The following is a 72,089-nucleotide window of genomic DNA, read 5'->3' on the forward strand; positions in this document are numbered from 1 at the left end:
ATAAACTAGGGCCAATCACCTTCGACCGCACGGATCGCCCGGTTAACACCAATCAGAGCAATCGAGCTGCACTAGTCCTCGACCCAATAATTGACGGGTTTCACCTCACACGAGTCCTTATGGACGAAGGTAGCAGTCTAAACCTGCTTTACCAGGACACAGTGCACAAGATGGGCATCGATCATTCGGTGATCAGGCCCACTAAAACCACCTTCAGCGGTATTATACCAGGTGTGGAGGCCTGCTGTACAGGCTCCATCGCCCTTGAGGTAGTCTTTGGATCACCAGACAATTATCGTGCCGAAGAATTAATCTTCGACATCGTCCCCTTTCGCAGTGATTATCAGGCACTGCTCGGACGAACCGCGTTCGCTCGATTCAACGCAGTACCACATTATGCCCACCGTAAGCTCAAGATGCCCGGTCCGCACGGCGTCATCACGGTTAATGGCAAGGACAAACTTTCCCTCGGCACCAAGGAGTATACCGATGCTTTAACAGTAGAAGCTACAAGTGGCACCTTCCAACCGAACCTCGAGTCTACGGCCCGACTCCCGGACACCGCCAAAGGACTTTGAACTACTTCGGGGCAGGATAGCCCGGCTCGTCCAGACCTCAATTAAACACTTCGGGGAAAGCCAGGACAGGCCACATACCACGGCTCAACCGCTCTGCGGCACACAAGCATTTCTTACATTTTGTTTGCAGATTTAACTTTGCGCAGATCAGGACTAGCGATATGGAAGCAGCTCGAACGCGCAAGGGAATCCTTAGATATTCCCCGCGATGACCATCCGACTATACTCCGGATCCGCACACAGCTTCTTTCCCCTGGTCTTAGCAGGTTCCATAGTCATATTTCTTTTTTACCACATTACCTATACTCACACGCATCGACGTACTATTCAAATACAACATGTGGATTTATATAACGCTTATCTGCTGTTATTTCTTATTGAAATTCTTTTATCAAGTGGCATCCGTACACCGCGATATGCTTTAAATATTCCAGGGGCTTCGTTTTTCCCATAATACGGCAATAAAGTCCGAACACCTTCATGGAAGTTCGGCACCCCGAACTTATAGCACTATATGCATCAGCTCTGAATCATGTCTTGGGTCAAATGTTGGGTTTGCCTAGCTCCCATGTTTTGTTGCCTTACGTTCCGCTATATCGGCTAAGGCGGCACAGGGAGAACTACTGTGATTGTGTCCCAGTTCTTCCGGGCGAGCACCTCAGTAGAGAAATCCGAAAACTGACTGTCATGATACGGTGAGAGCTGGTCAGCTGTTCGAGAGGTTGTAAAATCTTTAAGGATTTCTCCCGCATAATGCCATAACCAATGCAGCGTGCGATGGATCGGCTTTTCTTTCGATCAGGTGCTTATATAGCCCCTCGTGCGGTCTTCCGAACACCAGGGGCTGCGCCTACCTTCCTTTTATAAAGCTCCTATGGCTAAGTGAGAGTGATAAAGCCCTATAGTCCGATTTCCTGGTTCGTTGTGCTAAACACCTCCTTCGAAGGACCCAAAACTGGGATAAAGAGTGATCAGGTTTATCCCGAACACCCCCATACTTCCTACGTGGGGGAAGAAGCCGACGACTAGCCAACTCTCAGGATTAATATATAAAACGGCCGCGCGGGAGGATAAACTTTTATATAACAGGCAATAAATAATAGAGATGACCTTGTTCAACATTACAAAGGACAACATGATTGTATTCATGGAAATATAATATCCTTGGTGCATTGCTCCGCCGCTAGGCAGGATCCTTTCAGGACACTTTCATAATATAATTCGGGCTTGCGGTGCTCCTTCCCCTCTGGCGGTCCCTCGGTCATCAGCTTTTCAGCATCCATCCTCCCCGAGTGAACCTTTGCGCGGGCGAAGGCCATTCGCGCACCCTCTATACAGACCGACCGCTTGATGATGTCAAGTCAAGGGCAGGCACTCACAAGCCGCTTCACGAGCCCGAAGTAGCTGCCTGGAATCGGCTCGGCAGGCCATAGCCGGATAATCAAATCCTTCATGGCTAATTCGGCCTCCCTATGCAGTTCGATCAGCTGTTTCAGTTGGTCGGCAAAAGGCACCGGATAATTCGGTGCCAGATACTGCGACCAGAAGAGCTTATCCGCAGTGTTCCCTTCTCCGGCTCGGTAGAATTGGGCGGCATCCGATATGCAGCAGGGCAGTTCCGCAAATACCCCTAGAGAAATCCGAACTCAAAATTAGAAACATGATTTTCTCCTCAAATACTTGCTTTACATGGAAAAAAGCCTTACCCGCCGCGATCGTCCTCGCCTCTTGGATCTCCTGCACGGCGCCTTGGGTTTCCCTCTGGGCATCGTGCGCGGCCTGATGAGCCCTAGCGAGTTCGGATTCTTTCTCCGTTAAACTCTGCTCCAAGGTCTTGCATTTCTTCACGGACTCTTGAACCTCCTACTCAGCTTCAATAACCCTGGCCTTGTGCTTCTCGCGAAGACCCTGCTCTGCAGCTGCCTTTTCCTTGGCCTCGGCAACAGCCTTCCTCAGAGCCTCGACTTCGGTCATCGCCCCTGGCGCAAATAATGAAACATATGTTATCATACTGAGAATTTGTTCGCACTGAATGCGAACAAGGCTTGCGCATACCTTGTTTATCTTCCAACTGCCTTTTCAACTGGCCAAGTTCTTCTTCAGCCCGCTCTAGACTTTGATTCAGTCCGGAGACCTCCGTACCATGAGAGGCAGCAGCTGCTGCAGACGCCTGCTTATAAAATAAGAGAGATAGATGTCATCAAGTGAGTCTTCCTGCGAACATAAAATTGATCCTCTATCTGGTCCTTTCTTGCACCGAACAGTGTATCAGGGGCTACTATCCATACTATGACACTCTTTGAAACCTCATAAAACATACCTCAAAGCCTCTTATAAGGCTGATACAGGCTTCATTCAGTCCACTCTCAGCAGACTGAATCTCCGTAATCACCGCACCCATCAGGGCACGGTGTTCATCGACAATGGAGGCGCTCTTCAGCGCCGCCAACAAAACATCCAGCACCTCTGGCTGGATAGAGATTACCGGTGGAACAGACACTCCCCCTCCAGCCGAGGGAGGCCGCCTACTTGTTCTGGAGCCATATTGGTCTTCGGAATTGCGCCCGGCTGGGAGCCGCATTCAAAATGGCTCCTGCCGTCAACTCCTATGGGAATCTTCTCCCCCATGTCTCCGACCCCCGAAGTTTGACCTCCAGGCTCTGCCTTCACGATCTCTTCCCCCCCTCCTTGACTGGGGTCCTTCTGGGACGAAGCCTCGGTGTTATGCACATATTTGGTGGAAGGGGCCTTCGGGGGCGTCCCGCTCTCTACAGCATCCGAGCTCAGCGAATGCTATGATGCTGATCATTCGGTGTGGGACCTCGCCGGACTACAAAAAATATAGCTCAGGTTAAAATATTATGCCATGATGAGTCTGGACGCATAAGCGTGTTCGGATTTTATACTCACGAATTCACCAGGGGCTGGGCCCTGGGATCCCACGTCGGGCTGCTGTCAGCGGCGGCAGTGGACTCTTCCGGAAGAGGAGCTTTTCCCCTTTTAGGCCACTCGGCCTCCAAGTGTATGGAGGCCGCCCTCTTCTTTCTTCCCCCCGCTGGGGATTCGTCTTCCTCCTCCTCATCGTCCTCTTCGGAGGCAGAACGGATATTGGAGCCTTCGGATATTGTGTCTGAAGTGCCACGGCGATGAAGGCCGCCCCGGGTCTTTTTGGCCTCCTTCTCGGTCTTCTTCTTCGGCGCCTTGTACGGCGCCGGGACCAACATCTTCGTCAGATGTGGGCCAGCCGGTTCTTCGGGCAACAGGGCCGGACAGTGGATCCGCCCCGCCTTCTTCGTCCAGCCCTAGGGGAGTTGAGGAAAACACATTAAGCATTTCCCTTGGGTTATGCGGATAAAACGCATAAAAACTTACCGAGCTTGCAGGGCGGGACAGTTGATACCCGCGGTCCTCGGCCGAGTCCGGCCATGATTTTCCGGGCTTGAAAAGCACCTTCCAGATGTCTTCGTGTGAGGAGCCAAAGAGCTTTCGCAGGTTCTGGTGCTTGGCCGGATCGAATTCCCATAGATTGCAAGTCTGGTGCTGACAAGGCAGGATCCGGCGAACTAACATCACCTGGACTACATTGACAAGTTCGATTTTCTTGTCTTCCATATCTTTAACGCGTGTCTGGAGCATAGATAGTTCGTCGGACGAAGACCAGTTCAGGCCCTTCTTAGGCCAGGATGTAAGCCACAGAGGGGCTCCGGATCGGAACTCTGGAGCAGCGGCTCATTCTGTGCCGCGCGGCTCAGTAATGTAAAACCACTGTTGTTGCCACTCTTTGATGGAATCATTAAAAGTACTTGTTGGCCATGTGACGTTGGGCATCTTGCTCACCATGGCACCCCCGCACACGGCGTGCTCGCCGCTCACCACCTTGGGCTTCACATTAAAGATCTTCAGCCATAAGCCGAAGTGTGGCAAGATGTGGAGAAAAGCCTCGCACACGATGATGAATGTCGAGATGTTGAGGAAGGAATTGGGGGATAGATCATGAAAATCGATCCCGTAATAATACATGATGCCGTGAACGAACGGGTGGAGGGGAAACCCCAGCCCGCGGACAAAATGAGGGAGGAATACAACCCTCTCTTGGGGTTCCGGAGTGGGGATGATCTGTCCCGCCGTCGAGAGACGGTGGCCGATTTTTTGGCCAGATACCCGGCCTCCCGAAGCTTTTTGATATGCTTCTCCTGGACGGTAGAGGCCATCCACTTGCCTCCTGCTCCGAATCCGGACATTCTCGAAAGGCCTTTGTGGGCGGAGAAGATGAACGCTCGGGTGCTGGAGCTCGGGCGAGGGGGAATGTATCGGGAAGAAGAAGGCATGGGTGAAAAGGAGGAGTCCTTGTCCCTTTATAAGGGCGGAAGAAACTATGCACCTCCCCACTTGCCTGGTAAACTCGCTTATTCCCCCAAGCGCCGTGATTGATGGCGCGGTTGGGTTACCAACACGATTGATGAGAATCCCGTGATAAGGGGACACGATCTCTGCTTCGACAAGACGTGCCGAGAAAACCGCCTCGCAATATGTGCAATAGCTGGTTGAGAAAAACGGTTCGAATAATGACCGGTCCATGGCATGATGTAACGTTATGAAAAGTTGTCAGCGGATTAGATTTGTGGAAATATTATACTCTCTACGGTGGTATGTGGAATTTATTTTGCAGAGCCGGACACTATCCTTGTGTTCAAAATCTTCTATGGAGTATTCAAAGAAGGAACCCGCCTTGCAATGCCGAAGACAATCTGCGCGCCGGACTCATCGTCATTGAAGCCTAGTTCAGGGGCTACTGAGGGAGTCCTAGATTAGGGGGTCCTCGGAGAGCCGGACTATATACTTTGGCCGAACTGTTGGACTATGAAGATACAAGATTAAAGACTCTGTCCCGTGTCTGGGTGAGACTCTCCTTTGCGTGGAAGGCAAGCTTGGCAATTCGGATATGTAGATCTCCTCCCTTGTAACCGACTCTGTGTAACCCTACCCCCTCCGGTGTCTATATAAACCGGAGGGTTTAGTCCGTAGGACAAGAACAATCATAATCATAGGCTAGCTTCTAGGGTTTAGCCTCTACGATCTCGTGGTAGATCAACTCTTGTAATACTCATATTATCAAGATCAATCAAGCAGGAAGTAGGGTATTACCTCCATCGCGAGGGCCCGAACCTGGGTAAACATTGTGTCCCCCGCCTCCTGTTACCATCCGCCTTAGACGCACAGTTCGAGACCCCCTACCCGAGATCCGCCGGTTTTGACACTGACAGCCTGCACTGGCAGGGCAGGGTTCGGCGGACTAACATCACTTGAATCACACTAACGAGATCGATATCTCTCTTAGGCAGGGTTCGGATGCGACTTTGTGAGGTCCGCACTTCATCGACCGATCCCCAGTCCAGCCCCTTGTTGACCCATGATGCAAGCTGTGATGGTGGGCCAGGACGGAAAGTGGGTGTAGCAACCCACTTAGTACTGCGGGGCTCTGTAATGTAAAACCACTCCCGCTGCCAGTAATTGTAAGTCTTGGTAAAGGAACCTTTTGGCCAGGGAGTGTTGGCGAGTTGGCTGATTATAGCACCGCCGCACTCCACCTGTTCCCCGTCGGCTATCTTTGGTTTACCCGAGATCCGCCATTTTTGACACCGACAGGGGGCGTGCACCCCTTTGTGGGTTGGTGTGCCACCCTCCTATGGCCCATATGGCCCATATCTTCCCTCGGGGGGTTCTGGTAACCTCCCGGTACTTCGATATGTACCCGATACATTCCAGAACACTTCCGGTGTCCGAATACTATCATCCAATATATCAATCTTTACCTCTCAACCATTTCGATACTCCTTGTCATGTCCGTGATCTCATCCGAGACTCGGAACAATATTCGGTCACCAAATCACATAACTCATATAATACAAATCGTCATCGAATGTTAAGCGTGCGGACCCTACGGGTTCGAGAACTATGTAGACATGACCGAGACTCCTCTCTGGTCAATAACCAATAGCGAAACCTGGATGCTCATATTGGTTCCCACATATTCTACGAAGATCTTTATCGGTCAAACCGTAATGACAACATACATTATTCCCTTTATCATCGGTATGTTACTTGCCTGAGATTCGATCGTCGGTATCTCCATACCTAGTTCAATCTCATTATCGGCAAGTCTCTTTACTCGTTCCGTAATGCATCATCCCGTAACTAACTCATTAGTCACATTGCTTGCAAGGCTTATTATGATGTGCATTACCGAGAGGGCCTAGAGATACCTCTCTGATACTCGGAGTGCCAAATCCTAATCTCGATCTATGCCAACCCAACAAACACCTTCGGAGATACCTGTAGAGCATCTTTATAATCACCCAATTACGTTGTGCCGTTTGATGGCACACAAGGTATTCCTCCGGCATCCGGGAGTTGCATAATATCATAGTCAAAGGAATATGTATAAGTCATGAAGAAAGCAATAGCAATAAAACTTAACGATCATTATGCTAAGCTAATGGATGGGTCTAGGGCATATTTGCTTATCATGATATAATGAAATATAAATAACAACTTTATTATTGCCTCTAGGGCATATTTCCTTCACTAGCAAACTAAGTTGGTGGCTAGGTGTGCTTCTCTACTGTTGCTCGAGTTTCTTTTCCTTAAAACTTTAATAGCATATTTCTAGGTCTTCAACCTATTTTTGTTACTCATTAAAAAATTGTTCATGCTAAAAATGTAATTCATATTTTCACATATTTTGCTCAAATTTGTTTTGCATATACAGTTGTCCCTTCTGTTGCAACACTTGAACATATAATGCAAAACACATATGTCACATAAAGCAAACATTATAAAAGCAATGCATAATGAATACATAGGTCACATATTAAAAAGAAAACATTGTATTTATAAAGCAAACATTATATCACATATGCATATACAATTGTCCTTTCCGTTGCAACGCACGGATAATATAATGTTTTCTTTATTAGCAGGTGTTCAGAGTGACCTGTGTATTTAACTAGAACCTAATTACGCAAGCCCATCAAAATGTTGATGACTAATAAGGGCATCTCCAACGCCGTCCCCCAAATCATAGTCACAGTCCGTCCATGACACGTCCATGGTCACAGACACAAGAGTCGGCCATCCAACGTTGTGCCCATATTACCCGTCCAGATCCGGCCTTGTCCGGATACATTTGAAGTGCAAATAATGACCAATAGAAATTTTTATGAGAAAATTAAAGTGCATATGTATGCTTGACAACCAATAAAGGGCGGATGTTCATTAGTTTTTACATGCATCCGATCACAAAAGTTCTAGTCCAACAACCTTGCTACCGTCAACACCAACTTTCTCCCCCTCTAGTCCATGGCCTCCATGGCGGTGGAGGTGCGGGAGCCCCTCCGGGATTGGATCTCTCTCTCTCTCTTTCTCTCTCTCTCTCTCTCTCTCTATATATATATATATATCGCTCGCTTTGTTCTCTTCTGTTTCACGTTCCTTGTTTTCTGACCGAAAACCGTTTCTTAAATATTCAGAGATCCGTAACTCCGATTGTGCTGAAACTTTAACATGATTTTTTTCCGGATATAAGCTTCCTTGCGGCAGAAGAAGAGTCCCAACCGACTTACAGGGTGCTCACTAGGCACCACTGCGCGCCATGGGGGGCAGGTCGTGCCTTGGTGGGTAGTCGAGGCCATGGGCCTCTGTTTGCATTGATTCCACCTCCCAAAAATCACATATATTCCAAAATAATTCTCCCTTAATTTTTATCGCATTTGGACTTCGTTTGATATGGATATTCGTCGAAACAAAAAACATGCAACAAACAGAAACTGGCACTGGGCACTGGATCAATATGTTAGTCCAATAAATCATATAAATTATAGCGAAAAGTATGTGAAAGTTGTATAAAATTGGCATGGGACAATAAAAAATTATAGATATGATGAAGACGTATCTGCATCCCCAAGCTTAATTCCTGCTCGTCCTCGAAAGAAATGGCATACTCAGATTAGAAATGAAATTATGGTTATAGAACACTTGATAAATGGATGGCACATTCCAGTTGATACAGAAGATATAACCCAGTGTCTGAGCGTGCTTTCACAAACTTGAGCATTTTCATATTCACCAAGGTTTTACCAACATCCATGCCAAATATCCTAGCAACACTTCATACTACCATGTTGAATAGTGATGGAGGATGCAGATGCAAAGGAAGATAACACGTTCTCAGATTTTACCTTGACTGGACCAAGGAAACAAAATCTAGATGATCGATCGAGAGACATTTAGCACCCTGCTTCTAATGTTCTCCTTTATGTACTAACTCAATTATATGTAATGTTTGGTATCTAGAACATCAACTAAAGGTCAGACTTTGGAAACACAAAGGATCCATAAGGAACAACTTCTAGATTAAGTCGTACGAAATCCTTATGGGGAGTGGCCAAATTGTTGAACACGATATTATAACATTAGGGCTTATGGACATGGGTGCTGGACACACTAGCTAGGCGAGGGGCGCTCGGTGGTCGCGTCGATGAGGAGCGGCGTTCTTGGGTGCTCACAGGGAAGAGAGGGAGAGAGAGAGCCTGAGGAGGGGTAGAGGGGGATCCAGACAGCTCTCGAGACACATGGAGTCCATAGCAACATCGGGAGGCGGCAGGCAGCCAGCAAGTGGCGGGCATGTGCGGGCACACGCTCGGTGTCCTCTCGGCAGGAGCTTGAGGATTGTGGCTCCGGTGGGCTAGGCCTCTGCTATAGTAGTAGGCCGAGGTAAGCCAGATGAGCTTCTATCCTTTTCTATTTTTGTTTCTCTTTTGCTAATTGTTCAATCTGTCTTTGATTTGATTTTCAAACTAGACCAATTTTTTAAATTATGAAAAATGTTGTGGATGCTAAATGAACTATTCCAGAGACCCTCAACAGGTTTTCAGAATTATTGGAGCTATAATCTGATTTATATAAATTACAGCCTCGATTCAAGTACAATATGAATTAAATTCACATGCCCAAAATAATTACTTATAAATGTTCATAATTTTTGGATTGCAATATAGCTTTTGCCAAAATTCTCAGACCCATTTATAAGGCATTGTCGTGGTAATCTCATGTCAGATGCCAGGGGGTGGCTTATCGTGGGTGGAGCCATGAGGGCGTTGTCGGGTTCTGGAAGCGAGAGTGAGCACGAGCTCGGTAGCACACGAGACGTACCCAAGTTCGGGGCTCTCCGGAGAGATAACACCCCTAGTCCTACTATAATGACTATGATCAAGTGTATACAAGGTTGCTCCTTGAGCTGTATTGCTAGAGGAGAAAGAAGGGTAGAGCTACCTCTCTTCTCCTAGCTGTGGTGAGTGTGTGTGGAATGAGGGCTGAACCCTTTGCATGGGTGAGCCCTGGGGATTTTATAAGCCAATCCCCCAGGGGTACAATGGTAATACGTCCGGGTGTAGGACCCGGGTGTCAGTGGCTAGGGTCGCCAGGTTCTTCACCGGCTGCTGGGGCCCGCCTCTAGAGGGCCTCGCCGACTGCCAAGAATCCGGCCGACAGGTAGGGCCCGCAGCCTGCGGGCCACGCCGATTGCCTTTCGTTGTAGCTCCGTCCCTGATGACGGAGGCCGCGTCACGAGTCGTATGGCTACGGTCCCGCATTAGGCGGGTAGGTGGCTGCTTGGTCAGCGCACACTGTAGCCATGCTTCTCCGGGATTCGGGGGGAGCAGGTGGCACTTTAGCTATGCTCCGTCTTGTCGTAGTGGGTGAGTGTAGACTCTGAGAGGAAGGGGGCCGGCTGCTGGAACCCGGCCTGCCCCCCAAGCCGCCTTCTTGGGGTTCACCGTCTTCTGGAAGCCGACCGCGTGGTCTGTTGGCTTGAGGGGCTATGCCAGCCCCGATGTCTTGAAATGTTAAGGGGTGCGGATGAGGCTACCCAGGGTCTATCCCCCCGACAGGCATCTTGGTACATTGAATGAGATGTTAGGGTTTTTCCCTTTATTTAATTTTGAGGCTTTGAATTTTTCCTCAATTAAAATTTCTTTGAATTCAAATATGATGCATGAATGACCCTGATGCAACTAACTACAAACTTTATGAAGGAAATATGCCCTAGAGGCAATAATAAAGTTGTTATTTATATTTCCTTATATCATGATAAATGTTTATTATTCATGCTAGAATTGTATTAACCGGAAACTTAGTACATGTGTGAATACATAGACAAACAGAGTGTCCCTAGTATGCCTCTACTAGACTAGCTCGTTAATCAAAGATGGTTAAGTTTGCTAGCCATAGACATGTGTTGTCATTTGATGAACGGGATCACATCATTAGAGAATGATGTGATGGACAAGACCCATCCGTTAGCTTAGCACTATGATCGTTTAGTTTATTGCTATTGCTTTCTTCATGACTTATACATGTTCCTCTGACTATGAGATTATGCAACTCTCGAATACTGGAGGAACACTTAGTGTGCTATCAAACGTCACAACGTAAGTGGGTGATTATAAAGATGCTCTACAGGTGTCTTCGATGGTGTTTGTTGAGTTGGCATAGATCGAGATTAGGATTTGTCACTCCGATTGTTGGAGAGGTATCTTTGGGCCCTCTCGGTAATGCACGTCACTATAAGCCTTGCAAGCAATGTGACTAATGAGTTAGTTACAGGATGCATTACGGAACGAGTAAAGAGACTTCCCGGTAATGAGATTGAAATAGGTATGATGATACCGATGATCGAATCTCGGGCAAGTAACATACCGATGACAAAGGGAACAACGTATGTTGTTATGTGCTTTGACCGATAAAGATCTTCGTAGAATATCTAGGAGCCAATATGAGCATCCAGGTTCCGCTATTGGTTATTGACCGGAGATGTGTCTCGGTCATGTCTACATAGTTCTCGAACCTGTGGGGTCCGCACGCTTAACGTTCGATGACGATTTGTATTATGAGTTATGTGATTTGATGTACCGAAGGTTGTTCGGAGTCCCAGATGAGATCACGGACATGACGAGGAGTCTTGAAATGGTCGAGACGTAAATATCGATATATTGGAAGGATATATTCGGACATCGGAAAGGTTCCGAGTGATTCTGGTATTTTTCGGAGTACCGGACAGTTACGGGAATTCGTCGGGGAAAGTATTGGGCCTTATTGGGCTTTAGTGGAAAGGAGAGAATGGCCACAAGGGTAGGCATCATGCCCCCATGGGCTGGTCCGAATTGGACTAGGAGGGGGCGGCGCCCCCCTCTTTCCTTCTCCCTCTCCCTCTCCTTCCTTCTTCTCCTACTTGGACTAGGAAAGGTGGAAACCTACTCCTACTAGGAGTAGGAATCCCCCCTTTGGGCGCGCCCCTTGAGGCTGGCCCTCCTACTCCTCCCCTCCTTTATATACGGGGGAGGGGTCACCCCATGGACACACAAGTTGATCTTTAGCCGTGTGTAGTGCCCCCTCCACAGTTTTCCACCTCGGTCATATTGTTGTAGTGCTTAGGCGAAGCCCTGCATCAGTAATTTCATCATCACCGTCAACACGCCATTGTGGTGACGCAACTCACCCTCGGCCTCAACTGGATCAAGAGCACGAGGGACGTCACCGAGCTGAACGTGTGCAGATCGCGGAGGTGCCGTGCGTTCGGTACTTAATCGGTTGGATCGCGAAGACGTTCGACTACATCAACTATGTTACTTAACGCTTCCGCTTTTGGTCTACGAGGGTACGTAGACACACTCTCCCCTCTCGTTGCTATGCATCTCCTAGATAGATCTTGCGTGATCTTAGGTAAATTTTTTGAAATACTGTGTTCCCCAACAGTGGCATCCGAGCCAGGTCTATGCGTAGATGTTGTTTGCACGAGTAGAACACAAAGGAGTTGTGGGCATGGGAATATACATATTGCTTGTCGTCACTAGTTGTTTCTTGATTCGGCGGTATTGTTGGATGAAGCGGCCCGGACCGACATTACATGACCGCGTTCATGAGACTGGTTCTACCGGCATGCTTTGCACACAGGTGGCTGGTGGGTGTCAGTTTCTTCAACTTTAGTTGAATGGGATTCAATGAACAGGGTTCTTTCTGAAGATCAAAAAGTAATCACTATACCACGTTGTGGTTTTTATGCCGTAGGTAAGAATGGTTCTTGCTAAGCCCGTAGCAGCCACGTAAAACTTGCAACAACAAAGTAGAGGACGTCTAACTTGTTTTTGCAGGGCATGTTGTGATGTGATATGGTCAAGACGTTGTTGTATAAGATGATCATGTTTTGTTACAGTTATCGGCAAGTGGCAGGAGCCTTATGGTTGTCTCTTTATTGCATAAGATGCAAGCGCCATATAATTTCTTTACTTTATTGCTATGCGATAGCAATAGTTGGCGAAACGACCATGTGACGACACGTTGATAAAGATCAAGATGATGGAGATCATGGTGTCATGCCGATGACGATGGGATCATGACGGTACTTTGGAGATAGAGATCAAAGGCACAAGATGATGATGGCCATATCATGTCACATATTTTGATTGCATGTGATGTTTATCTTTTATGCATCCTATTTTTCTTAGTACGACGGTAGCATTATGAGATGATCCCTTAATAAAATTTCAAGGTATAAGTGTTCTCCCTGAGTATGCACCGTTGCGATAGTTCGTCGTGCCGAGACACCATGTGATGATCGGGTGTGATAAGCTCTACGTTCACATACAATGGGTGCAAGCCAGTTTTGCACACGCAAAATACTCGGGTTAAACTTGACGAGCCTAGCATATGCAGATATGTCCTCGGAACAGTGAGACCAAAAGGTCGAGCGTGAATCATATAGTAGATATGATCAACATAGTGATGTTCACCATTGAAAGCTACTCCATCTCACGTGATGATCGGACATGGTTTAGTTGATATGGATCATGTGATCACTTAGATGATTAGAGGGATGTCTATCTAAGTGGGAGTTCTTAAGTAATATGATTAATTGAACTTAAATTTATCATGAACTTAGTCCTGATAGTATTTGCATATCTATGTTGTAGATCAATTGCTCGCGTATAGCTTCCCCGTTTTATTTATGATATGTTCCTAGAGAAAACTATGTTGAAAGATGTTAGTAGCAATGATGCGGACTAGCTCCGTGATCTGAGGATTATCCTCATTGCTGCACAGAAGAATTATGTCCTTGATGCACCGCTAGGTGATGGACCTTTTGTAGGAGCAGATGCAGACATTATGAATGTTTGACAAGCTCGATATGATGACTACTTGATAGTTTAGTGTGCCATACTTTATGGCTTAGAACCGGGACTTCAAAACATTTTGAATGCCACAAAGCATATGAGATGTTCCAAGAGCTGAAATTGGTATTTCAGACTCATGCCCGTGTTAAGAGGTATGAGACCTCTGACAAGTACTTTTCCTACAAGATGGAGGAGAATAGCTCAACTAGTGAGCATGTGCTCAGAATGTCTGAGTACTACAATCACTTGAATCAAGTGGGAGTTAATCTTCCAGATAAGATAGTGATTGACAGAGTTTTCTAGTCACTATCACCAAGTTACTAGAACTTCATGATGAACTATAATATGCAAGGGATAACGGAAACGATTCCCAAGCTCTCCGTGATGCTGAAATTGGTGAAGGTAGAAATCAAGAAAAAACATCAAGTGTTGATGCTTGACAAGACCACTAGTTTCAAGTAAAAGGGCAAGGGAAAGAAAGGGAACTTCAAGAAGAATGGCAAGCAAGTTGCCATTCCCGTGAAGAAGCCCAAAGCTAGACCTAAGCCTGAAACTGGGTGCCTCTACTGCAAAGGGAATGGTCACTGGAAGCAGAACTACCCCAAATACTTGGCGGATAAGAAGGATGGCAAAGTGAACAAAAGTATATTTGATATACATGTTATTGATGTGTAGTTTACTAGTGTTCGTAGTAACCCTAGGGTATTTTTTACCGGTTCAGTTGCTAAGATTAGTAACTCGAAATAGGAGTTGCAAAATGAACAAAGACTAGTTGAGAGCAAGGTGACGATGTGTGTTGGAAGTGATTCCAAGGTTGATAAGATCACCATCGCACGCTCCCTTTACCTTCGTGATTAGTGTTGAACCTAAAATAAATGTTATTTGGTGTTTGTGTTGAGCATAATATGACTGGATCATGTTTATTGCAATACGTTTATTCATTTAAGTCAAAGAATAATTGTTATTCTGTTTACATGAATAAAACCTACTGTGGTCATACACCCAAGGTGAATGGTTTATTGAATCTCGATCGTAGTGATACACATATTCATAATATTGAAGCCAAAAGATGCAAAGTTAATAATGATAGTGCAACTTATATGTGGCACTGCCGTTTAGGTCATATTGGTGTAAAGCGCATGAAGAAACTCCATTCTGATGGACTTTTGGAATCACTTGATTATGAATCAAGTGATGCTTGCGAACCTTGCCTCATGGGCAAGATGACTAAGACTCCATTCTTCAAAACAATAGAGCGAGCAACAGACTGGTTGGAAATAATACATACTGATGTGTGCGGTCCAAAGAGTGTTGAGGCTCACGGCGGGTATCGTTATTTTCTGACCTTCACAGATGATTTGAGCAGATATGGGTATATCTACTTGATGAAATATAAGTCTGAAACATTTGAAAAGTTCAAAGAATTTCAGAGTGAAGTGGAAAATCATCGTAACAAGAATATAAAGTTTCTATGATATGATCGCGGAAAACAATATTTGAGTTACGATTTTGGTCTTCATTTGAAACAGTGTGGAATAGTTTTGCAACTCATGCCACCTAGAACACCACAATGTAATGGTGTGTTCGAACGTCATAACCGTACTTTATTAGATATGGTTCAATGTATGATGTCTCTTACCGAATTACCACTATCGTTTTGGGGTCATGCATTAGAGACATTTGCATTCACGTTAAATAGGACACCGTCTAAAAATCCGTTGAGACACCGTATGAACTGTGGTTTAGCAAGAAACCTAAGCTGACGTTTCTTAAAGTTTGGGGTTGCGATGCTTATGCGAAAAAGTTTCAACCTGATAAGCTCAAACACAAATCGGAGAAGTGCGTCTTCATAGGATACCCAAAAAAACTGTTGGGTACACCTTCTATCACAGATCCGAAGACAATATCTTTGTTGCCAAGAGTGGATCCTTTCTAGAGAAGGAGTTTCTCTCGAAAGAAGTGAGTGGGAGGAAAGTAGAACTTGATGAGGTAATTGTACCTGCTCCCTTATTGGAAAGTAGTTCATCATAGAAATCAGTTCCAATGATTCATACAGCAATTAGTGAGGAAGCTAATGATGATGATCATGAAAACTTCTGATCAAGTTACTATCGAACCTCGTAGGTCAATCAGAGTAAGATCCGCACCAGAGTGGTACGGTAATCCTGTTCTGGAGGTCATGTTATTTGACCATGACGAACCTACGAACTATGAGGAAGCGATGATGAGCCCAGATTCCGCAAAATGGCTTGAGGCCATGAAATCTGAGATAGAATCCATGTATGAGAACAAAGTGTGGACTTTGGTGGACTTGCCCATTGACCGGCAAGCCATTGAGAATAAATGGATCTTAAAGAGGAAGACGGACGCTGATAGTAGTGTTACTATCTACAAAGCTCGAATTGTCAAAAAAAAGTTTTCGACAAGTTCTAGGTGTTGACTACGATGAGATTTTCTCACTCGTAGTGATGCTTAAGTCTGTCTGAATCATGTTAGCAATTGGCACATTTTATGAAATCTGGCAAATGGATGTCAAAACTGCATTCCTTCATGGATTTCTGAAAAAAAGAGTTGTATATGATACAACAAGAAAGTTTCGTCAATCCTAAAGGTGCTAACAAAGTGTGCAAGCTCCAACGATCCATCTATGGACTGGTGCAAACATATCGGAGTTGGAATATACGCTTTGATGAGTTGATAAAGCATATAGTTTTATAAAGACTTGCAGTGAAGTCTGTATTTACAAGAAAGTGAGTGGGAGCACTACAACATTTCTGATAAGTATATGTGAATGACATATTGTTGATCGGAAATGATGTAGAATTTTCTGGAAAGCATAAAGGAGAATTTGAAAGGAGTTTTTCAAAGAAAGAATTACCTGTAAAGCTACTTACATATTGGGCATCAAGATCTATAAAGATAGATCAAGACGCTTGATAAGACTTTCGATGATTACATACCTTGATAAGATTTTGAGGGAGTTCAAAATGGATCAGTCAAAGAAGGAGTTCTTGCCTGAGTTGTAACATGTGAAATTGAGTAAAGACTCAAAACCCGGCCATGACAGAAAATAGAAAGAGAATGAAAAGTCATTCCCTATGCCTCAATCATAGGTTCTATAAATTATGCTATGTTGTGTACCAGACCTATTGTATACCTTAGCATGATTTTGGCAAGGGAGTACAATAGTGATCTAGGAGTAGATCACTAGACAGCGGCCAAAATTATCCTTAGAGGATTAAGGAAATATTTCTCGGTTATGGAGGTGATAAAAGAGTTCATCGTAAAGAGTTACGTCGATGCAAGCTTTTTACACCGATCTAGATGACTCTAAGTCTCGATCTAGATACATATTGAAAGTGGGAGCAATTAGCTAGAGTAGCTCCGTGCAGAGTATTGTAGACATAGAAATTTGCAAAATACATACAGATCTGAATGTTGCTTCTCTCACAAGCAAAACATGATCACTCTTTGGATGTTAATCACATAGCGATGTGAACTAGATTATTGACTCTAGTAAACCCTTTGGGTATTAGTCACATGAAGATGTGAACTAATCACATAAAGATGTGAACTATTGGTGTGAAATCACATGACGATGTGAACTAGATTATTGACTCTAGTGCAAGTGGGAGACTGAAGGAAATATGCCCTAGAGGCAATAATAAAGTTGTTATTTATATTCCCTTATATCATGATAAATGTTTATTATTCATGCTAGAATTGTATTAACCGGAAACTTAGTACATGTGTGAATACATAGACAAACAGAGTGTCCCTAGTATGCCTCTACTAGACTAGCTCGTTAATCAAAGATGGTTAAGTTTCCTAGCCATAGACAATGTGTTGTCATTTGATGAACGGGATCACATCATTAGAGAATGATGTGATGGACAAGACCCATCCGTTAGCTTAGCACTATGATCGTTTAGTTTATTGCTATTGCTTTCTTCATGACTTATACATGTTCCTCTGACTATGAGATTATGCAACTCTCGAATACCGGAGGAACACTTAGTGTGCTATCAAATGTCACAACGTAACTGGGTGATTATAAAGATGCTCTACAGGTGTCTTCGATGGTGTTTGTTGAGTTGGCATAGATCGAGATTAGGATTTGTCACTCCAATTGTCGGAGAGGTATCTTTGGGCCCTCTTGGTAATGCACATAACTATAAGCCTTGCAAGCAATGTGACTAATGAGTTAGTTACGGGATGATGCTTTACGAAATGAGTAAAAAGACTTGCCGGTAATTAGATTGAACTAGGTATGATGATACCAACGATCGAATCTCGGGCAAGTAACATACCGATGACAAAGGGAATGACGTATGTTGTTATGCGGTTTGACCAATAAAGATATTCGTAGAATATGTAGGAGCCAATATGAGCATCCAGGTTCCGCTATTGGTTATTGACCGGAGATGTGTCTCGGTCATGTCTACACAGTTCTCGAACCCGTGGGGTCCGCACGCTTAACGTTCGATGACGATTTGTATTATGAGTTATGTGATTTGATGTACCAAAGGTTGTTCGGAGTCCCGGATGAGATCACGGACATGACGAGGAGTCTCGAAATGGTAGAGACATAAAGATCGATATATTGGAATGCTATATTCGGACATCGGAAAGGTTCCGAGTGATTCGGGTATTTTTCAGAGTACCGGAGAGTTACGGGAATTCGCCGGGGGAAGTATTGGGCCTTATTGGGCTTTAGTGGAAAGGAGAGAATGGCCACAAGGGGAGGCATCACGCCCCCCATGGGCTGGTCCGAATTGGACTAGGAGGGGACGGCGTCCCCCTCTTTCCTTCTCCCTCTCCCTCTCCTTCCTTCTTCTCCTACTTGGACTAGGAAAGGGGGAAACCTACTCCTACTAGGAGTAGGAATCCCCCCTTTGGGTGCGCCCCTTGAGGCCGGCCCTCCTCCTCCTCCCCTCCTTTATATACGGGGGAAGGGGCACCCCATAGACACACAAGTTGATCTTTAGCCATGTGCGGTGCCCCCCTCCGCAGTTTTCCACCTCGGTCATATTGTCGTAGTGCTTAGGCGAAGCCCTGCGTCGGTAATTTCATCATCACCGTCAACACGCCATCATGCTGACGCAACTCACCCTCGGCCTCAACTGGATCAAGAGCACGAGGGACATCACCGAGCTGAACGTGTGCAGATCGCGGAGGTGCCGTGCATTCGGTACTTGATCGGTTGGATCGCGAAGATGTTCGACTACATCAACCGTGTTACTTAATGCTTCCGCTTTCGGTCTACGAGGGTACGTAGACACACTCTCCCCTCTTGTTGCTATGCATCTCCTAGATAGATCTTGCGTGATCGTAGGTAAATTTTTTGAAATACTGCGTTCCCAACACTTTATTCTAGGGCTCTGACATGTATCATCAATGGGAGAGCGACTTTATCGAATGATCTCGGATCACTTCCATGCTGTAGGGATCGAAGTTCTTGTGCTCATGGAACCAAGTATGAACATTGTACTGAAAGCCTCTTTGCTCCATGCCTTGAAACAGATCCACACTAGTGGCCGACCAAGCTTTGCACAACAATTCGTCCTCCCTCCAATTAGAGCTTTCTCCCCACCCACTCTTCTTTCGGTCATCGTCGGCTGACCAATCCTCCATATCAAGGCCCGTCTTCTTGGCATATGAGTATGGCGGCTGGGTGTATGTGCCCAACTACTCGTTGTACATGCCCGGCTGCTCGCTGTTTGTGCCCGGCGACTCGTTGTATATCTCTGTTTAGGAGTCCCCAATTGTTCGTTCTCAAAGCCACATCCGCCATGGATGATATTCAACTTATCCCCATCATTTTTCGGCGTCCTGCTCGGGTGAGATATGTCAGCAAACAGAGAGCAGACACCCAATTGCCACACCGGACGTCTGCAACCAAACAAGCTATAACAGTGGTGACTCGGCGAAATGAACAGGTTCGTTTAGGTCGACAACCCATGGCCTGGATGTGCCGAGAGTAGCCGAGGATGGGTGCTGATGACTGAGCTGCATCGCCGCATAGTAGTACGTCTGTTGCATATCTGCATTGGCCGGAGCGATGACTACATTGGCAGCGGCGATGCCCTATCCCCGCTCGGCCAATCACCCCCGTCCCGGCACTCCGTCCTTCTTAGGAGATGGCGGGTGGACGGCCACCAAAGCCACTTTCTCCTTGATCCTTTAGACGCGGTGGCCCACGTTGCGGGTCATCGAGTTGATCTTCCAGGCGGCCACCAAAGTTTCATCCTCCTTCTTCGACTCCGGCAATGGTACGAACGGATTCATGCGGCGACGGACGACGAAAAGGCCGGGAACATGGGTGGACGGCGACATCAATCTGCTAGAGAGGGTGGGAATGTGCATGCTTTGGCACCATAACAGTGTGGATGCAGCCAAATTCATGGGCTCCAAATGAGGTTTTGGGTAGCCGGGGTTGTCGGAGTCCTACGTGATGATGGTCCATACTCACGCAAACCTCCCCTAACTTTGCATTTGGTTTGCTGAAACTCAGACATGCGGACATGTTCAAGACGTTAACGACACATTGTTGGATGACAAAAAACATGCAAGTGTTTTGCGGCACGGCATTGGAGATGCCCTAAGTTATGTGTTGTAGTAAGGATGAGGATTTGTGGCTCTTGGGTGCCACACACCCCTATATGAAAAAAGCATTAAGAAACATATTAGAAAAGTAAAAAAATCTGAAATTTTGGGATATGAAACTTGGGTGCCCGTTGTACACACATGTTCAGTTTCATGGGTAATAGGTGCCCATGGTAATGCCAATAAAAAGGATAAAAAAATCAAATGTGTATTAAAAAACTGAATGTGACATATGTCGGACTGTAATTCCTATGCCGCGCATACCACGCGCACCCATTCCTCAAGAAAACGAGCACATGTGTACAACGAACACTCAGGTTTCATATCCCAAAATTTCAAAAAAAATAATCATATTTTTCTTATATTTCAATGCATTTTTCATATAAGGTTGTGTGGCACCCGAGAGTTGCAATGCATTTTCCGTTGTAGTAATAGCTACTGGCCCATGAAGGTGCATGGGTCGGTAACTAGTTTTGGAAAGAAATCATAATCATTGACTCATTGCAATTATCCAGACTCCTTCTATCAAAGTCATAAAGCGATTCACTGACTAGATTGCTGGCCACCTCGCATGTCTTCAGCCTCTCCTGTCCCCATCAGGTTATCAACCTCCAATGCGTCAGTAGCAGCTGGCGTGCTGCTTTCAGCTCCCATCCAATGATCCAAACAGCGACATATATTGCCACGGAGGCTCGCTCAAAAGAATGCAGAAAAGAGAAAAGAGGAGGAACAGATAAAAAAAAGCTTCGGTAAAAGTTGCAGCAATGCCAGCCCCAGCCTACCTATCTCCTCCCTTCCTCCCCCTCCACCACCCCGCCACCGCCAGCACCAGCACGAGCGCGCACCTCCTCTCCGGCAGCCGCAACCGCCACAGCCGCCGACGGCACATGTCAGGTAAGACAAACGCCCGTGGCATCTCCGCCAGGAGCAAGGATATGCTCCTCCGGATACCTACGACTACGAGGCCACAACATGCTCTGCAGAAAGTCTTCGTCCCATAATACTATTAACGTAATGGCGTGCGGCTACACCCTACCAGGTCCCGTGCTTCTTAAAGCCAAGGTCGGCGACGGTGACGGCGACGGAGGGGACGACCTCCTCCTGGCATCGCGGCGACACGCGTAAGAGGCGGACCGCCATTCTGCTCCGCACGCTACTGTTCATGTGCGCGGCATTCCGCGTGGCCGTTGCGCTCACCCGCGTTTTATACCACGCCGCGGCCGGCAGCGTCCTCGGCGTGGCCAGGGTCCTCTTCGCGGCGGCCAACGAGCGGTGCCTTCGTTGCGTGAACCAGGCGGCGCTCGGGCGCAGCGTCACCGGCACCTTCTACGGGGACTTGTTGGTGGGAGCCATGGCGCACTCGTGGAGGCTGCTCATGCAGGGGCTCACGTCGCTGGTGTTTCTCTGCGCGCGCGCCGACGAGTACGTCCGGCCGCCGCCGAGCCCGCTCGTGCTGACGGCGCACGACAAGCCAGCGGCTCATCCTCAGCAGGTAAGGGCGGATTTTTGGCCCTGAACAACTCTCAAATGTGTGTGCAAGAATTTGGCGTTTCTTGCGGAGTTATTTTTTAGCTGCTTCTTGTTCGTTTTGTCACACGGAGACGTGCGCAGCTGATTCATAAGAATTTTCGCGGTCAAAAATTTGGTGGCAGAAGCGTCCTTGATCGGTCAACTCTGTTTTATCCCCCATGCGTTGCTTTTTTGCTTGTATAGACAGATCATCTTCGATGTTTAGCAGATACCCAAACAATGGATAACAATGACAATGGATAATCTGATCTCGATGTTAGCAACTAAATCTGTGGTTAATTTCAGTTACCCCTTAGTACTGTTTGCAACACTTACAAAGTTCCTCGAAGAAGAAAAACGCTGCTTGATTCTTGATGTCTGTACAAGATGCTGCCATGATCATGTGCAGATTTTAACAGAGGGGTTTAATTCCTCCACCCACCAGTCCAGTTGTGCCTACTATAAAGATGATGAAACTGACATCGTCAGTACTCTACTCAGTACGAAAAGTAGTCGCCTTCTCTGCACGGCCAAATATCATTTAAAAGAAACGTGAATTTTCTGAAAACTCGCATTTCACCAAAAGCTTAGAGAGCAGCCCATGTTAGCATTTTTTTTATAAAAGAAAAACCACGCACCCAAGCCGAGCCTCGTACTCGGGCTGGCCGTTCCCGGGACTGTAGATTTGTTTTTCTTTTTTTGCGGGACTGTAGTTCTCCGGACTGTAGTTTCCATCCTTAGGCAAATTTCAAGACCAAATCCTTGATAACACAATGCTCCTTTGTCCCTTGAAGTCTCCAATTAAAATTGGTTATCTGATTTTAATCGGGTCAACAATTTTTCAAAGCTCTTTTATTCAATTATTTTATACTATACACTAAGCTTTCTAATTTTTAAGGCCTCATAATTAATTGAGATCTTCAAATCAGAATTGAGTCACCTGATTTTGACTCGATCAACAATTTCTAAAAGAACTCTCCCGTTCAATTGTTTTGCTTTCATACGTTCTTTAATTCTAAAACTCTTTCGTTCAGTTGAGGTATTCGATTTTGAATTTGGTCTAAATACGGGTGAATGATTTTTCAAATAAATCAGCAGCAACCGGTCTATAAAAACATATCAGTCCCACACACCCTCCCACCACCTAGAAAAAAAGGCAACATGTGCTATTGTATCACCAATATAGTACATGCAACCACCGACGCAGAAATTGCCCCCACATGAATATATGTTGGTTAGCGGATAACACATACTACCTCCGTCTTGGTTTAACTAAGAAAATATTAATGCATGTCACCAAAAATTATATCGTTGGATTCGTATTTGATGTTTCCAATGATATTATTTTCTATGACATGCATTAAGATTTCGTTAGTTAAATTTAAGGTCAAAATTTGGCACAGAATACAAAAGGGATCAATAAACCAGGACGGAGGTAGTACCACACTATGAAAGGCCCATCAAATCATTGCATTATAAATAAAAATAAACACACTCCACCATCTCCCCCACATGCCCAAACTAAATATTCCATCGGTTCCAAAATATAAGGGGTTTTAGTTTTTTTTGGCAAATTAAATTTCTTCAACTTTGACCAAGTTCAGAGAAAAAAATATCAACATCCACAATATTGAACAAAAGAAATATGAAAACCCATTTCATGATGAATCTATCATACCAATTTGATATTATGGATCTTGATACATTTCTCTGAAAAATTTATCAAAATTAACAAGCTTGACTTTCAAAAAGGTAATACACCTTCTATTTTAAAACAGAGTGAGTATTTTTTTTAAGAAACCCAACAACACCAACGGCGCAACAAAGCGCGCCCAACCTTTCTAGTTCAATATCATTTGTGAGCAACTGCTAGCACTGGGCAACCCAGAGTTTTCTAAAACTTTGCAAACATGTGGTATGCATCCCTATGTATGTGTTTAATTTTCCGATTTTTCTAAAACTTGGAATTCTGTTTTTATTTATTAAGAATTGTGCTCGGAGGGGATTTGCAAGTACTATTTGCGGAGTTGTATACGCAGGGCGTAGCGAGTAGTCGGCGTATGGATCATGTACCCGGATTGTAAACTTGTGGATGAGTTTCTTTACCCCTTCTATCTCGAAGGGCCATTGGCCGAACTTTATTAGATGGGAAAGAAATACAAGATGGTTAACAGTCTAGGCGCACTAGAACTGAAAACCAGAGGATGTTCTCCTAGAACAGCGATGGACACACGTGAGCCTGAACAAACAAGTTTGGTCAAAGCTAGTCGCTGGAAATGCATCCTGCTGAATGACTTCACGCACCAGATCCAGCACTCTTTCTGTGCTGCTAGCCGTCTGGTCAAGTTGCGACTCATCATCTTGGGCACACCGGCCCTTGCCTGCAGCCAGCTCTCCTTGATGCAGCTAAACCGGTCATCCGGCTTGAAGAATTGAGCCCCCAGTCAAAACTGAAACACGCTCCCGGCCAGGTTATGTCGCCAAGTCGCTGATACAGCCGGCCGCTCTCCACATGTGTATATCCTCCAAGATCAGATCCCGAACCTTGTCAGGAGTGCTCGCCACGTTTTCGAATATCCTTGCATTTCTTTCCTTCCAGATTCTCCAATGTAGAAGGATGGCAATTGTATCAAAATTACGCCTCATTTGCTTGGGGATCCCCGCCCTAGCATTCAACCACCAGTCTTCCGTGGTGCTGAAGTTGATATTTGGAATCTGAAAATCAACTTTTGCCCATGCTCTGAACCTCTCCCAAACCTGAATACTAAAACTGCAGTGCACAAATAAGTGCGAGCAAGTTTCAGGTTCAGAGGAACACAGGGGGCAAACTTCGTTGGAAGGCCAATTCCTTCTTTCTAAATTATCAGCCGTCAGACATCTTCTATGAACAGCAAGCCACATAAAAAACTTGCAACGCGGCGGCGCTTTGGATTTCCAGATTGGCTTATAACAGGCAAACCGAGTGTTCCCTAAGAAGAACATCTGGTATGCACTCTTCATCGAAAACTGCAGATCATGAGTCAATTTCCAAACTGGCCGATCCCTCATACCCAAGTTTAACGAAGTGTCTTGAACAAGATCTCAGACCCTCAGGTATTGTCCCATGGCTATGAGCGACAAACCTCCATATATGTCCCTGATCCAGGCCCTATCTTGCAAGGCCTCTCTTACCGATTTGTTTTTGTACTTGACAAAGGAGAGCAAAGCCGGAGCCAACTCAGCAATTGAGCGGCCATCCGGGAGCCACTTATCCGTCCAGAACCTTGCGGACTCGCCGTCGCCCAAGCTTATGCGACAGGCCGCGGAGAACATGGCCTGCACCTCCTTCTCCGTTGCCTCGGGGATCAGTTGCCACGGTCTCTCTTCAGCGTCCCAGAGTAACCAAGGCCACTTACATCTAAGAGCGAAGCCGAACCACTTCAGATTAATAATACCGAGCCCTCCCACCTCTAGAGGTAAACAAACTCTAGACCAAGGCATAAGACAATGGCCACCATTGATTTCCTTCTCCCCTTTCCATATAAACCCCCGACATCACCTGTTAATAATCTTAATGGCCCATGCCGGCATGGGAAGCACAGCCATCGGGTGTATAGGCAAGGCCATGAGTACCGAGCGGGTTAGAGTCAGGCAGCCCACAACAGCTAGCATCCTCGGCTTCCACCCCTTCAATTTATCCGAGAACTTGTCAATGAGAGGAATCAGATCTTGACGTCGCATCCTATAAATGGAAAGAGGAAGTCCCAGGTATCGAATAGGGAATTGTTGCCTCCTGCACTGGAAGTGCTCTTCCACCACCGCGGCTACCTCTTCGTCGCAACGGATAGTGGTGATAGTACTCTTTTGCATGTTGATTCTCAGGCCTGTGGCCTCTCCAAGTAGCTTTAGAATAGAGGATATGATTTGAAGGTCTGAGCTAACTGGCCTGAAAAACAATACTGCATCATCTGCAAAGATAGATGCCCTCGGAATCTTCGTGTTGCACCCAATGTCAGACAGCAACTGATGTTGAACCGCCCATTGCAACATGCCATGCAGTGTGTCCATGGCTAGGATGAAAAGAGTAGGAGATAAAGAATCTCCTTGCCTAACACCCTGCCCCAAGGCAAACGGTTGACTTAGTTCTCCATTGATAAGAACTGATGAAGATGCAGTGTACAGGAGACCACAAATCCATGAGCACCAACGTCATCCAAAGCCTCTCATCCTCAACACCTCAAGGAGGAACTCCCAAGATAATGTATCAAAGGCTTTGGAGATATCAATTTTCATTAACACTGCTGACTTGCGCTTCTGATGGAGCCATCTAGCTGTGTTGCGCACGAACTTGAAGTTTTCATGCATGTTGCGCTTGCAGATAAAAGCACTCTGAGCCTGAGATATTAGAGCTGGGAGAAAAGGTGCCACCCGAACCGCGAGAACTTTTGCAAAAATCTTGGCAGCCCCATGAATCAGATTGATGGGTCGAAAATCACCCATCTCCAGAGCCTCTAATTTCTTCGGCAGGAGGGTTATGATGGAGGAATTGAGATCACCGAAGGAGTAGAAGCGTCCATCGTACATCGCCTTCATAAAGGCCATAAAATCCTTCGCTATGATATCCCAGCAGCTCTTGAAGAACAGCCCAGAGAACCCATCCGGCCCCGGAGCTCTATCCGAGGGCATGTCCATAATAATCTTCTTGACTTCCTCTTCCGTGAACACACCTTCCAGACCAGCTGCCATCTCCGGAGAGAGCTGCCCCAAGTTCAACTCTTCAAGACAGATAGTGTGATTTCTGTGTTCCGGAGCGCCCATCAAGCTGCTGAAGAAGCTTCTAGCCAAATCCAACTTGTCCTCTAGAGTCGTTGCCGTCTGGTTACCCGCTTTGAGATACGGCAGCAAGTGTTTTCTACGTCTCCCATTAGCCTTCATGTGGAAGTACTTGGAGTTTGCGTCCCCCTCCTTAAGATCCCGCACTCTCGCGCGTTGCCGAAGACGCACTCTTTCCAGCGAGGCAAAAGCCAAACACTTGCCTTTTAGAAAAGCTTTGAGCTTACGCTCCTCCTCCGACAGAGTCCTGACCTCTTGTGCCGTATCCAGACGCAAAATGACTTCGCTCGCCATCTGAAACTGAAGATTCAGCCGGCTCATGCTCCTCTGACCCCAACTTCTTAATGCTTTCGCCGTGCGCTACAACTTGATACTCAGAATCTTCATCGGGTCACAACCAAGAATTTCATGTCCCCATGCCTCCTTAACTACCTCCAAGAACCCTGGGAGTTTGCACCAGAAGTTCTCAAAGCGAAAGCGGCTAGCCCGCGGCCTAGCGGCAGAACAAGTGAGGAGCAACGGTGAGTGATCTGAAATATTTGAGCTGAGCAATAACAGATCACTAATGGGGTGTATCTCCTCCCAATCGTTGTTGAAAAGCACTCTGTCCAGCCTAGCCATGATAGATTGCTCCTGCTGGTTGCACCAAGTGTATCGCCTACCCATCAAAGGCATATCATGAAGCCCAAGCCTGTTTATGGTGTGTCTGAATTTGGAAATAAGCCTCCTATTCCCTCTTCCAGAGCTGCGCTCATGCTCAGAGTAGACTAGATTGAAGTCACCCACAACGATCCACGGTAGGTGCACTTGATCACCAAATTGCACCATCTGCTCAAGAAACCTTATTTTGTCATAGTCACCTTGAGGCCCATAAACAGAGGACACCAACCACTCTTTGCCATCCTCCAAGGATATAACCTGAGCCGAGAGCATAAACTCATCCTTCTGAACATTGAATACTCGCAACTTGTCAAATTTCCAGGCCATCAACATGCCACCTCTCGTGCCCTCTGCTGGCAGAAAATCAAACCCATCAAAAGTAGGGCCCAAAGTCTCGCAAACCACAGTGGCATCCAACAAAGCCATCTTAGATTCTTGAAAACAAATTAAAGAAACATTGAAGGACTGGGTGAACAATCTGATCGAGCACCTTCTAGCAGGGTTATTAAGCCCCCTAACATTCCACACTAACACACCTAAAGACATGGCCATAACACAAACCCCAACGACCACTGCAACCCCTCACTCACACCTAAGCACCACATGGCTCCACAGCATCAGGAAGGGAGAAAGCACCAAAACCGGGCTGCATTGGTTCGTCAAACTCCACTTCTCCAGGGGCAAAGAGAGCGATCACCGCTTTGACATGATGAGGCGCCAGCGGCTTGTCGAACAGCTTGATATACTCATCCAGAGCTTTGTCAGAAACTTGTTCCTCCACCTGAATAACTCCCATCTGTCGAAGCAGGACAGTTTGGGCCCGCTGCACTGGCCCCATCTTGTGAGCACCAGCTGCCTTGCACAGCCGAGCACTTCTCCTCGGAGTGAAATTAGGCGGTAGAGTTTTCTTCCTGCGTGTTGGCCCCGACGCCGAATGCCTAGGCCCCAGTATGGATGGAGCAGGTGTACGACCCAGACCTTGCCAAAGCATCTCCTCCGCAGTTCTATGACCGTTCACCACACGCGGGAGTAGCAGATGCTCCCCCAGAGGAACGGCGATAGGTGTGCGCACAGGGCTCTGACTATCATCACACCGATGCGGAATCTGAATTTGAAGGCCCTGTCCGGCGTGCTGCGGCGAATCAGAAGTAGCATCAGCCTGGCATCTACCCTCTTCATTAGTTTTATCTTGACGCCTTGAGTCTTCCTCCTCCCGTTGGTCCTTCTGCACCATAACAGTCGAGGGCATGTATCCGGCAGCCGAGAGAGGCGCCAGCTCCACCAAAGTCTGCACCTCGCCTCCCTGATCAGTGTTGCCACATGAGATCTCCTCCCTCACCACTTCCCCAACCTCTGACGTGCTGGCTTCTTTACAAGGCGGGCTGAAGGACAGTCTACGCGGCACCGCAGTGACCTGAAGTGTAGCCCGATCGACGGTTGGCGTCGAAACTAGTGCCCCCGAGCCCACCGCCGTGGGCGCGCCCGAGAGCTGCAGAATTGGCGTGGAGACCGCCGCTCTCGAACCGACCGCCGTCGAGGCCAAAGCCTGTGACGCACTCCCAGAACCCGCTGCAGAGGGCTCGATGACGCGCTGCTGCACCGGCGTGGTGACCGCCGTGCAGGAGTGCACCGTAGATGAAGGGGTCACCACCGATCTCAGCGTGGACAACGCGCTGCCGCCAGCTGGAGGAAGAACTCCATTGACACGGCGACCGCCGCCCAGTCGCCTGCCATGCCGTAGCCGCCCGAGCCTCCGAAAGGATGTGCACCCGAGTTGGGCACCCCACCCCGGCCCGTACCGTCGACTCTGCCCCGGAAGCAGCTACGAGAGTAATCGTGTCTTCTAGTCAGGACCTCGTCATCCTTCGGTACGAAGTTGGGCCTGAGCTGAATGTAGGGGACGGTGCGATCCACCACATCCAGTACATGAATGGTGAGAGGGTGGATGAGCGTCGGCCTGTCCGTTGGAGGCGAAGGATGCTGCGGTGACCTCTGAATCTCTTCCTCAAAAGAGTCTGGCAGGCCAACCGGCTCCGGAACTTCCATGTCATAGATCTTCGAAATGCCTGAGGGGTTCTTCATCCAAGCTGTAACCTCCAATTGCCAGCGGTCATCCGGCGGCAGGATCTCCACCAGTTGGCCATTGAGGTTGTTGATTAGTTGACTGATGGCTCCGCACTCCCAGGCGCTTGCTGGCATCCCCTCTATACCCAGCTTGCAGAAGAACTCCAATTTGCCGCTGGTGGCCTGGGCACATCGATGCCACCTCTGAAAGGAGATAGGCGCTCCAGCACACCGTAGCTTGCCGGAAAGGGAGAAGACGTTGTCGCAGTCCGCGTTGGAAGCGAAGGTGATGAAGAAATCAGCCGGGTGTGTTACCTCGACCCTGACATGCCTCCTCTCGACCCCGCACACCCTCGTGAGGGATTGAACCAGGGCCTCCGGGGAGACCGCGGGCCTCCTGCCCCCCACTGTGGCGAGCAGCGCCCTGCTCCGGAAGTCTGCCTCCAAAGCATCCATCCCCGCCGTACGCGCGATGATACCGCCGCCCCTAGCTGGCCGCAGATCAGGGTCGCCGTGGGTGAGGAGTTCACCAGGGAAGCGCTGGTGGGCCAGCGACGGGTAGTGCGCCATACTGAGCGGCGGAGGCGGGCAACGCTGCGGTCGAGGCGCCGGAGCAGCGTGGGTTTGGTGCCGAGCTGAACCACGCTGAGGGCGAGACGTCGGAGCAGCGCGAGGCTGGAGCTGGGCGGAACCGCGCTGGGGGCAAGGCGCCGGAGCAACGGGGGGATGGAGCCGGGCGGAGCCGCGCTGGGGGCGAGGCACCGGAGCAGAGGAGGGTTGGAGCTGAGCGGACTCGCGCGAAGGGAGGTCGTGGCTGGATCTGGATCTGGGGGGTGGAGGGCGATGGGGAAACGACGAGCAGTCACGGGCAAGATGTCCCGAAAACCAGCACTTATGGCATCGAATCTCGCCGAAGCAATTCACTTTCTGGTGCCCCTCGTCCAGACATTTAAAGCAGCGACCCAGCAGCCACCGGGGAATCCAAGGTTTGGAGCTAGCGAGATGTTTGACGGCAGGAGCCGCATCGTAACGGGGCTGGCGACGACGATTGCGGACCTGAATCCAGCCTTCACAGTCCGGTTCCAAGTCGACGGAAGCCGGCCGTGAACGGCCCGGAAGGGGCGCCTCCGCAGACGTGCGGGACGACGCAACTGAGCCGACACCATGAAGACTGAGGACGTTATCTGGCCGACGGACCTCGGAGCAAAGTACCGGCGGGTGAGGTTGTGGGGGAGCGACTCGGCGGCCGAGGATTGGCCCGTTGGCGGCGGCCGGAGCCTGGGAGGGAGATGACCGTTGGAGAGAGCGAGCCATCTTTTTCTTGCCTTACCCTTCTATCAAAATATGATACACGTGCTTATGTGTATTTAAAATAAATACAAGTTTTGCTCATAACTTAAATATTTTTTCAGACTTGCCTTTATGTCACGGGTCTTTTTTTAGGAATTTATTATGCCACAGGTCTTCTTTTGCTAGTGTTTATACAATTCTTTGTTTTAGGGACGTTTATACAAAAACAAAATATGACGGATCGGGTGCTTGTACAAATGTGTAACTGTGTTTACTTTTGTGGGTATTTTCACTAATTTTACATTTTAACATGGTACCCGTTAGGTGCATATTTCAACTGTCGGAAGCAACAGCATGCGGATTTCATGGGTCACTGACGACCGGAACGCGCCGTCGGTGGTGGAGTACGGCAAATCTCGCGGCAACTACACGGTGTCCACGACCGGCAATCACGCGACGTACCGCTACTTCTTCTACAAGTCCGGCGCGATCCACCTCGTGACGATCGGCCCGCTGGCGGCCAGCACGACCTACCACTACCGGTGCGGCAAGGCCGGCGACGAGTTCACCCTCAGGACCCCACCGGCGTCCCTCCCGATCGAGCTCGTCGTCATCGGCGACCTCGGCCAGACAGGCTGGACCGCGTCGACGCTGTCGCACATCGGCGGCGCGGACTACGACATGCTGCTGCTCCCTGGCGACCTGTCGTACGCGGACACGCAGCAGCCGCTGTGGGACTCGTTCGGGCGGCTGGTGCAGCCGCTGGCGAGCGCGCGGCCGTGGATGGTGACGGAGGGCAACCACGAGGTGGAGGCGCTCCCCGTCGTGGGCTTCGCGCCCTTCGTCGCGTACAACGCGCGGTGGCGCATGCCGCACGAGGAGAGCGGCTCCGCCTCCAACCTCTACTACTCCTTGGACGTGGCCGGCGGCGCGGCGCACGTCGTGATGCTGGGCTCCTACACGGAGTTCGAGCAAGGGTCGGAGCAGTACGCGTGGCTGGAGCGGGACCTCGCCGGCGTGGACCGGCGGAAGACGCCGTGGCTGCTGGTGCTGCTGCACGCGCCGTGGTACAACACCAACCAGGCGCACCAGGGGGAGGGCGAGGCGATGCGCGCCGCCATGGAGAGGCTCCTCTACGAGGCCCGCGTCGACGTCGTCTTCTCCGGACACGTTCACGCCTACGAGCGATTCGTAAGCCCTACTACTATATTTTTGCTCCATCGATGAAGTGCAAAACAGGCTAACTTTTTGGCTGGTGGATGAGCCAGACAAGGATCTACGACAACGAGGCCGACAGCCGGGGCCCGATGTACATCACCATTGGCGACGGCGGCAACAGGGAAGGGCTTGCTCTCAAGTAGGCGATCGATCTCACTGTTTCTGATCTCCTTGGTCTCTTTCTTATAAATTTTAAAAGGGATTCTTGTTGTTTTGTTGAAGGTTCCACAAGGATCACAGGTCAGCGCACCTGTCGGTGTTCCGGGAGGCGAGCTTCGGGCACGGTCGGCTGAGAATCGTCAACGAGACGAGCGCCGTTTGGACATGGCACCGCAACGACGACGAATACGCCACCGTCCGCGACGAGGTCTGGCTGGAGAGCTTGGCTACTCCAAAGCTGTCCACGGCAACCGCCGGCCGTCAGGACGACGAGTTGTAGACATGAGTAAACACCGTAGTGTTTGACTCTTAAATTCGGTCATTCCCCGGATTCCTTGGCACTTTGCAGAATCTCTACTGAACACTTTGCATAAGAAAAAAAAAAGATCATTTTTAAGAATTATTCATTCGCTAAAGTTGGGTACGTTTGCGACTGTAGCGTGAACAATGTGACAAGACAATCCACTCTTCTTACTTTTATCTTGTTATTTATATCCACCTTGCTTGAATATCAGGGTTATGTGTAACACATCGGATATGATTTACCCAATATGTAATTCAACTCTTGCCGTTTCCGGCGTTAAGTTATTTTATTTATCGGGTTTGGGTTTTTGTCTCCGTGTGTTGTTATCGTTGTCATGCATCTCATATCATGTCAGCATGTGCATTGCATTTGCATACGTGTTCATCTCATGCATTCGAGCATTTTCCCCGTTGTCCGTTTTGCATTCCGGCGCTCTGTTCTCCTCCAGTGCTTATTTCTACCTTTCTTTCGTGTATGGGGATTAAATATTTCCGGATTGGACCGAAACTTGCCAAGCGGCCTTGGTTTACTACCGGTAGATCGCCTGTCAAGTTTCGTACCATTTGGACTTCGTTTGATACTCCAACGGTTAACCGAGGGACCGAGAAGGCCTCGTGTGTGTTGCAGCTCAACACCCCTCCATTTTGGCCCCAAAACCAACCAAAACCCTCTCCATCATCTAGAGCGTTCGATCACGATCGCGTGACCGAAAACCGCACCTCATTTGGACTCTCCTAACTCCCTCTATCTATAAATAGGTGCACCCCTCCGAAATTCGCGGTTGAGACCCTATCTAACCTCCTTCCTCGCCGCCGGATGCCCTCGCCGCCGACTCACCGCTCCGCCGCGCCACCTCACTGCCGTCTCGCCGCCCGTCCCGCCGGCCTGCTCCGCCGCCCCACCGCCTCGACGTCCTCGCCGGCCACCGCCTCCTCCCGGCGCCCCGCGTCTCGCCTCCGGCCAGATCCGGCCACGGGAGGGCCAGATCCGGCGACCCCGACCTCGCCGGCCGCCGTCTTCGTCATCTCCGGCGAGATCCGCCACCGCCTCGTTCTGCGTGCCCGGGTCAACCCTAATCCGCGAGGTGGTGATTTTTTCTTCTAAGTCCCCGAGATTCTCAGATTCAAATGCTCATATTCATCGCATCGTAACTTTGCACCCGTAACTTCGTTTTGGGCATATAGCATAGCAAAATGTCTGTCTCAGAGAGCATATCATTTCATCTCATTGCATCATTTTCTTTTGAGTTCATCTTGATGCCTGAAATGCTGTTGGAAGAATGCTATTTGAGATAATTGTCAGATCTGCTGCTCCAATTAGATATTTGTCATTTTTGCCATGATTGATGTGTGCATGATATGCCCCTGAGCTCTACATGTGTTTTGTTATATGTTTTGCCATCTTTCCAGGGGTGCAACCCATGTATTTTTGTGATGTGTGTGGTGACTAGCACAAGCTTGCAAAGTGGTGCATTCGTTAATGCTGATTTCAGGGACTTAGCATTTCCACTAAATCCTTGATCCGTTTATCTCAATATGCCATATGTTCATGTTGTTTCCTAGTGATCCGTGCCTCTTTTGAGGATGATCAGTAAGGATGTTTTGTTAATCTTGTAGTGCTCTATCCATCCATGTCTTTGTTTGCAATTATGGAGCAACCTAGATTGAGTCAATCGAGCTCTACTTTTGCTATTTTGTGAATCTGGGCAGATTGTTTACTTGTTAGCGATTTTGCCGAGGATGTTGTAGTTGATCCGTGCATGCTATGTTATTGTTCTTGCCATGTCTAGCTTGTATAATGTGTATTCTTGATGGGTGTATGATTAGATTGTCATGACATGCTCTGTAGTGAGTGCATCGACCTCGTAAACATGCCTACTTGATATCTGTTTTGCATGCTCCAATTTTTCACCAAGTCTGTGATCTGATTATGTTTTTGCCATGTTCACATGCTTGCAAATGTATTTTCTGATCCATTTTGGCTCAAGGTCACTAAGGGACTTTTGTTAAGCTCTTTGAGTAGCTCCATGCCATGCTTTACCTTGCCATGTTCAGGTCCTGTAGCATATAGTTTTCATGCTCCAAAGTGTGCTACCTGATCTGAGATTCCAGACAAGTGTTAATTTCACTAAGTCTGAAATCTGTTTGTCAAATGCATTTTTGCCATGCTTGTTTGAACCTGTTAATGGATGAATTGGCCGTAGCTCAGTGTTCCTCTTTTGTTAAGCATCATGTATGGACCCCTGCCATGTATTTTGTTGTCATGTTTGAGTGCTGTAGCATGTCCATCTTGTTGCATTTAGATGGCTACTTGCTGTAAATCGCAGACCGGTGCCATATTTGAATTGCTTGCCATTTTCAAACCGTGACTCCGATTCCGGCGTTCTTTATATCGTTTTCAAGCGATTTCATCTCACCTTTCCAGTGGCACACTTGGATTTCAAAGTTGAGGCCAGGTTCATTCATTCCTTGTCAAATCTTGCATATGCATCGCATATCGCATCCCGCATAGCATACCATGTTTGCATCATATTGTTTGAGCTTTGCACGTGGTTGATTGTGTCCTTGTTGCTTGTTTGTCTTGTTTGGGTAGAGCCGGGAGATGAGTTCGCTAACGAGGAGTCCGTTGAGTTTGCTTTTGAGGATCCAGTCAACTCTGACAACTTTGCAGGCAAGATGATCATACCCTCGAAATCACTACTATCTTTGCTTTAATAGATGCTCGCTCTTTTGCTATGCCTATGCTACGATGCCTACCACTTGCTTATCATGCCTCCCTATTTGCCATGTCAAACCTCTAACCCACCATGTCCTAGCAAACCGTTGATTGGCTATGTTACCGCTTTGCTCAGCCCCTCTTATAGCGTTGCTAATTGCAGGTGAAGATTGGAGACCGTTCCTTGTGGGAACATTATTTACTTGTTGGGATATCATTATATTATCTTGTTATCTTAATGCATCTATATACTTGGTAAAGGGTGGAAGGCTCAGCCTCTCGCCTAGTGTTTTGTTCCACTCTTGCCGCCCTAGTTTCCGTCATATCGGTGTTATGTTCCCGGATTTTGCGTTCCTTACGCGGTTGGGTGATAATGGGAACCCCTTGATAGTTCGCCTTGATTAAAGCTTTTCCAGCAATGCCCAACCTTGGTTTTACCATTTGCCACCTAGCCTCTTTTCCCTTGGGTTTCCGAAGCCCGAGGGTCATCTTATTTTAAACCCCCTCGGGCCAGTGCTCCTCTGAGTGTTGGTCCACTTGTCAGCTGCCGGTGGCCACCAGGGGCAACTCCGGGCTGGCCTACCCGTACCTAAGACAATCTGAGTGTGCCCTGAGAACGAGATATGTGCAGCTCCTATCGGGATTTGTCGGCACATTCGGGCGGTGTTGCTGGATTTGTTTTAACTTGTCGAAGTGTCTTGTAGAACCGGGATACCGAGTCTGATCGGAACGTCTCGGGAGGAGGTCTATTCCTTCGTTGACCGTGAGAGCTTTTCATGGGCTAAGTTGGGACTCCCCTGCAGGGATTTGAACTTTCAAAAGCCGTGCCCGTGGTTATGGGCAGATGGGAATTTGTTAATGTCCGGTTGTAGATAACTTGAACCTTAACTTAATTAAAATGAATCAACTGTGTGAGTTACCGTGATGGTCTCTTCTCGGTGGAGTCCGGGAAGTGAACACGGTGTTGGAGTAATGCTTGCCGCAGGTTGCTCTTTAGTTATTCGTTCGCGCTTTGCCTCCTCTTCTCGCTCTCTTTTGCGAACAGGTTAGCCACCATATATGCTAGTCTCTTGCTGCAGCTCCACATATTTACCTTGCCTTACCTATAAGCTTAAATAGTCTTGATCGCGAGGGTGCGAGATTGCTGAGTCCCTGTGGCTCACAGATTACTTCCAAACCAGATGCAGGGCCTGATGACTCCGTTCCAGATGACGCGCTTGAGCTCGGGAGTTCGACGAGGACTCACGCCGTTATTATGTGTCTTTCCCTGATGATCAGTAGTGGTGCCCAGTTGGGACGATCGGGACCGTGTCGCATGTTGGGTTTATCTTTTATTTTGGCGCCGTAGTCGGGCCATGAGTATTTGGTTGATGTAATGCTATTTATGTACTTTGATTGCCGTGGCAAGTGTAATCCAACTATGTATCTCCCCTTTTATTATCCATATTACATGGGATGTTGTCAAGATTCCCTAACTTGCGACATTGCTTTCAATGCGGTTATGCCTCTAAGTCGTGCCTCGACACGTGGGAGATATAGCCGCATCGAGGGCGTTACATTATGACTGAGTGATTATGGATGCATTTCAGATGCATCGTTTCACATGTCAATACTAACCGTCTACCTGTTGTCTCTACCTCAGTTCCAGTTTGTAATGTCTGCGCTTATTGCTTTTTTAGGGGTCTGCGTTTATTGCTAGGTCATCAATTTAATCAAAGTAATATGTTTTATACTGTATATTAGAAAATTATACCATTAGGAACTTTATTCGATCATTTATTTAAATAAAGATTACCCCGACCTCTGCATCAATTGATGCACACAACCATATTATTAAGCAAAGTCTCCACAAAGTACGTAATCCGATATAAGTTCGCAAGAAAGATCGAATAAAAAAGAAAAAGCTGCCACAACCAGCAAAAATAGGACAAGAATTTGGCTCTATGCCATTTAGCCATGTCCCAAAATAAATTGGCCATGTTGTTAGGTGGACTGACATTAAAGAACACATGTACTATGCGCCACAATAATTTGGCTAGTGGACATTTGAGGAATAGATGTTGTATTATTTCATCCTAATCACAGAAGCAACATCATTTACTACCCTTCCATCTACGCTTTGTCAAGTTGTCTTTAGTCAAGATCACTTGCTGGTGTAAAAACACATGAAGACCTTTGTTTTTAAAGGTACCTTGATTTTTCAGATATGAAGCGACTTTGGGATTGAACTAGTGTTAATCAAATCTACATATATAGATTTAACTGCCTGGTACCAAAAGTTTCCAGTGCAATGTATCTAGTTTATCAGAAAGGTTAACCGCCATCAACCTACACACTAGATGTAGCCACCAATCCCATCACTCCCCCACCAGGGATCTCCTGAACTGAATGCAGGAAACCGATCCTAGTATTGTACTAACGAACGCGTTTTTACGTTGTACAATATTGTATTGGGATGGATATTGTATGGCCAATGGCTCTCACCTAGCCATGTATTTTCTCAGAATCTAGTAGAATTACCATTCCCAACTATAAATTTACACCTATTGAAAAAGGTAGCTTTTGTCCTTATCAGCCCCTTCAAAAAGCAGAGTCATTCGACTGCGCCATGACTTGTGTAAGGGTTTTGGAGTGCAAATATTTGTTATGTGATAATTGAAACCACAACCCCCTCCACAGATAAACTATATGGACATTTACTAAGCAAACACATGTTCTTTACTTCAAGGTTTTCGATGCCTAAACCTCCTTGGTCTTTTGGCCTACATATATGAATTCAATGATATATTTTGTGTGGCATACAACACAGATTTCGTTACTCAAGTTGTGATCTAGTAATAGGCGTAGACCTTACAAACCTGATGAGAGGGAGTGGTACCCAGTTGATTTATACGATGATGATGTACCTTAGGCTTTATTAATTAAGATGAGACACTAGATCGTACAAAAGCAATCAAAACAAAAACAACCGACAAAAAACAGATGAATTCTAAAGTTACATCATGGCACTCTGAAGTTGCCATGTCTAGTTCAGCTAATCACATTTGACGTTTTCCTATGCACCCGATAAACAATTCACATATGACCATACCCGCACAAACTAGACTAATCTTGAAGGTTTTGCATAGCCACACATGACCTAGTGGAATTACCGTTCCCAACTATAAATTTACCCCTATTGAAAAAGGTAGCTTTTATCCTTATCAGCCCCTTCAAAAAGCAGAGTCATTTGACTGCGCCGTGACTTGTGTAAGGCTTTTGGAGTGCAAATATTTGTTACGTGGTAATTGAAACCACAACCCCCTCCACAGATAAACTATATGGACATTTACTAAGCAAACACATGTTCTTTACTTCAAGGTTTTCGATGCCTAAACCTCCTTGGTCTTTTGCCCTGCATATATGAATTCAATGATATATTTTGTGTGGCATACAACACAGATTTCGTTACTCAAGTTGTGATCTAGTAATAGGCGTAGGCCTTACAAACCTGATGAGAGGGAGTGGTTCCCAGTTGATTTATATGATGATGATGTACTTCAGGCTTTATTAATTAAGATGAGACACTAGATCGTACCAAAGCAATCAAAACAAAAACAACCGACAAAACACAGATGAATTCTAAAGTTACATCATGGCACTCTGAAGTTGCCATGTCTAGTTCAGCCAATCGCATTTGACGTTTTCCTATGCACCCGATAAACAATTCACATATGACCATACCCACACAAACCAGACTAATCTTGAAGGTTTTGCATAGCCACACAATCCCCCTCCCCCCAAGAAGGGAGAAGAGGCGAGAACCTTAAGACCATTGAATGTACCTTGGTCGGGGAAACTCCCCTTGTCGGTGTCAAAACCGGCGGATCTCGGGTAGGGGGTCCCGGACTGTGCGTCTAGGCCGGATGGTAACAGGAGGCAGGGGACACGAAGTTTTACCCAGGTTCGGGCCCTCTCGATGGAGATAAAACCCTATGTGCTGCTTGATTAATATTGATGGTATGGGTATTACAAGAGTTGATCTACCACGAGATCAGAGAGGCTAAACCCTAGAAGCTAGCCTATGGTATGATTGTTGATGTGTATGTTGTCCTACGGACTAAAACCCTCCGGTTTATATAGACACCGGATAGGGTTAGGGTTACATAGAGTCGGTTACAATGGTAGGAGATCTGAACATCCATATCGCCAAGCTTGCCTTCCACGCCAAGGAAAGTCCCTTCCGGACACGGGATGGAGTCTTCAATCTTGTATCTTCATAGCCCAGGAGTCCGGCTTGAAGGTATAGTTCGGCTATCTGAACACCCCCTAATCCAGGACTCCCTCAGTAGCCCCTGAACCAGGCTTCAATGACGACGAGTCCGGCGCGCAAACTATCTTCGGCATTGCAAGGCGGGTTCCTCCTCCAAATACTTCATAGAAGATCTTAAACACAAAGATAGTGTCCGGCTCTGCAAAATAAGTTTCCACATATTGCCATAGAGAGAATAATAATATTAACACAAATCTAATCTGCTGACGTATTCCGTGGTGCGACACGCCATGGTCAAGCCTTTATCCAAACCGTTTCACTATCCCACCTCAGTGCGTTATGCGAGGTGGTTTCCTTGGCACGTCTTGTCAAAGCAGAGATCGTGTCCCCTCATTACGGGATTCTCATCAATATGGGCATGGGTAACCCAACCGCTTCTAGGACTCCTAGATCATAGGCAAGTCCAAACGGACACGGGGAGGACGCTTGATATCCACCCTCTTCATAAAGGGGCAAAGCTTTTACTTTTCCCTCCCGTGCTCAATCGAATCCTTCCCCCGCCCCAAGCTCAAACGCCCAAAGCTCAGGTCAGGTGCTCCGAACCTTCAGTCATGTCCGGATCCAGCCTTCAAGGCCGATGGATGCCCTCCTCCGTCACGGAAGAAGACATCAAAAAGTTGAGGGAGGCCAGGTATCTAACCGCCGAAATATCGCATCGGCTACCTCCCCGGGGGCAGGCCGTCCCCTCTCCCAAACCCAACGAGAGCGTTGTGTTCGTCCCCCACTTCCTCCGGGGTCTAGGTTTTGCACTGGATCCTTTCGTCAGGGGCTTGATGTTTTATTACGGGCTAGATTTCCATGATCTAGCTCCGGACTCCTTCCTGCATATCACGACTTTTGTTGTCGTATGCGAGGCCTTCCTCCGGGTTACCCCGCACTTTGGCTTATGGCTCAATACCTTTGAAGTAAAGCCGACGGTGATCGAAGGGAAACATACAGAGTGTGGAGGCGCCTCAATATGCAAGATGACGGGAGCTCCGTGGCCCGAAGGTTCCATCCCAGAGGTGTCTGCATTGTGGCAACAGGAGTGGTTCGACATCACGACTCCTAGAAGTGCCAAGTGGGCGGCCGCCCCCGTTTTTCGCTCGGGCCCTCCACCACGACTGATGTCATGGATCAGCAGAGGACTGAGATGAGGTCTAGCCAAGGACGTGCCTTTACTGCAAAGCCGCACTCGAGATCTCTTCAACGGAGATCTCAGTTTGGTCGCGGTAATACAAGTTATGCTGGTTCGTCAAGTCCAGCCCTGCAAACGTCGGCCCCTTCGCTTGTGGGAGTTCAATCCCGAGGGTCCGCGTGCCATTCAAAATTTTCCTGGCCTGACGCACGAGGATATGTATAAGTCATTCTTCGTACATCAAGTAGAGTGTCTGGAAATCACTGAGGACGTGGGCCTGAGCAGTAACCGCGCCACCGAACAGGTAAACAATCTTCCGGCCAAACATATTATCTTTCCTTCATTACGAAGTTATTGAGAGTTTGCTTTTTCGACCAGGACTGGCTAACAAAGGTGAAGTTGATTCGGTGTTCGTCCCCCCTCCCTAAGGGTTTGGAGAATCCGGTATTGGAAAAGATGCTCCAGACCGCACCTTGCCCGGATCCCTTGAAGGAAGATACTGTGGAGGGTAATGCGGGCGGACGCGGGCCCCCAACGCTGCCTATTCTAACCGAGGGAGCGAGCGTCTCCACCAAGGAAGACGACCGGAAAAGGAAAAGGGATGCGCCCGGGAATTCAGAAGCCGAGGCTTCCAAACAGGAGAAGAAATCTTCTACCGGGGGCCCTACCTTGGGGGGCGGTGCTGCCGCACAAAGTCCGCGGGGGGATTAATTCTCCCGGGAGTCGTAAGTGACCCAAAAACTTTAATAGTACAGATATGCCATCTTTTTCTTCTGAGAAAATAACCACCGCATATATTTGTGCAGTTCGGGCCTTAGCCCCTCTCAAATGAGCTTGTCTTCGGGGGATCTTCTTCCAGAGATGATGGAGAGCGAGACGCCTCCTCCGGACTCCTCCGCTCCGGAAGCGGACGACCCTGAAGTGTCATCGCGGAGGGCCTCTCCGAATGCATAGAGGCCAAAAGGTGATCCAATTGATCCCCGAGGCTCCCAGTGTCTGACTCCCGAAGAGGGTAGACAAAAGAGTCCGACGCTGTCTAGTGTGCGATCAGACGTTCTGAGGGAGTTGGTGGGGCGAGCGGCCATCTCAGATGATCACCGTGTGCTGATGAATATGGTGATGGAGAGGATATCGTCCGCCGAAAGCGGATTGCATGAAGCTTTTATGAGTCTACTAACAGGCTTTGAGGTACGTGAAAAGGAATGTGTAATAGTCCTGCACATGCTAGGTGTGCCCTGTGTAGATAGTAGCCCCTGAGACTCTGGTTGTCATCGGAAACGATGACGAACGGAGGATCATACACCCAGGTAATAACCATACTGCCTTTATGTACAGGAGATGGAAGCTCCGGTGGCCAGCCGGACTAGCCAGTTTGCCCGTTTGGAATGGAGTTGGATGCGGCAGATGCCGACATCGAGCTTGTTAACAGAAGGCTTGACGAGGCGCAGGGTAAGTATCCTTGTCTTGTAAACACCAAATAGGAAGAGTATGATGCCAGTATTTTTAACATGTTATGACTGCAGATGGAGCTGCCACTGTTGAAGCCTTGCAGGCGGAACTTGCCCGAGCCAAGGAACAAGCAAGATTGGGTGATGCGGCTGCTTTGAAGGCGGCCGAAGAGTTGCGAGCCGAAAAAGCCGCACATGGCGAGAGCCGGAAGAAGATGGCCAATATGGCCATAGAATTAAAAGCCGCCATAGACCGTTGCCTGGTTCTTGAAAAGGAAAACCAGGCAAAGGCATCGGACCTTGAGAAGGCTGCTATAACGGGAAAAGAACTCCGCTCTGCTATGAGGGCAAAGAAGGAGGAGCTGCGGGAAGCTGGGGATATTGTAGCCGGGAAGTCCTTTATGCTGCAGATGAAGTACGGAGATCCACGGTATGCCCCTCTGGATCGGCTGTGGAGTTCGGAGGATGCGTATATGGATTTGGCAGCGAGCGCTGCCGATGCGGCCAAGTACTTCCAGAGTCAGACGGACCGTGAAGTAGACCAACTGTTTTGGAAGAAATTCCTTTCTCCCGAGCGTCCGCTTTCGTTGACGGACAAATTAGCCGAATGGGCCGAACTAAATAGGTTGTCCGGACTCTCCATGAGGTCTGTTATGGATCAACTATGGCCCGGAAGGTCAAAACCGAGCAGCTATTTCAGCTTGGTGCAGCAGGTCCTCGATGTGGTGCCGCGCATAAATGCGATGAAGAGGTCGGCATGCATAGAAGGCGCACGGATGGCCTTTACCCGTGCTAAAGCATACTGGGCAGAGATGGATGCTACCACTGTTGCAGCGCAGGATTCGGCCATAGGTCGAAGGGCTGCTGAGCACTACTTTGAGGAAGTTCTTGAGGGTGCGCGTTTGATAGAGACCCAGTGCTCAAAAAATATTATGTTTGATTGACATGTAATCTCATTGTAAGCGAAATGCTTTTTAAATTTTTATGAGGCTACTTTTATACTTTTGCCTAAAAGTAATGTGATGCCTCCTGGGCGGCCGTTTATGTATACATGTGTATAACCTGAAAGATTGCAGTCGTCGGCTTCAACCCCCACGCATATAATGCGGAGGTGTTCGCAGAAACACGCGTTCACAGTTAACCCAACGTCTTGGTCCTATTAAGGAGGTGATAGCGGAGCGAGCGAGGCAACCGGACTATAATGCTTTAACACTTTCACTTAGCCATAGGAGTTTGACAGTGGGGCTACTAGATAGCCCCTGGTGGCTCCGCACTCTCCCGATCCCGGGGTGCGTATATGCCTGGCCGGAAAGCGGCCCTTCGTTAAGGTGGAGGAATTCTAACATTCCCATGGGTCATCGAGTGGTTGACCAGTCTCACGCTAGATCATGACAGTCAGTTTTCGGCTTTCTCTACTAAGGCGCTCGTCCGGATGAACTAGGGCACAATCGCAGTAGTTCTCCTGGTGCTACCTTAGCCGGTAAAGCGGAACTTAAGGCACCAAAACACAGGAGCCAGGCAAACCCAACATTTAACCAAAGACAATGATTCGGAGCTGATGCATATAGGGACAAACTCGCGACGCCGAATACTCCCTAAGGTATTCGGTCTTTGTGGTATAAACCGGGCCTGAAGAATGGCCTTTGTAAGAAGCCCCTTGTGTCCTGGTACGTGCATTGTTCTGGCGTGGCCACATGCCAAGACGTCAGCATCCTTCTCAACGATGGATATGTATCAACAAGAGACAGTAAAAAAGGTTTACGCAGGGTCTTAATCTAAAAAGAATCCTTGGGTCGGGTCCCTGCTGCAGGTCTGCGCCTGTGTCTCCGTTGTGCCGTATCCTGGACGGGTGTAGCACGATGATCATCTGTAAAAGAGAGGACTTTAGGTAAAAAGGTTGTCGTGCAAAAGGATAGTTTTCTAAAGAAACCATGTATAATTCAAGATAAGAAGAAATCGCCACTCGTCTGCGTGCATTGAGCCCCTTGTACTTTTGAAAGATAGGGGTGTGACCGTTTGTTTGATATGAGTAGCGGCGCCGGACTCGGTTATTTGTGTCTGAGGTCTTGACGACCTATTGGATGATTTTGCTAGTCCGGGCTCCTTTAGTGTGCAGCTGCCAAGGCAGCCTCACTCTCTTCGGCGCGCAGAGATCGCTTGATACTTCCGTGCACTGAAATAATGCCAAGTGGACCGGGCATCTTGAGTGTTAGGGAGGCGTAGTGTGGTATTGCATTAAAGCGAGCGAAAGCTTCGCGTCCGAGTAGTGCTTGATAGCCACTTTTAAACGGAGCGATGTGGAAAATTAAATGCTCGCGACGGAAGTTATCGGGGGAGCCGAATATAACTTGTAGTAGGAGGGAGCCCGTACAACAAGCCCCTGGGCCTGGCATTACTCCTTTAAAGGTAGTATTGCTATGGCGAATTTGTGTTGGGTGTATCCCCATCCCGCGGATTGTATCCTGATATATTAGGTTTAGGCTACTGCCGCCATCCATCAAGACTCGTGTGAAGTGGTATCCGCCAATTACTGGGTCTAATACCAGTGCAGTCCATCCTGCGTGCCGGATACTTGATGCGTAATCATGATGGTCGAAGGTGATTGGTTGAGACGACCAGTGGCGGGACTTCGCGGTGACGGGCACTTGGGTATATTTTTCAGGGAGTGCCGCATTGTTTTTTCTCTTGATCACGTGTAACGCGTTTACTGTTTTGACTTCGGGTGGAAATTTCTTTTATTCCCCCTTGTCTTGCTTGGGAGGCTCGTCCTCGTCTTCACTTGGTGTATCTTTCCCCTTGTGTATGGCGTTAAGCTTGCCAGACTGCTTGAAGACCCAACATTCTCTGTGGGTGTGATTAGCAGGTTTGCTAGGGGTACTATGGATCTGACATACTTGGTCTAGAATTTTGTTGAGGCTGGACAGTTCATCCCTGGTGCCTTTGGAGGGCGGCTTTTGGTTTGGCCGAGGGACTTTGAATCCGGCATTTACTGCCGTGCCCTTCGTGCTGTCTTCTTTATTCCGGCGTTTGTTATTGCTGTTGCGCCGTGATTTCCCGTTTCCATCTCTAACTTCAGATGTACTGGGGTCGCTGGTGCTGCATCTGGCTAGCCAGCTGTCGTCACCCACGCAGAAGTGGGTCATGAGGTTTGTTAATGCGGCCATCGTTCTCGGCTTATTTTGGCCGAGGTGTTTGGCGAGCCATTCGTCGCGGACGCTGTGCTTGAAAGCCGCTAAGGCTTCGGCGTCCGGACAATCGACAATCTGGTTCTTTTTAGTAAGAAACCTATTCCAAAGCTTTCGGGCTGACTCTCCGGGCTGTTGAGTTATGTGACTCAGGTCGTCCGCATCCGGAGGTCGGACATAAGTCCCTTGAATGTTTGCCCGAAAGGCGTCTTCGAGCTCTTCCCAACTTCCAATGGAGCTTTCGGGGAGGCCTTTGAGCCAGTGACGAGCTGGCCCTTTGAGTTTGAGAGGTAAGTACTTGATGGCATGGAGATCATCCCCTCGAGCCATATGTATATGAAGGATATAGTCCTCAATCCAGACCCCAGGGTCTGTTGTTCCGTCGTATGCCTCTATGTTTACGGGCTTGAATCCCTCTAGGAATTCGTGGTCCAGCACCTCATCGGTGAAACATAGGGGGTGTGCGGCACCCCTGTAGCTGGGTGTGCCGCATTGTTCGGATGCTTGTTGTGTTGCATTGTATGCTGGGGCGCGCTTGTGTGGTCCATAGATGGATCTTGTTGCACCGTCCTTTGGGTGCGAGCCCTCGCATGGGTCGCGTGTTGTATTGTGAGCGGCGTTGAATGCCGTTCTTTGGTGGTAGAGGGGTCGTCTATCCGACCAGGTGGCTGCTTTGATATTTGGTTGTGGGGGGGTCTGAGGCCTCCTCATCGAATTCGGGTAGCAGCTTCCGCTTTGGGTAGCTCTTGGAGGGGCGATTGTCGCCGTACCTTGCTGCAGTGTTGAGTATTTTGCTCCATCTGAACTGGAGCGTGTTTTGCGCGGCCTTGAGCCTCCGCTTCTGCTTTTTGAGGCTCCTTGCGGTGGCGACGAGCCTTTTACAGGCATTCTGCTGCTTTGAGTGCCTGTCCGGCGTTGTGTCGTCCAGACCATTATCATTGATAGGGTTTGTTTGTTCGGTTTGATTATCCGGATTGCCGTTGTCTGGCAGCGGTTCGCCCTGCTCCAGCGCTGGATCAGTGTGATCGCTATTTCTATCGAGGCGGGATTTGGGGCGGCGCTTGCGTCGCCGCTTTGACTGCTTTTCGAGGGAACAATCCTTCGGTGCGTCCTCCCGTTCCTCGCCGTCATCTTTGGGTGCGTCCACCATGTATACGTCATATGACGAGGTGGCGTCCCAGGGCTCGATAGGCGCTGATTCTTCATCATCTCCTTTATCGGTGTCCATACCGTCAATATCGTCGGAGTTGAAGTCGAGCATGTCGGTTAAATCGTCGACAGTGGCTACCAAGTGGGTGATGGGTGGGCTTTGAATTTTTTCATCGTCCGAATCCCAACCTTGCTGACCGTAGTCCGACCAGGGTTCTCCTGATAAAGAGAGAGACTTCAGTGACTTCAGGATATCGCCGAAAGGCGAGTGCTAAAAGACGTCCGCGGCCGTGAACTCCATGATCGGCGCCCAATCGGATTCGCTCGGCAGGGGCGCGGAGAATTCGGAGTCCGGAGAAGAATCCGGCTCCATGGAGTCACGAGTCTTACAGAGCACGGGGCTGGTGTTCGGCTCGACCGCCGTTGGGATCGCAGCCCCCGAGGTGGCGTCCAACCGCCCATCCTCGATCAACGCGGCAGGCTCCGAACTAGGGGTCGGAGCCGATGCGGGTGCGGCCTACAGGGCTCTGTTCGGCGGCAGAGCTAGATCATGCTCGTCGTGACAGTGCGGCGCGCTCGGCAGTGGTTCGAATCCGTCGAAGATCAAGTCCCCGCGGATGTCGGCCGTGTAGTTTAAACTTTCGAATCTGACCTGACGGCCAGGGGCGTAGCTTTAGATCTGCTCTAGATGGCCAAGTGAATCGGCCCGCGGTGCAAAGCCGCCAAAGACGAAGATCTGTCCGGGGAGGAAGGTCTCACCCTGGACTGCATCGCCATTGACGATCGTAGGAGCCATCGGGCCTGACGGCGACGGCACAGAGGAACTCTCAATGAAAGCACCAATGTCGGTGTCAAAACCGGCGGATCTCGGGTAGGGGGTCCCGAACTGTGCGTCTAGGCCGGATGGTAACATGAGGCAGGGGACACGAAGTTTTACCCAGGTTCGGGCCCTCTCGATGGAGGTAAAACCCTACGTCCTGCTTGATTAATATTGATGGTATGGGTATTACAAGAGTTGATCTACCACGAGATCAGAGAGGCTAAACCCTAGAAGCTAGCCTATGGTATGATTGTTGATGTGTATGTTGTCCTACGGACTAAAACCCTCCGGTTTATATAGACACCGGATAGGGTTAGGGTTACATAGAGTCGGTTACAATGGTAGGAGATCTGAACATCCGTATCGCCAAGCTTGCCTTCCACGCCAAGGAAAGTCCCTTCCGGACACGGGATGGAGTCTTCAATCTTGTATCTTCATAGCCCAGGAGTCCGGCTTGAAGGTATAGTTCGGCTATCCGAACACCCCCTAATGCAGGACTCCCTCACCCCTCACAAGGTAGGCCATCGAGTTGTTGCTTCATCAGCGGACCACCGAAAGAGATGACCATAATAATGATATGACGGAATAGGAGAAAGCAGAACACCACACCACTACCGAACCTCCTTGATGGAGTGGAGGGACCATCATTGGTGGAACCCCTGGTTGACCCCTCCGCCTTTCGTGTGCGCCCTATAACTCCAATCTAGATCGACATCGTTAGGCTCTCTCTCTCTCTCTCTACTTTTCTTCTTGTTGCTTTTCGTGCTGGTCCCATGAAGTATTGCGATACTGCTAGATCGGTATGCGTGGATACCATGGAGGAGTCGTGTTCTTTGTGACTAGATTGGTGGATCATCTTGAAGAAAAAACTCACGGCTTGGAGATAGAACCTAGCTGCGGAAATCAATGAGCTACACCGCTGATCTACTCTTCTTTCGTCGCATGATTGTTCGTGAGATCACTATTACCTGTACATCCTTAGTGATCTTGGGCATGACCGTGTGTGAATTTCTTTTTTACCTAGGGCATTGTGAATTTCTTTTTTACCTAGGGCATTCTCCTACAACAACTACAAGCTCTCCAACGAGCTCGAGGCCATCTACAAGCCGGGGAGCAACGATTATGCGGGATGGGATACGCAGGCTTTGGATCTAGCCTCACTGGTGACGACAAAGCCATCGTCTAGCCACCGTCCATTGCGGACTTATTGGGTGCGCCCGCCCATGGACATGGACTCACCGCAAGTGAACATGTCGGTGACTTCCGCTGTGGGGAACATACGGACCCAGTGCTACAGCTACAACTCCCTCCGCAGTAGTAGGTGTCGGTGGAGGGAGGCACGTTGGAGACAGAAGTGGCAGTAGCAAGTGAGCGCGTCGGCATCCTTCTTCGGAGCGGCTAGTGTAGCTGCTCATGGAGCACCAGGAGGGCCTCCACCGCTAGTTCCTAGACCCACAGAGCAAAGATTAACATCGATGCCGAATCGAACATCTTACAAAAAATAAAAATAAAGTAGAGGCCATCCAAAATGATTCTGCCACACGTAAGTGGGAGAGAGGGACGCTTAGACACAAACTGTTCTCCAGTTTTGGCCGCCACTGCAGCCACCTCGTGAATACATCCATCACGTCCTCAGAGCCACCACCCCGGTGAACGTCACCATGGCCCCCATCGATGAGATCGCCCCCAGGCAGGGTCACTCCACCAGAACAAACACATGCCCGCACCTAGAAAACACCGCCAGAACCCAGATGGTGGTCACCACTGCATTAGAGCATCTACAGCTAGACTTGGCAAATCCGGCCCCTCAAACGCGTGCGGACGCATCCACGGGCACGCTTCATTTGTTGGCTTCCACATCCGCGCCCCTCGTATCCGAAACCTCAAACCCATGCAACCCATGCAATGGTATGTATAAATACGATCAACTAGTTGGATCGTCATTGCATCGCCGGATAAAAGCACATAGTTCATCAAATGTTCATCGACGGACAGTGAATATTCATACTACAAATACTTAGAACATAGATAAAACAAAAAAGGGGTAAGGGCGGAGGAAATCACCATTTCCTCACCGGCCCCTTCCCCTTCCGGTTGTTGGCACGGTTGTGCCCCTCCTTCATGTAGGCGTCGGCGCGTGAAGGTGCGTTGTCGTCAGAGCTGGAGATGGAGCCGTCCATCAGGTCGAAGTTGGAGTTGCTCCTTCGCATGGCGGGCCGCCTTCGCCTTCGTCGTCGCCTCCTTGTTTGCCTCGCGCTCCGACAACTCGATGGCGAGTCGGAGCGTCTTCGCATTCTTTCCACGGAGGAGTCGCGGTCTCCGCCTCATGAGAGAGCGGCGGAGGACTGACACAGGAGCGCAGGCTCAGGATCGACCGGCGCGCGGACAACGCCTCTCCCGTTGCTGCCCTCTCCGTTGCCCGCTGTCGCTCGTATCGGGCTGCTCGTGCCTCGGACTCGGGCGTCCTCGTGCGCATCGTCCCTGGCGTGGGCACGAAGACCCAGAGGAGTCCGGGTACCACTTCTGGAGCAGAGGGTGATGGTGGGCAGCGTACCTGAACGAGCAGAACGGAGCGACCGGAGCCGTGCGCCGGGAAGGACGAGTCGACGAAGTAGGTCCGCCGTTACCAGATCCGTCTTGGTCGAGTTGTGAACGCCTCAAAGCGATGCGGAGGGCGACCTCCTTGACATCATCATCGGGCTCCGCTTCACGCAACAGGCTCACCCAGTCATCGTCGAAGCCGAAGCCGGAGCCAGCGCTGCTTCGGTCGCCGCCATCGAATGGGTTCGGAGGGGATTGGAAGTGGAGTGGACGAAGAGGGGACCGAAGTGGAGTTCGAATTGACTACGGTCTAGGATTTCTCGGATGGAATATTTGTAGGGAACGTGTGGGCCAAGTTAAGTCAAGCCGACGTAACGAACGTGTCCGGACCATCCATATATGCTCCATATTTAAGTTGGGTATATAAGAAACGCCGGACAAGCCGGACATTCGAGGAGGTTTAAAACGCCCGGCTGGTTCGGTGGGACGGTTTGAGGCGCCACCATGCATACGCGGCGTCGCCCAAGCCATAGCGGTACAGCACATGTACATGGTCCCTCGGTGACGGTGTAGTGACCTTGTAGTGTCGGTGTCGCCACCGCGTAGTGTGGCTGGCTCGTAGGTGCAATCGCACCGATCCCGGTGTCCTCGTTCTCGGTGACGCGCGCAGTGCCACTGCTCTGCCCTGAGGCGTGCGCTCCGGCAACGAGCCTCGACTATCTGATCCCGCCATCTCGGCCACGGAGTAGCCGCATTTTGGAGCATAAAATACAGTCGTTCGTTGAGTCACGCAATCTTATTTTTCATGTGAAAGGTTCATGCTATGTAGTGCTTTATTGTGACGTTAACAGGACACGTCTTGTTGAGCTGGAAATCTCAAGCATTGACATCAGCAGTACTAAATATCATGTTTTTAGTCCTAAATAACACTGTTTATATATTAAAAAAAGACATTTGGTAATAAACATCTTTCGGCCAAGTGATCATATCGTTGTTGACCAAAGTGACAAAAGGAAATGCGAGTGCTAATAAAACCAATGTAGACGTTGCTTTCATGAATCAGCTTGAGTATATATATTTGAGGCAAAACAGTAGGATTTCCTAAACATATATGGTTTTACAGCTGTACAACAGTAGAGTGTAGAGAGAAGAATGGAAAACCATCAATCTAATCTTGCAAGTTACTCAACCAGATTAGATGCTTTATTCGAAAAAAAAAAAACAGATTAGATGCTCCTACGCCGAGTAGACCTAAAACATGCAAAAGAGCATAAACATTACTCTCTCTGTATCAAAATCATATCAAAATATAAGACATTTTTCACACTATAATACCAAAAAAAATATCTTATATTTTGATACGACCGCACCGCACGTTATTATGGCAAAGTGACAATGAATTAATGGTGCAAGATACTAACATTTGATGAGTTTTGGCTTTTCAATATTTGAATCAACTGTTCGAAGTAGCGGCTGCAAGCTCGTCCGCCATACTTGTTTATTAGGGAATCTCCAGTACCTAGGCATCAAATTTTTGGGACAAAAAATAATCCACGGACTGTCCACAGACATCCCTTAGTTGCCCGCAAAAATCATGATACGTAACGACGGCCTATATCCTATGATTGTCTGCCTCAATATGTTTAATGAAATATATTTTTACATATTCTTTGATTTTCCATTTAAATGGTTCAAAGATGGATATCACAATGCAAACAATCATTCAAAGATAAACGTCATAATTCAAACATTTTTAAAAAATAATACAGTGCAACTTTAAATTTAAATTTAATTTATTTGGAGATAGTCTTCTATTGATTTCGTACACTACTTTGACTATGTCCTCGACGTCCCTAACATCACCATCGTTGGCGATGCTTAAAAGAAGGCCGACAAAAACATTGTCCATCGCTGCTTTATCCCAGCCAACTATAGGGTATGATTGGTTCATCCTTATATATTGACCACGTATTAGGCGTACTTGTTATCATAGACATTCATATTATGCTTAATACGTGCTCATATGTTCAGATATCGGGCCGACTAATGGTAAGGTGACGCGAACCAACTTGTAGTTGGATGGTTAGGTGGACAGTGGTATCCCAGCTCATCAGTGTTCAAGTCCCGATGCTCGCATTTATCCTAGATTTATTTCATAAATTCTGATGATGTATGTTCAGTGGGAGGAGACGTTTCCGTCAACTACAAGGCGCCTGCATGTATATATGAGCGTTTACGTCTGTACTATGTTAAAAACAAAATGGTAAGGTGACTGGAAAATTATTTCTGGTTAGTCAATTTTTTCAGTTAACATAAGGCCCCGCCCCGCAGCAAGCAGCAGTTGCACGCTGTCTCCTGGTGTGCTTGATTAAAATCCTCATTTTATCACTTTCAAAGGTGCTAATCAAAATCCTCGTAACCAGGCCGAAGCAGCGCTAACACTCCATGCATCACGTAGATGCATCCAATCTTTGCATATGTTGGATGATGCTACATGTCTTGGGATATATGAATGCACCCTTTTAGTTTGACTGGCAATGAATTTTCAAACACGGAAGGCTTATACAAGTCTCCATTTTTTTTACGTAGCATAAAACAACAAAGGAATAACATTATACTAGAAGCCAGTAACATCAGCAATGGGAGATAAAAAAATGATTTTATTCATATAGGTCAATATGTGTTATGGATAAATAAATACATGGGCTGGAAAAAAACATTTAGTTGGAGTCATTTTTTAGAGGGGCACTTGGTCCTATACGACCACAAAATAGAAGACCCGCCAAATACTTGCGCTTGGCCGGAAACATAACAAAAACTGATCAAGTACCTAATAAGACACAAGACAAAACAAAAAAAAGAAGGGACAGGCTAAAAGACAGTCAGCTAAAAACCAAATTTGGCCCATCATTGATGCGGAGCATCCCAAGGTCACCTCATGGACCTACCATCGTCTCACCAAGTGACTAGCGGACCAATGACACGAGCACGTGCAAGAGCTCTTGAAACTAAGATGAACTCACTCCTCTCCAAACTACCACTTACCATGCATGAGAATTGGCTACTACCTCAAGCGGAAACTCTATGTGTGATCAGGTGCTTGGAGTAAGGCCACGGACCAACTGCATTCAACGGACAAGACGATGAGGACGCCAAGGTCATGGGACAAGAAGAAGAACTGCTCGAAGTCCCCACGCTCCGGACGACCGACGAACCCCGGATGTCCGACGACCTCCAGGCTCCGGACGCCCGGCCCTCTCCGGACGACCGACACTTCCATACCCGAGCCAAAACTACGGATTTCCGAAGCGCTACGGACGACCGACGACCACCAGGCTCCGGACGTCCGACCTCGACCGGACGTCCGACCGAAGTCCACCCGAGCCGAATCTACGGACGTCCGGCAGGCACCGGACGTCCGGACCCTCGCGAGCCTCCGGACGACCGGTGACTCCCGGACGTCCGGCGCCTGTGCGCTGCCATGTGTTGGGCCGCAGCCCATGTACCCCCTTTTCGCCCCCTTTTACACTAAGACTATATATAGACATCTTCCTCCTCCTTTCTAGGATTAGCAAAGGATTAGCTCATATTTTGTGTGAGAGCTTTGCTCATCCACTTGGTTACCTTCTCCTCGGAGATTCGAGCCTCCACCGGAGAAAATCCCCCAAGCGGATTCAAGACCCCTTTTAGGGAAGAACTCAAGACCTCCTCACGGAGAAGACCGGCTACCCTTGTATCGTCCTTAGTTGTCCGTGGATCGTGTATCTTTCCTTATGTACTCGAGGATCTAGCACATGTGTGACTTATTCATGTCGGTTTAGTGTTTCCTCTTGTTTTTCCCTCTTTTCCTCCTTGTGTTCCTCGTGTTCATCGCGGGATCCGCTTCTTTCGTGAAAGATCGGTCGATTAGGGTTCCACCCTACATCATCTTGGTATCAAGAACCTCGTTGATCACGATTTCGGAGCCTCCCCGTTGTGTTGCTAGCCTAGTTTTTGTTGTTTTTGTCCCAAATTCGAAAATTTCCCACAAAAATAGCCCTAGTGTTTTTTTGTGATTTGTTGGTTTGTTCAAATTTTGTTGGTTTGGATCCGTGGATTAGATTTGTTTTGAGTGGATCTAGCTTTTCCTCCTTGTCTCCACCCTTTCCATCCACAAAATCCTCTGAATTCGACGAATTTCCACATCTCCACCATGAACCCTAGCAGTTCATCCCATGCCCGAGTTGCGCCCAGGCACCGGACGTCCGACCCTTACCGGACGTCCAACGACCGGACGGCCGCCCAGCCCGGACGTCCGACCCACACTGACGAAACTGAATTTTTTCAGTTTTAGTCACCACCACCGCCCCACTTTTCTGCATACGCACTCCTACCACCCATATACCATCACCACTTCCGCATACCACCACCATTGCTTACCCGTTTCGCACTCCGACACGTGTTGCCTCTTCGAGCTTTGATAATTTGAGTTGCGATTCCATATCCTTTTGTGTTTCGGCTATGTAGGTACGGTTCGACATCGACATCACCGCCGCTCATCTTCGCCACGGACACGTCATCAACAACGACCACCTCGACTACATCTTGATATTCGCGATTGGATCACCGTCATCCTTTCTTGCTTACGGATGCGGAACCAAAGAACGGTAACCTCGTCGTGGTATTGGACATATTACTCTTGCCATTACATTGATAGCCATCATAGCCTTACTCCTTTGCGTTGCTTACCCATCGAGACTAGCCATTGAGTATTGCCGGCAACGAGACTTGTGCATATTAGTGATCATACTCCCCATAGCATACATACATCATTGTTGCATATATTGGTATCATCTCTTGTGTCACAAGGTTGTCCTCGCATACATCATTGCTATCTTGGTTCGTGAAGCATTGCATGAGAAAAGAGCTCCAACATCAAAGAGCCAAACAAGCTTTTAAGCGAAAAGGAAAGATAAGCAAAGAGCTTTTAAGCAAGAACCATAGTATCATACAACATTAAGATTGTCATACTCGATCATCTTGGATCATCTCATAGGAACACCTTTCATAGAGCATACTTGGGATAGAAGTGGTTGCATTTTTGCTAATTAGGTTGTGCACAAGTTCTTGTATCCGCCTATTGTGCAATCGTGCTAGCGTCTCACTAGTATTGTGCAACACGAGCATTTTTGTGGATTCCACATTTTGGCTCATCCTTGGTTGCACGACCCCACTTATCGTTTTGCGTGTGTGTTTCCGTGTACCTTATATGCTTGGTCTACTTGTTACATTGCATCTTGCGAATCTTTTCCAACATTATTGAAGCTCACTTACAGTTGCATCAAATTTTGTGCCACCATCCTAACCAAGCTCCACCATAAGCTTTTACTTGTGTAGGTGTGAGAAACCGACAAGAGCTAGTACCAATTGTGCTATTTTCTTGTCCTACATTGGAGTGATCATCGATCCACTTTCAACTTCGGTCAAGGTACATTTGGTATTCGTTCTTCTCTTTCAACCACTCACATTTGTCTTGGAATGATGGATAGGCCAAGTACTTCTACCAACCCACTCTTCATTGAGCACGACGACGACATGAACTCCTGCATCACCAAGAGCCACCTCTTTGGTGCACAACGTGCTTTGCATCAAGAGCAACAAGCAATGAGTGAACGCATCGACAACCTCGCCGCCGACTTGCGACTCTCCGAGCAACGTACAAGGGACTACTTCGACCACAAGCTCGACGATCACAAGCAAGAGAATGACGCAAGGATGGACGAGATTCGCGCTTTGTTGCTGAACCGCTCTTCTTCCACTTCGTCTTCATCAAGAAGGACCCGCTCAAGTCGACACTCCGACTTCACCCTCTCCGGCTCAAGTACACCAACATCGAACACTCTACGTCGTGCCACGCGCAACGATCGTCAAGCAAGCCTCAATCCTCTACGCGACATCGACTCTCAAGAGCACCGACAACGTCAAACCCAAGAGGCTTTTGCTCTAGCACAAGAACGGCAACGACAACGGTAAAATGAAGTGGAAGAGCGAGCGCGTCTACACCAAGTTGCACAAGATGCCGAAGCATAACGCCAAGAACAACAACTCCGTGAAGCTCAAGCACTTGAGGCGCAACAAGCCCTCCAAGATTCAAGTCGAGCCGTAGCCAACCGAGGCCGACAAGTTCGTGAACAAGAGGAAGCACTTCACGACGAAATTCATGAACGACGACATCAAGCTCGTATGCAACATCAAGCTCGACAAGCTCCTCCACAAGCTCGCCAAGAACATCAAGTTCGTCAAGAGCATGAAGACAATGGAAATCCTCCACGACGAGACCAACATGAGGTCGACAACCCTCCTCACCAAGAGCGGCACGAGCTTGACAATCATCTACAACATGGGCGTCATCATCCCCGACCCCAACACAATGAAGAGCAATGCTACGGCAAGCTCAAGTTCACCATGCCCAAGTTCAACGGAAGCAACGATCCCGAAGAGTATCTTTCATGGGCATTGAAGGTCGCCAAAATCTTCGGTTTGCATAACTATGAAGAAGAGGAGAAGATCGCGATGGCATCCCTTGAGTTCCAAGACTATGTCCTCATTTGGTGGGAACAAGTTATCGAGCGTCGAGAGACAAGAGGTGAACCACCCATCACTACTTGGGCACAAATGATGTCATGAGAGCACGCTTTGTGCCAACCTACTACAACCGCGACCTCTTCAAGAAACTCCAACTACTCAAGCAAGGAACCAAGAGCGTTGAAGAGTACTACAAGGAGATGGAGATTGCCATGATACGAGCCAATGTCACGGAAGATGATGAGAAAACTATGGCACGTTTCTTGAATGGACTCAACCATCCTATCAAGAAGATCGCCGACTTCCAACCATACTCGAACCTCATCGAGCTAGTGCATCAAGCTACAAAGGCAGAACGTCAAGTGCAAGACGATTTCAAGTATGCTAAGTTCTCATCCAAGTCCTACGGCTTCTCCAACAACAAAGCTTCAACGAATTCAACACCGTCTATCAAGCCTTCTACTAGCAACATCGACAAGTCGAGTTCCAAGAAAGCTTCGTCAACTCCAAGTCATCCTCCTACTACGGGCAACTTCAAGCCAAGAGCTTCATCATCCTCAACCCCCACCGATGAGACCGTTAGGGCAAGTTCCTTCAAATGCTTCACATGCGGAGGACGAGGCCACAAGTCCTATGAGTGCACCAACAAACGGACCATGATCCTCAACGACGACGGCACCTACGACTCCATGAGTGAAGGAGAAATGGGCGCCATCGAGCAAGTCGCCATGCACCGGCAAGTGAACGATGAAGAGGAACAAGTCTTTTGCGATGAAGATTCAAGTCCCGCTCTTGTTGTCTCCAAGATCTTGACTCTCCAACATCACCAAGAAGAAGACCAAAGATGCCACATATTCCACACCAAGGCCGGCATCAATGGACAATCCGTCAAGGTCATCATCGATGGAGGGAGTTGTCATAATCTCGCAAGTGAAGAACTTTGCTCCAAGCTCCAATTGCCCAAGACGAAGCACCCACATCCATACAAAGTGCAATGGCTTAGCGACTCCGGCACTATCCAAGTCGAGCATCAAGTATAAGTCTCCTTCAAAATTGGCGCCTACGAAGACACCTTGGAGTGCGACGTCGTTCCAATGACCGTTTGCCACCTTCTCCTTGGACGCCCATGGCAATTTGATAGAGGAGTCATCCACAACGGCCGAACGAACCACTACATCTTCAAGATGAAGGGCAAGTAGTATGTCCTTCGTCCAATGTCGCCAAGCCAAGTGATCGCCGACAAGCAAGCCACCCATCATGGAGATAATAGTGAGAGCGAGCCACCAAAAAGAGAGTGAGCGCCACAAGCCCAAATCGAGCACCTCCACGATGAGCGAAAAGAAGAACTTAGTCCTATTTGCCACCAAAGGTGAGATAAGAGGAGTGTGTGAGAACCCATCTAGTGTCCTACACTACGTCCTTTTGTGCAAGGACAATGCACCACAAGCTAACACCTCTCACACTCTTCCTATAGTGTTGTCTTCTCTTTTACAGGAATTTCACGATGTTTTCCCCGACGAGCTACCTCCGGGACTACCTCCACTATGAGGCATCGAGCACCGCATCGACCTCATCCTCGAAGCACCACTCCCGAACAAATCTCCCTACCGCGTCAACCCCGAAGAAACCAAAGAAATACAAAGGCAAGTAAAGCATCTCATAGACCATGGACATGTCCGTGAAAGTTTGAGCCCTTATGCCGTCCCGGTCATTCTTGTGCCAAAACGAGACGGTAGCTTTCGCATGTGCTCCGATTGTAGACCTATCAATGCTATCACCGTTCGTTATAGGTATCACATTCCACGCCTTGATGATATGCTTGATGAACTTAGTGGTGCCACTGTCTTTTCAAAAATTGATCTTAAAAGTGGTTACTATCAAATCCGCATACAAGAGGGTGATGAATGGAAAACTGCTTTCAAAACCAAGTTTGGCTTGTATGAATGATTAGTCATGCATATGGGTCTACCGGAAGCACCGGGTACTTTTATGCGTCTTATGAATCATGTCTTTCGCCCTTACATTGGTGTGTTTGTTGTGGTCTACTTCGATGATATCCTTATTTTTAGCAAGTCTCTCAAAGAGCATGTCACCCATGTCTGAACCGTTTTGCAAACTCTTTGAAAAGAGCATCTCTATGCTAATATGGAAAAATGCCTTTTTGGCGTTGACAAGCTCGTTTTCTTGGGTTTTGTTGTTTCTTCTAAGGGTGTTCATGTTGATGAGTCCAAGATCGATGCTATTAAGACTTGGACACAACCAACCAATTTGCAACAAGTGCATAGCTTTCTTGGCCTTGCAGGTTTCTATCGTCGCTTTGTGAAAGATTTTGGCAACATTGCTTCGCCTTTGCATGCTTTGAGCAAGAAGAATGCGCCTTCTGTTTGGGGACCATCCCAAGATACCGCTTTCAATGAGCTTAAGAATTTGCTTACTCATGCTCCCGTGCTTGCTTTACCCAACTTTGACAAACCCTTTGAGATTCATTGTGTTGCTAGTGGTAATTGCATAGGAGGTGTGTCAACACAAGAGAAGCGCCCCATAGCTTACTTTAGTGAGAAACTCTCCGGCGCGCAACTCAATTACCCCATATATGACAAAGAGCTCTATGCTTTAGTCCGCATTTTGTGTGAATGGGAACACTATCTTCGCCCTCATGAATTTATTATTCATACCGATCATGAAACGCTCAAGTATATTGATAGCCAAACCAAGTTGAACAAGCGTCATGCTAAATGAAGTGAATTTATTGAGTCTTTTCCTTATGTCATCAAGTACATTAAAGGTAAGGAAAACATTGTGGCGGATGCCCTTTCCTGCATATGCATGCTTGTTACTCAAGTTGAATTGGATGTCATTGGCTTTGAGCATATAAAAGACTTGTATGAGCATGATCATACTTTTGCTACTCCTTATGCCAAGTGTTTGACGCACACCTCTTGGGAACGCTATTACATCAAAGATGGATATCTTATGAGAGCCAACAAACTTTGCATCCCCGAGTCTTCTCTTCGTTTGTTGCTTTTGCAGGAATCTCGTGGAGGAGGCTTAATGAGACATTATGGACGTGACAAGACGTTCGCTACACTCTCAAAGAACTACTATTGGCCCAAGATGTTTCGTGACGTCAACCGCTTCACCAACCGATGCTCTACATGTCGCAAAGCTAAGTCCAAAGCTCAATCCCATGGCCTTTATATGCCTCTACCAATTCCATATCAACCATGGGAAGACATTAACATGGACTTTGTACTTGGATTGCCTAGGACTAAAAATGGGAAGGATTCGGTATTTGTCGTTGTGGACCGTTTCTCAAAAATGGCACATTTCATTCCTTGCAACAAGATAGACGATGCTTCACATGTTGCTACTCTCTTTTGTAGGGAAATATTGCGTCTACATGGAGTGTCAAAGACTATCGTCTCGGACCGCTACGTCAAGTTCCTTAGCTACTTTTGGAAGACCCTTTGCGCCAAGTTCGGAATCAAGCTACTCTTCTCCATGGTGTATCATCCGCAAACCGATGGCCAAACGGAAGTTACCAACCGCACACTCTCCGCTCTACTTCGAGTACTCATCAAGAAGAACATCAAGGAGTGGGAGGAGTGCCTACCTATCGCCGAGTTCGCCTACAACCAAGCAAGACACTCAACAACCGGCAAGCCCCCCTTCGAGGTCGTCTACGGATTCAACCCATTGTCGCCATTGGACATTCTTCCTCTACCACTCCATGAGCGCATCAATTTGGACGCAAGTGCGCGAGCGACACATCTCAAGAAAGTGCATGAAGATACAAGAAACACCATCGAGCGCCAAGTTCAACGCCTTGCGACCAAGCTCAACTTCAACAAGCAACCTATGGTATTCAACATTGGAGATCTCGTGTGACTACACCTTCGCAAGGACCGCTTTCCCCAAGAATGCAAGTCCAAACTTCGACCACGAGCAGATGGACCCTTCAAGGTGCTTGCACGCTACAACAACAACGCATACAAGATCGACATTCCACGCGACAAGTACTCCGTGAGCGACATCTTCAACGTCAAAGATCTCTCACCCTACCATGGTGATGAAGAATTTGATCCGAGGAGATGATGCGGAGCATCCCAAGGTCATCCCCATGGACCTACCATCGTCTCACCAAGTGACTAGCGGACCAATGACACGAGCACATGCAAGAGCTCTTGAAACTAAGGTGAACTCACTCCTCTCCGAACTACCACTTACCATGCATGAGAATTGGCTACTACCTCAAGCGGAAACCCTATGTGTGATCAGGTGCGTGGAGGAAGGCCATGGACCAACTACATTGAATGGACAAGACGCTGAGGACGCCAAGGTCACGGGACAAGAAGAAGAACTGCTCGAAGTCCCCAGGCTCCGGACGACCGACGAACCCCGGACGTCCGACGACCTCCAGGCTCCGGACGTCCGGCCCTCTCCGGACGACTGACACTTCCATACCCGAGACAAAACTACGGATTTCCGAAGCGCTACGGACAACCGATGACCTCCAGGCTCCGGACGTCCGACCCCGACCAGACGTCCGGCCGAAGTCCACCCGAGCCGAATCTACGGACGTCCGACATGCACCGGACGTCCGGACCCTCGCGAGCCTCCGGACAACCGGTGACTCCCGGACGTCCGGCGCCTGTGCGCTGCCATGTGTTGGGCCGCATCCCATGTACCCCTTTTTTGCCCCCTTTTACACTAAGACTATATATAGACCTCTCCCTCCTCCTCTCTAGGGTTAGCAAAGGATTAGCTCATATTTTGTGTGAGAGCTTTGCTCATCCACTTGGTTACCTTCTCGGAGATTCGAGCCTCCACCGGAGAAGATCCCCCAAGCGGATTCAAGACCCCTTTTAGGGAAGAACTCAAGACCTCCTCACGGAGAAGACCGGCTACCCTTGTATCGTCCTTAGTTGTCCGTGGATCGTGTATTTTTCCTTATGTACTCGAGGATCTAGGACATGTGTGACTTATTCGTGTTGGTTTAGTGTTTCCCCTTGTGTTTTCCCTCTTTTCCCCCTCGTGTTCCTCGTGTTCATTGCGGGATCTGCTCCTTTCGTGAAAGATCGGCCGATTAGGGTTCCACCCTACATTAATCATCCCATCTTGATCCAATGGCCCAAGCAACTTCTTCCACCACCCTTCTTATTCCCCTATACAAAAACTGAATCGGAATTAAAAATTGAAGTTTTCTAAGTAAGAACAAATTAGAGGCAACAATATTACCATTAAAGAAGAAAGGAAATGAAAAAACCTTTAAAAACTTGCACATAATAAGCCAATTATAGTGCAATTTTCTCTAATATAATAGCGACATCGGTATTATCTTTAAAATAAAATAAAATAATACATCAAATAATGACATAATTTACAAACAATTACACCTAAATTGTGCTTATTTAAAATATGCAAGAATAAGCATATAATAGTGAAATTTTCAGAAAAAAATCTAAAAATAAATGAATTAGTGGCATTTTATTACCCTTAAAGAAGAAAGCAAATAAAATAAAAATTTAAACAAAATCAAAATAGCGAAATTATACAATGAACAATGTATTAATGGAATTGGTGTTACCCTTAAAGAAGAAATAAAATATAAAAAGTAAACAAATAAACTTAATTATTATAAGGAAGAATGAATTAGTGGCATTGATTACCCTTAGAGAAGAAATAAAATTAAAAAGAAAACAAAATCAAATGAATGAAGTTTTGTAAGGAAGAATAAATTAGTGGCATTGGTATTACCCTTTAAGACAAGAAAATATGAAATAAAAACAAAAACAAAATCAAAAGAATGAAGTTTTGTAATGAAGAATGAATTAGTGACAATGGTATTACCCTTTAAATAAAAGAAAATGATATACACAAAATTATGAAGTTTTCTAAGAAAAATGAAACAGTGGTAATACTAAGTAGTAGGTTCTAAGAATGAATGAATTAGTGGCGTTGGTACTACACTTAAAAACAAATAAAATATAAATCATTAAATCAAATAATGACTTTTTACAATTTGCCGGAAATTACATTTTTTATAATAGGCAAGAATAAGCATATAACAGTGAAAATTTCACAACAAAATTTTCTAAGAAGGAATTAATTAGTGGCTTTGTTATTATCTTTCAAGAATAGAGAAAATAGAATAAAAATTAAACCAAAATAAAAATAAAGAAGTTTTATAAGGAACAATGAATTAGTTGCATTAGTAATACCCTTTTAAGTTAAAATAATATGAAACAAAAACAAAAACAAATTAACAAAATTTTGTAAGGAAGAGTGAATTAGTGGCATTGGTATTACCCTTTTAGAACAAAAAAGAAAAAACTCAATCAAAATAATTAAGTTTATAACCAGAAAATGAAATAGTGGTAATACCAATGAATTAGTAGTTTGTAAGAAGGAATGAATTAGTTGCATTGGTATTACAGTTAAAAACAAAGAAAATATAAATATTAAATGAAATAATGATAAAATTTGCACACAATTTAAATGGAAATTGCGATTTTTGAAAAAAAGAAAGCAAGAATAAGCATATAATAGTGAAGTTTCGCAAAAAGCAAGTGCCCTAAGAAGGTAGTAATCTAAAATGTCTTATATTAGTTTACATAGGGACTATTAATTGGTGGCATTTTTATTGCCTTAAAGAGGAAAAAAATCAAAATGATGATTTTTACAAGGAAGAATGAATTTGTGGTAGTGGTATTACCTTTAAGGAAGAACAAAAATGAAATGAAAATAAAAAAATGAGGCTTCCGGGCACTGGTCCTTAGGGGCACGTGCACGAAGACTTCCCGGTTGTCGTCGACAAGACCAAGGCGGCTCCGGTATGGGAGCGGCAAGCAGTGCATCGGTGGCTCGTTCTGACAGCGGTAGTGGTCGCTTGGTGGTCTCAGAATCTCGATGTAATTTTTATTATATTTGAGGTGCTACGTACTTCCGATGAATTTTGATAATAAATCTGGATCATTTTCGCAAAAAAAAAACTAATGGCATTGGAATACCCTTTAGGAAGAAATCCTAAAATAAAAAATGGACTCAAGATTCAAGATGATACTTCCGCTTTCTTTTGGAAGGACCGCTAGCTTTCTTTTGGGAGGATCCTCCTCCTCCATATAATGGTCCCTCTCAAGATTCAAGGTGGTACTTCCGCATTCTTTGGGAGGATCCTCCCCCTTCATATAATGGTCCCTTTCAAAGTTCAAGGTGGTACTTCCGCATTTTTTTGGTATTTGTAGAGTTTCTTTTTTCCACTATGGTTCCGCGTTGAGCCAGTGCTTTGTGCCTGGTGTTGTAAAACTGTGGTTGGGCATGTTGCCCTTTCTTGTGTGAATATATGATTCGCATGCTTGTGCTTATTCTAGAAGAAAAAGGACTAACTGCCGGACAAAATTACATTCATGACACGTACGGGTCCCAATAGATCTACCCGGCGAAATCCACTAGGCCACTGCCACATAAACGTGCCAACGGCGCCATGGCTTAGAACCGTCAGGACTTCATGGCAGCCACCACCTCAGGTTCACCACGAAAGACAGGCAAACCAAGGCATGCTTCATGCGCAGGAAGCCAGAAAGTTCTTCTTTCACCCAAAAGAACAATGGTTTAAGCCTTAGTAATAAGCAGATAAATGAGTTTACGGCCGGCCGTCGCTTTAGTACGACGAAGCGAAGAACAGTGGCCATAATGCTAAAAAAAGGGTGTCACCAATGAATGAACAGAGAGAGATATTTCCGACCAAGTAATCGGAATAATTTTCTGCTTTTTGGGGCAACTTGACCAAGAGCGCAAGACAGTGACGCGCGGTTCTTTTTCGCTCCTCCATCAGAACCCCTCATGAAGATGGCCGCTTAACCACTCCGCACCATGGGTTAACTAGGCGCCTTAATCTGGCCAGGCCGGCAGCAAACGAGGTCAGAGACGTACGGCAGCCAGCAGAGCGGCGACGGCAGCGACCAGCGAGCATGGTGGGAGCGGCGGAGGGGAAGCTGGCGCTGGGAGACATGAGGGTGCTCAAGCCATTGGCCCACCTGCTGGTCGGGCTGGTGCTCTACTGGGTGGCCGAGGAGATGACGGTGCCTGTGCTGGTCGACGTCACCACCGCCTCCCTCTGCCCCGGCGACGGCAGCACCTCCTGCCCGGAGGCCATCTACCTCACCGGCCTCCACCAAACGGTCAGCTCCATCCCCTCCCTCCAGACAGCCACGGAGTTTTGATCGTTGGGTTGGGGTTGCGTGCAGGTTGGAGGCATTTTCAGGGCGGTGGGATTCACTCTGATGGGGCAGCTCGCTGACGAGTACGGCAGGAAGCCTCTCCTCATCCTCGCCGCCGGCACCTCCATCATCCCCTACAGTAACCACACCATTCATTTCTCTTCCTGTTCTACAATATTTCTACCTTTTGCATCAACAATCAACCTTTCATAACTATTGCGTTCATATGCTTGTTGCAGGTGTGCTTGCTCTGAGCAGCACCAAGGTGGCCGTGTACGTCTACCTTGTCACACGCACCCTTTCATTCATGATCGGCCAAGGGACCATAACCTGCCTCGCATTGGCGTACACGGTATGTGCTCGACGGCGATCCCGGTCGCCAAGAGTCGAAAATCTGACACTTTTTCTGCTGAATTAGGCGGATTTGGTTGAACCGTCCAAGAGGGCCTTCGCGTTTGGCTGTATGACCGGGATCCTGTCGGCTTCGCACTCCCTGGGGAACGTCTTCTCCAGGTTTCTGCCCGAGCAGTGGATTTTCCAGGTACGTTGTCAACTAGCTGAAACTTGTTTGCTGGCTTCATGTTCACTTTTACAAATTCTGGACCGGTTTGTTTATGCGTTGACAGGTCTCGGTTCTTCTCTTGGTCTGTTCCGTGGTCTACATGAAGGTTTGTCTGGTTGAGACACTTCAGAAAGCTCCCTCTGCTTCGTGTCAGCGTTTGTCCTTGTCGTCTTTGGTTCTCGGTTTGCCGCAGCAGCGTTGGGAGTCTATCAAGGACAACATTAGCATGATCAAAATCAAGTAAGCAACTATTCTTATATACATCTACATATGCAATACTATTTTCTATTGTGCAGTAATTTTTTTAAAGGTATGGTTGAGTAATTTGCTGGTCCTTTATAATCTAAAAACATGTGTAACGCTCATGTTTTCAGTTAGGAAACAGTTTGCAACTTGTGATGCAATTTTCTGACCTTACCTAATGTTGATGTTTTGCTAGCAACACACTTAAGCGAATCACATACATTTCCTTCTTCTACGAGTTGGGCATGATTGGCATCAGCGATGTTCTACTGGTAATCATACGTCTCTGTTCTGTTTTACTCTGCTACGGTGTTCCGAAAACTTAGGCCAGTTCATCTTCATCTCATGTTTTGCAGTATTACCTGAAGTTGGTATTTGGATTTGACAAGAATCAGTTCTCCGAAATTCTAATGGTGGTTGGAATTGGTTCAATCTTTTCTCAGGTACTGTACTAGAGTACTTTACAACCAGAAGTGGTGCATTGTCCTATTGATAAAAATTGCAGTTTGTAGTAACTTTTTTCAAACTGCAGATATTGATACTCCCAGTTGCTATCCATGCAATTGGCGAGAAGGGAGTCCTGTGCATTTCAATACTTGCATCGGTTGCTTATGTGAGTATTATGCCAAGTTTATTTCTATTAATATCAGCTGTTGCGGTGTTACAAAATTTAATGATGGATTCTGAAAACTATTTATTCAGGCTATGCTATACGGCTTGGCCTGGAGTTGGTGGGTACGTACTTGCCACATATTTTTAGCTCAGTTCACTGATGTCCAAACAGATTTGCCGTGACTGATGTCTACAAATGTTTCTCTCTTTCATTACAAATTAACCTTACAGGCTCCATATTTTGCTTCTTCACTGGGTATCATCTATTGTCTGGTCAAGCCGGCTGTAAGTCATTGCCCTCTGTTTTTACCTATACTGTAAATGTAAATACAAAATAAAAGTTTGCAGCAGTTAATTCAATGATTGTGTCACATTTTTATACTACACCTCAATAATATACTCCCTCCGTCTCAAAATTCTTGTCTTAGATTTGTCTAAATACGGATGTATCAAGTCACGTTTTAGTATTAGGTACATCCGTATCTAGACAATTCTAAGACAAGAATTTTGAGACGGAGGGAGTATAAGCTTAATATAGAGCTTCCTTTTAACATGTACAGACTTATGCGATCATCTCTAGGGAAGTAGTCTCAGCTGACCAGGTATATTTAAACCAGTGAAACATTTCTTGCCTCAATCTGAAAATCCAAGCGTGATACCTAACCGCCTAGTTTTCCTCTGCTCCTGATGGCTTTGGCCTTTGCAGGGAAAGGCACAGGGATTCATCGCAACAGTGAAATCCACAGCTATACTGATGGCCCCATTGTTCATGAGTCCTCTAACCTGTAAGCCAGCACTTCTCTGCCATGCCTTTTTTTGAAATGGAGGTTGAAACCCCCGGCTTCTGCATCGTTGTGATGCAGACAACCATTTTTTATTAATTATTAAATAGAGTACAGAACAAGCCAGCAGTTCTCTACCATGTCTTATATGCATGAATTATGGTTTGATCTCCACCTTTTCCGAAACTCGGTTCCAGCCTACTTCATTTCGGAAGAAGCACCCTTCAACTGCAAAGGTTTCAGTTTTCTTGTCGCCGGTTTCTTCCTGGTCAGTCCTATTCCTCTCTTCTTTTAGAAAAATGATTCCTCTTCCTCTTGGAATGGATAGTATGTTCACAAAAATGTGCAACAACAAATCTCAAGTACAACATTTCTACAGGCAGTATCATTGGCATTTGCTTGGATGCTTGATCCAGAGAGCAAAGACAAACACATTGGAGTTGCAGATCAGGACCAGCTCGATCAAGAAGCAGCTCAAGCACCACTGTTGGCACAACCATGATGAAGTTCTTGAGGAACTGTGCATCTGAAGAATGCTTATTTGCAGCTTCAGCTGATAACTAAAGCTTCTGCGCACAAATTAGCTTCAGATTATAGTAGTATTAAATATTGATCTCCCCTGCCTGCCTCTTCCTTAGCCCTAGCTACTTACCCTTTTCGGTTTTCCGAGTATTTATTTTCAGGGAGTTTTTGTTTTCAGTCACACTCTGTTTTCTGGTTGCCGGCTAGCTACTGTAGCTGGTTTGTACAGTTTTTACTCCGCCTTAGCTTGGACGGAGATTGGCCATGCATGTCACCATATGTATAATTATTCAATCCAATTATAGATATTACCGAAAAAGGTTTTCGCCCCGCTTTATAAATAAAGCAAACCGTCAAGAGCACACATACACGGACTAGTTCAGCACACACACACCCGAGAGACACAACAACAATACAAAGGTTCTGCTGAGGGCACAGCTCAACAAGCCCAAAACACAAAAAGAAAAGGCGGCCGCAGCCGGCGACGACGACGAAGCCCAGCATCTAATCAGGCTCTGGGGGAGGCGGAGGAAGCGGCGGCGATAAGCGGACGACCATCGAGCGGAGGTCGGCGATGAAGGCGGTGATGGCGTCCCGATCCCGAGGGCGGCTAAGCGGCCGCTAGAGCTGCAAGAAACCAGACAGTTTGAAGAGAGCGTCGGTGGCACGTCGGAGAGGGATGCGCTGAATCACAAGTCTATTGCGGATGGTCCAGAGGGTCCACGCGAGTGCCCCAATCTCGAGCCACCTAATGTGGCGAGAAGGCAGGGGGGGAGTTCTGGAGTTCGGCAAAGAGGTCCGGGAAGTTGGTGTGGCACCAATCCCCTCCCACCACTTGTCTAAAGCAGCTCCAAACGAATTGTGCGGTTACACAGGAGAAGAAGATGTGATTGGAGTCTTCTGGAGTCCCACACAACGGGTAGAGGCCAGTCCCAGGTCCATTGCGCTTGCGAACCTCCACCCCAGACGGGAGCCGACCACGGATCCATTGCCACATGAAAATCCGAATTTTTCAATGGCAAGCGGATGGCCCACAGCGTCGATAGGGGGGCGAGGCGGAGGAGGGGGCAATGACCTGATAAAGGGACTTGGTGGAGAATTGGACAGAGGGCTCAAGGCGCCAACACACCTCATCCGGGCCAGAATCCACATCCAAATCGTGGAGAGCCACGCAGTCAAGCAGCTCATGCCACGCGGCCGCCTCCGGAGGCTCAAATGGCCTCCGGAAAGCGAGGCGCCCTAAGTCAATAAGGGTCCTCTCTACAGAGATCAAGGGGTTGACGGCAATGGAGAAGAGGTCGGGGAAGCGAGCAGCGAAGGGGGAGACGCCAGCCCAACGGTCAAACCAGAACAAAGTCGCCATCCCCGAACCCACCGAGATGGAAGTTCCAATGCGGAGGACGGGGAGCGGTTGGATAACCGACTGCCAAAACTAGGAACCCCCAGACCTTTGGCAGAAGGCTAGGGGTTGCCTACACAGGTACTTGTTCCGGATGATGTCTAACCAGAGGCCGACGTGCCCTTGTGAAATACGCCAAAGCCAGCGGGAAAGGAGGGCAATATTCATGCGCTTAGAGCACATGATACCAAGTTCACCTTGATCACGAGGCTTGCAGATGTCAGGCCAGCTAAGCATATGGTACTTCTGCTTATTGTTATCGCCAGCCCAATAGAACCGAGATTGGATCTTGGCGATCTCATGGTGCAGAGTCTCGTGAAGGCTGTAGAAGCTCATAAGGAACAAGAGGAGGCTAGAGAGTGAGGAGTTGATGAGAATCGTCCGAGCGGCCTTCGACAGCCATCTCCCCTGCCATGGCTCAATGCGAGTCTGCAGCTTGGCCACAGTCAGGCGCAAATCCGTGACAGTAAGCCGAGAGTCACTAATGAGCGTGCCCAAGTAGTGGGGAAGGAGCCTAGACGGCAGTTGAGGCGGTTGGCAATGACGAGGGCCTCCGCCGGGGAGTATCCCAATACTATCACATCACTCTTGTCGAAGTTGATATTGAGACCAGACATTTGTTGGAAACAAAGGAGGAAGGATTTCAGATTAGCGATGTCCGCATCCGAGCCTTTGACCATGATGATGTTGTCGTCGGCATATTGGAGCAGGGAAATCCCGGCGCCACCGGCCAAGTGGGGAGTGATCCCCTGAATATGGCCCGCGGCCTTTGCCTTATCCAGGATGGCAGCAAGCGCATCCACCACCATATTGAACAAGAATGGGGAGAATGGGTCGCCTTGCCTCACTCCACAAAGAGTGGGAAAGTAAGGGCCAATCTCCCCATTGATGCTCACGGCCGCGCGACCGCAGGAGACCATCTGCATCACTCTGGATATCCAACGGTCGTCCAAGCCTTTCCGGAGCAGAACTTCCCGAAGGAAGGGCCAGCTAACAGTGTCGTAGGCCTTATGAAAGTCAATCTTCAGAAAGACCGCCTTGAGGTGTTTGGACCGGACCTCATGCAGAACTTCGTGAAGGACAAGCACCCCATCCAGAAGGGTCACCCTATTGGCGTACCCTTTTGCCAAGATCCGGAAGATTACATTAATGACCGTGATCGGACAAAACTGACGGATGTTCGATGCCCCAGGTACTTTGGGAATGAGAGAGATGATCCCATAGTTTAGGCGCCCCAGGTTGATGGATCCCACGTAGAACTCGTCGAAGATGGCCATGATCTCAGGCTTGATCACATTCCAGAAGGTCTGGAAGAACTTAACCAGGAGGCCATCTGGACCCGAAGCCGAGGTAGAGTTCATGCCTCTAATGGCATCCCACACCTTGCCCTTGGAGAAAGGGGCCGTGAGGGCCGCGTTCTCCGCAGAGGAGACAAGCTGGCAGCCGGACCAACAATCCATGGCCAGAGATAGACCGCTCCGAGGAGCGGCCGAGAACAGAGACCTATAGAATCCATCGACATGGGCTCTAATGTCACGAGGGGACTGCAGGAGAGTAGGGCCATCCCAAAGGAGGGGGGTGGTGTTGCTCCTACGACGGCCATTAGCGATGGCCTAAAAATAGGTAGTATTTGCATCGCCCTTCAGCGCCCATTTCTGGGCACCACACAAGCGCCAATAGGCCTCCTCGTCGGTGTAGATGATAGAGAGCTGGTCTTCCAAGTCGTAACGGGCGAGCCAATCCTCAGGAGAGAGGCCTGTCGCGTCGGCACAAAGGTCCAGGGCCTGGATGGCAGTCAACAGAGCCTTCTTGCGCTCGCGGAGATCTCGTCCTAGATTGGCGCCCCAACCCTTCATGAACTGTCGGCCGCATTTGGCATAGAGGTGCCACGAGTCAATGGCTGAGGCAGGGTGAGGCTGGGAATGGGATAGGGTCCGCGCCTCCACCCAACGGCTGCCGACCGCCTCCATGAAGCCAGTTTGGGACAACCAGAACGTCTCAAACCAAAAACGAGGAGGTATCGGGGGGTGCTCGTCAGCGGAGGAGAGGAGCAGAGGGACGTGGTCGGAGCCAATCTGCGTGATGGCACGGAGGGAAGCCAGGGGGCATCAGAGGTCCCATTCCGGGGAAACAAGGACCCGGTCCAGGACGGACTGGGTCGAGGAGGTCTGCCGGTTGGTCCAGGTAAACCTGGCACCAACCCTATCTATCTCACGGAGACCAAGGTCATCAATGCAGTCATTAAACATTTGCATGCGAGCAAAGTTGACGTGCGAGTTGTTCTTGTCTTTCGCGAACCTAAGGAGGTTTAAATCGCCCCCAATCACTACCAGAAGCGTAGCCGCAGAGACCTTCCGGTCGAGCTCCTCGAGGAAGGTTGTGGACCTACTGTGGTCGGCAGGACCGTAGACGATAATAACCTCCCACTTGAAGTTCAAGGATCTCTCGAAGAGTTCCATACTAACAAAGAGCTGCCCTCGGTCCATACTTCCCACCTCGAATGTGGCATCCTTAACACCTAACTTGATGCGACCGGAATGGCCAGTGCTCCCACTAGAAGGGAGCCAATGCCAGGCGAAGAGGTGGGAGCTAAGACGATCGAGTTTAGGGAGGGAGAACTCAGTGCGCATGGTTTCTTGGATGGCGACGATGTCAATGTGTTCCTCACGCATGTACTCCACGAGTTGGCGGTGTCGGCCATCATGGCCGAAACCGCGGATGTTCCAGAAGAGGGCGCGCATCAAGCATCCATTGGGGGGCTGCTTGACCCCAGGACACGTGAAGCGCTTTGGGCGCGGAGGGCGGCGGTCCGAGACCGGGTGCGGCCACGAAGGTCAGCGGCAGCCAGCGGGAGCAGGCCACCGGTCCTCCGAGGAGGATCCGGAGTGGGGGTCTCCTCGATAGACACCCGGGCGGGTGGAGAGAGCAGAGCCGCACGGGCTTCCGCAATTTACCGTTGAGAATCTCACGGGCCCTAATGGCCTCGATCTGCACTAGGGGGGAGCTACCTCCCCCCTGAAGATGATCGCGGAATCGGTCGCGACCTTCAGAAGATGCCCAAGAGGGGCAAACTCGAGAGCAGAGAACGAGCAAGTAGCAGTAGAGGCGGGGACTGCGAGTGTACCTAACTCCAGGTTTCGGGCCGCGGCACGGAGCTCCGCCCGGGCAGGGATGGGCAGGTCCAGGCCTCCCTCGGGGCGCGCCGCGTCGAGGTGAGCACTTCGGCGGGAGGCTGTCACTGGGGAGGAGGCAGACTGGGCGCAGCGGGAGTAGGCCGCGGAGCGCGGAGGGGGAGGCTGGGCGGCCACGGGCGTGGTCACCTGAGTCTCCCCATCCACGTCAGGGACACCCGCGGGAAGGAGCTGTAGCATCGGTTCGGAGCAGTGAGGGCGCAGTGGGGTCGGGGACGAGCGAGCCACAGGCGGCGCTGGAGCGGTGGTGATGGGCGCTGGATCCGCCGGCGGCAGCGGTGC

At 48.1% G+C, this 72,089-nt stretch overlaps 2 protein-coding genes across 2 annotated transcripts; both read left to right on the forward strand.

Moving 5' to 3' along the window:
* Positions 1-21,160: 21,160 nt before the first annotated feature.
* LOC125508383 (purple acid phosphatase 22) lies at positions 21,161-32,734 on the forward strand. Its single transcript, XM_048673080.2, has 6 exons — positions 21,161-21,304; positions 21,450-21,531; positions 21,638-21,902; positions 31,070-31,936; positions 32,014-32,102; positions 32,186-32,734. Exons 1-6 carry the CDS (start codon positions 21,175-21,177, stop codon positions 32,400-32,402), a joined length of 1,650 nt encoding a protein of 549 aa, XP_048529037.1. The 5' UTR covers positions 21,161-21,174; the 3' UTR covers positions 32,403-32,734.
* Positions 32,735-64,100: 31,366 nt separating this feature from the next.
* On the forward strand, positions 64,101-67,536 carry LOC125508384 (uncharacterized). The gene is made up of 14 exons (XM_048673081.2): positions 64,101-64,457; positions 64,524-64,635; positions 64,736-64,848; positions 64,915-65,037; positions 65,123-65,298; positions 65,498-65,573; positions 65,658-65,744; positions 65,834-65,914; positions 66,004-66,036; positions 66,145-66,198; positions 66,474-66,515; positions 66,620-66,698; positions 66,893-66,963; positions 67,075-67,536. The coding sequence occupies exons 1-14, from the start codon at positions 64,248-64,250 to the stop codon at positions 67,195-67,197; spliced, it is 1,380 nt and encodes a 459-aa protein (XP_048529038.1). The 5' UTR covers positions 64,101-64,247; the 3' UTR covers positions 67,198-67,536.
* The last annotated feature ends 4,553 nt before the right edge of the window (positions 67,537-72,089 follow it).

The sequence above is a fragment of the Triticum urartu genome, chromosome 5A (genome assembly GCF_056163025.1).
Source record: "Triticum urartu cultivar PI428250 chromosome 5A, HENAU_Tu73, whole genome shotgun sequence".
NCBI classification, from domain to species: Eukaryota; Viridiplantae; Streptophyta; class Magnoliopsida; order Poales; family Poaceae; genus Triticum; species Triticum urartu.

Excerpts from the sequence above, each read along its gene's own strand:
- LOC125508384 (XM_048673081.2), top strand. The coding sequence starts at position 64,248 with ATGGTGGGAGCGGCGGAGGGGAAGCTGGCGCTGGGAGACATGAGGGTG. Across the intron at positions 64,636-64,735 it reads CACCTCCATCATCCCCTACA|GTGTGCTTGCTCTGAGCAGC; the intron begins GTAACCACACCA and ends TGCTTGTTGCAG. Across the intron at positions 66,199-66,473 it reads ATTGTCTGGTCAAGCCGGCT|ACTTATGCGATCATCTCTAG; the intron begins GTAAGTCATTGC and ends TAACATGTACAG.
- LOC125508383 (XM_048673080.2), top strand. The coding sequence starts at position 21,175 with ATGCCAGCCCCAGCCTACCTATCTCCTCCCTTCCTCCCCCTCCACCAC. Across the intron at positions 21,903-31,069 it reads CAGCGGCTCATCCTCAGCAG|GTGCATATTTCAACTGTCGG; the intron begins GTAAGGGCGGAT and ends GGTACCCGTTAG. Across the intron at positions 32,103-32,185 it reads AGGGAAGGGCTTGCTCTCAA|GTTCCACAAGGATCACAGGT; the intron begins GTAGGCGATCGA and ends GTTTTGTTGAAG.